General features: G+C 41.9%; 3 protein-coding genes and 2 pseudogenes across 9 annotated transcripts; 1 reads left to right on the forward strand and 4 right to left on the reverse strand.

The window, feature by feature from the left end:
* Positions 1–1,577: 1,577 nt before the first annotated feature.
* Prr3 (proline rich 3) lies at positions 1,578–7,222 on the reverse strand. 3 transcript variants are annotated; one of them, XM_005341023.5, is made up of 4 exons: positions 6,836–7,063; positions 6,088–6,150; positions 3,507–3,797; positions 1,578–2,870 (listed from the first exon to the last, which is right to left on the reverse strand). In XM_005341023.5, exons 1-4 carry the CDS (start codon positions 6,939–6,941, stop codon positions 2,764–2,766), a joined length of 567 nt encoding a protein of 188 aa, XP_005341080.1. In that variant the 5' UTR covers positions 6,942–7,063; the 3' UTR covers positions 1,578–2,763. The 3 variants fall into 3 exon arrangements, with proteins under 3 accessions (XP_005341080.1, XP_077876472.1, XP_077876471.1); XM_078020346.1 differs by lacking the exon at positions 6,836–7,063 and adding an exon at positions 6,605–6,702; XM_078020345.1 differs by lacking the exon at positions 6,088–6,150 and having other exon boundaries at positions 6,836–7,222.
* A 102-nt stretch (positions 7,223–7,324) lies between these two features.
* Positions 7,325–22,515, forward strand: Gnl1 (G protein nucleolar 1 (putative)). Of its 4 annotated transcripts, none has more exons than XM_005341021.5 (13): positions 7,325–7,463; positions 7,877–8,142; positions 8,561–8,726; positions 9,087–9,223; positions 9,376–9,527; positions 9,642–9,713; positions 10,862–11,066; positions 11,234–11,329; positions 11,692–11,886; positions 16,334–16,512; positions 16,586–16,748; positions 16,977–17,117; positions 17,476–17,820. In XM_005341021.5, the coding sequence occupies exons 2-13, from the start codon at positions 8,070–8,072 to the stop codon at positions 17,715–17,717; spliced, it is 1,821 nt and encodes a 606-aa protein (XP_005341078.1). In that variant the 5' UTR covers positions 7,325–7,463; positions 7,877–8,069; the 3' UTR covers positions 17,718–17,820. The 4 variants fall into 4 exon arrangements, with proteins under 4 accessions (XP_005341078.1, XP_077876468.1, XP_021576369.1 ...); XM_078020342.1 differs by lacking the exon at positions 17,476–17,820 and adding an exon at positions 22,107–22,515 and having other exon boundaries at positions 7,337–7,672; XM_021720694.3 differs by having other exon boundaries at positions 7,341–7,672.
* A 1,204-nt stretch (positions 22,516–23,719) lies between these two features.
* LOC101971293 (dual specificity protein phosphatase 1 pseudogene) lies at positions 23,720–24,955 on the reverse strand (annotated as a pseudogene).
* A 13,052-nt stretch (positions 24,956–38,007) lies between these two features.
* Positions 38,008–39,687, reverse strand: LOC110597095 (nuclear inhibitor of protein phosphatase 1 pseudogene; annotated as a pseudogene).
* Positions 39,688–39,827: 140 nt separating this feature from the next.
* On the reverse strand, positions 39,828–48,529 carry LOC101960640 (DLA class I histocompatibility antigen, A9/A9 alpha chain). 2 transcript variants are annotated; one of them, XM_005341020.4, is made up of 6 exons: positions 48,359–48,527; positions 44,236–44,532; positions 42,506–42,781; positions 41,639–41,917; positions 41,392–41,518; positions 39,828–40,237 (listed from the first exon to the last, which is right to left on the reverse strand). In XM_005341020.4, the coding sequence occupies exons 1-6, from the start codon at positions 48,417–48,419 to the stop codon at positions 40,204–40,206; spliced, it is 1,074 nt and encodes a 357-aa protein (XP_005341077.1). In that variant the 5' UTR covers positions 48,420–48,527; the 3' UTR covers positions 39,828–40,203. The 2 variants fall into 2 exon arrangements, with proteins under 2 accessions (XP_005341077.1, XP_077876473.1); XM_078020347.1 differs by lacking the exon at positions 42,506–42,781 and having other exon boundaries at positions 48,359–48,529.
* Between the last annotated feature and the right edge of the window lie 21,619 nt (positions 48,530–70,148).

Consider the following 70,148-nt stretch of genomic DNA (forward strand, 5'->3'; position numbering starts at 1 on the left):
TGAGAGAAATTAACTGTTTACTTAAGACTAACTTAAGGCATTACAACTATAATACTTAAGCCTGGTTATCTGAGACATGGTAGGTGCTTTAGAATACATGCATGATTGTGGCTTCAACCATCACCTATATGCAGATGACACATATCAATGTTTCTAGTAATCTATCAAAACCTGTATATCCATCCAGACAACTTAACCAAGCCAAAATTAGTGGCTGCCTGTTTTCTCCCAGTAGTTTTTTTTTTTTTTTTTAACAGAGATATGTAAGCCAGAATAACCTGGAGAAAATCTAAAAGTAGGTTCATTTTGACCTGTTATTCACAAATGTCTCCTTTTCTCCAACTTGACTACCCAAATCTACGCCACCATCACAGCTCATCTGTACTAACTGAAGCAACCTTCTAGCCAGGACATTTCCATATAAACGGAGTTTTTTTTTTTTTTTTTCTTTTGAAAACTGGGGACTGAACTCAGGGGCACTCAGCCACTGAGCCACACCCCCAGCCATATTTTGTATTTTATTTAGAGGCAGGGTCTGAGTTGCTTAGTGCTTCACCATTGCTGAGGCTGGCTTTGATTCTCAGTCTCCCAAGCTGTTGGAATTATAGGTGCGTGCCCTGCACCCAGCTACAAATGAATCTGTTTTGGAAAAACCCAATGGATCCATGATCCTCACCAGTATGCAAAACTTTAAAATTCCTTTAAGATCTAAATCCTTATGTTCTGCAACCCTGAGTGGTCAATTTCTCATTGTTCTACCTTCTTTACCACATCCTTCATCTCTATCAAACACCTTTACTGGGACTACCCTCCCATTCCACCTCTTTGTTTCTTTCAGAACTTATCTTGGGTATCATTTCCCTTTCTGATATTCTTTATCATATTATACTCTGCCCTTTCACTGTCTAATTTCACAAGGAATTTGTGTGTCCCCCCTTCACCACTAGGGATCAAACCCAGAGACACTTCTAACACTTGAACTATACCCTCAGCTTTTTCTTTTAAACATTTTTAGTTGTAGATGGGACACAGTACCTTTATTTGAATGTAGTACTGAGGATTGAACTCAGCATCTCACATGTGCTAGGCAAATATAATACCGAACTACAATCTCAGCCCCCTTTCTACTTTCTGAGATAGGGTCTCACTCAACTGCCCAGCTGGCCTTGAACTTGTGATCTTCCTGCCTCAAGTCTCCTGAGTAGCAAGGGAATACAAGCATGTGGTACTTGGCTATTTGTGATTTTTGATGAACACGTTTCCTTGGAAGATTTAAAATGCACTGGTTTTAGCTGTTATCTTTAGTGTCTGGTATATGGCCTTGCCCACAGGAACTCAGTCATAGAGCATTTGACTGCTTCATCATTTCTACTTCATATACACAAACTGACAAACATAAAATAAAAATTACTCCTCAGCCACCTGTTTTTCCTTTCTTCTGTGCCCTTGACCACAATGTAGCCTGGTTTGGTTGATGATTATTGGCTAAAGGGACGCCCAAAATTCTCTTGGGCTGGAAGAGACTTGCATTCTCCATCACCACCATCTGAATGACTAGAACACAGGGATTAAGGAAATGCTGGTTTCCACTGCGTTTATTACTAATATAAAAAAATGTTAAAAAGAAAAAAAATCATTCTCAGTTCTCCAACGCTCTCATCCCTCCCTCTTGCCCACACAACTCCTGACCCATTTTCTCAGGGCCAGCTCAAAACTGAACCTGTTCACTGCCGTTTTCACAGAAAACAACCAGTGCCAGGGATGTGAGGGAAGAGTATCAGAAGAGAGCAACAGTACTGTCCAGGTTCCACCCGTAGATTGGCCAGGTGGAGATTCACAGAATTCAAATGAAAGGGCTGGTGGCTTCACAATGACATAGTCTAACTAAGACAGGCTGAAAAGGAGCTGGGTAGGGAGGCCCATCTGAGGCTTTACAAGACATCATTGGCCAGTGTCAGACCAAGAATAATCAACACCAGGAGAAGTACAGGGAGGACCAGGGAGGCAGTCTTGTGGAGTTTCACGATTCTCCCAAGTTGGGATGTGGGGAAAGTCTAGAGGGCACCAAGAGCCTCACTCATTTTGGCAGAAAAACTTATTCTAGTGTTGGGAAATCACAAAAATGCCACAGACAGTGAGAGAGGCTACGAGGGGATGCACAGTTTCACAAAGCACAGTGATCACAGACCATAGCGGTGGGGATCATGCTACTGACAGAGAAACTAGGAAATCCAAAAGCAGGGGCAGTTGCCTTTCAGGAAGCAACTCTGTACCAGTCACCCAAACTTGACCCCAGGTCAGAAAACCTGGTGAGTTTCCCAAGTAGCTGAAAACACTGGGATGTCACATAAAAAGGACTTAAAATAAGCAGCTAAAGTGGGTAGGAAACCGCTCCAGGGCTCTCAGGAATTGAGGGCAGTACTGGGGACAGGTGGACAGATGCACAAGAAACAGCACCAAAGAGGTTTCCTGTTCAGCAGTCATTTGGCGAAAGGGAAGAAGATCCAGGAGGCAGTTGAAGGGAGCAAGGGGTCCCAAAGGCATGTCTCTGGAGGCTGGATCAGAATACAGAGCGCGCTGCGCACCAGTGATGAAACACAACTCTGGACCCCAAACCAGGGAGGTGGTGGATGGGGGCGGACGTGTCATTGACCGAGGGTGTTGGGTGGAAGAGCCTCACAGTAGCCATCACAGGGCCACAGGGAAATACATGGCCGCTGGGTCACAGAGGGCTCCTTCCAGCCTGGATGGGAAGGCACAGTCTCACAGAGGAGGTCCATTGACGCCTGGGTGGTAGAAGGCACAGAGGTCTTCATATCTACAGTGGCCCTTTTTCGAAAAGTGTCGACAGACGGGGCGGTCAGATTTGTCTGTGAACAAGTGAAAAATAGGTAAATTTAAATCTGAGTAAGAAGAAAACAAATGCCATGAAAAGCAGAGATAAAGCCAGATTTGCTACCTTCTACTACTTACAGGTACTTTGGCTTTTTTTTAGCAGGAGCCTTGGGTGTGCTACGTGCAGACTCTACCACTGAACTAAACTCCTAGCCCTCTAGATTTTGAAATGGTAGTCTTTCTCCTGGGAGAAAGAATATTTAGGACTAGTTCTTCTAGGTATAGATATATGCCTGTAATCTCAGCGACTCGAGACGGAGGCAGGAGGCCAAGTTTGAGGCTAGCCTGTGTAACTAAGAGACCCTGTCTCTAAAAAATAAAAAGGCTGGGGGTATAATTCAGTGGTAGAACACTCCAGGTTCAATCCCCAGTACTTAGAGGGGAAAAAAAAAGTTGGTCCAGGGGGTGAGGGTGTAGTTAAGTGGTATTGTGTTTACCTGCCATGCCCGAGGCCCTAGATTCAATACCCAGAATCACAAAAGGGGGAAAAAATAAAATAAGTAAATAAATAAATACAGCCCCCAAAAGAGGAGTCGTGGGAATCCTGGGAATTAGGCCACTGGGATTTAATGGGTATGAAATATGCACAGGCATAACAAAATGGACCTCACCTTCCATAACCTGGGGGCCATCCTTAGGCGGGCAGGTATTCTTGATAAGAGACCAGCTTTTGAGCCTTCGAGGGTTTCTCTGCTCTTTGTGAAAGCTTTCCCTGGAGGGACCCCCATGGCCTGGCCCCAGAAAAGGGGGTTCAGCACTGACCCCCCACCAACCACGACCATATGGGCCAGACCTGGGGCCGAGGCCTCCCCGGATTGGGCCTCTGCCCCGGGGAGGAGGTGGGAGACTCAGCAGTGGTGGAATCATCAGTCCCCTTGATCCTGGAGGACCTCTGTGAAGAGCTGGACAAAGAAAGACACAGAAAGGTGACCAATGGACAGCTTAATCCTGACACAGAAGCCTGATCCCTCCCCTGAAGTACAGCATATAGACAAAGATAAACCAGTTTTAAGTGCACAGCTCAATTATCACAAAACAAACACACCTGTGTTTCCACCACCTAGGTGAAGAGATAGAGCCTTATTAGCACTTCAAAAGACCCACCCATGTATCCCTTCCCCCTCCCCAAATGTAACCACCATTCTGACTTGTAACATCACAGATTAGTTTTTGCCTGTTTTTGAACTTTGCATACATTAAATCATACAGTCTGTATTCTTTTGTGTCTGGCTCCTTTCGCGGAACATGTTTGTGAGATTCATCCAGGTTGCCTGTAGCAGTAGTTCATTCATTTTCATTGCAGTGTAGTATCCCATTGCATGCATACAAACAACTGATTTATCCATGCTACTGATGATGGACATGTGGGTGGTTTCCAGTTTGGGGCTATAACAAGAAATGTTGCTATGAACATTTTTTATATATGTCTTTGTTACACATAGGTATGTATTTCTGTTGAGTATATAGGTAGGTAGCAGAGGAATTGCTGGGTCAAAGAGCGTATGCACATTCAAGTGTAACAGATAGTCAAGTTTAGTAGATATTGTCAAACTTTGTTTCAAAGTAGTGGTACCAATTTACACTCCAAGGAGTAGTTCCATAGCCTCAAAAACACTTGTTATTTTGTCTTTCTGTTGTGAGAATTGGCAGACTGTGGTAAAAACTACATAATATAAAAGTTTACCATCTTAACTATTTTTAAATGCACAGTTTAGTAGTGTTAAGTATATTCATATGTTGTGAAACAATTCCCCAGAACTTTATTTTGCAAAGCTTAAACTTTATACAACTCCCTGCCCCTCCCCTGGGCTACTACTAACCACCATCCCACCAATTCTTTTTCTATTCCTCCTCCTTTTTTGTTTTTTGAGATGGGTATCTCGCCATGCTGCTTAGGCTGGTCTCAAACACCTTCCTCCTGCCTCAGCCTCCTGCCTCAGCCTCCTGAGTAGCTGGGATCACAGGCGCATACCACAGTACTCAGTTCTGTTTCTTTGAATGTGATTTTAGATACTCATGGAAGTAAGATCAGCTTATTTCTTAGCATAATGTTCTCAAGGTTTATCCAAGCTGTAGTGTATGACAGCATTTTGTTTACACCTTTTTTTTTTTAATCCACTTTCTGACAATAGGAGTGTTAGATCATATAGTAGCTTTATTTTTAACTTTGTGAGGAATTTCCATACTGTTTATGAAAGATGGTTGTACCATCTTACAATCCCCTCAATGCAGAAGTTCTAATTTCAAAGTAGTATGTTTTAATCTTGCATATATTTGATAATTAAGGATATTAAGTACATGTTCACACATTCTTGTATTTAGATCTCCATTTTTATAAGGTGCCTTTTTTTGGTCAATTTTTCTAATGGACTATCTCAGAAAGAGTTCCTATATATATCTTATATGTAAACTTTTTATTGATTATATTTGTTGCAAATATCTTCTACTCTAAGGCTTTCTGTTAATTTCTTAATGATGCCATGATTAACACATGCTTATCTGATGTTAAATTTATCAATCTTTTTTTATGATTAGTACACATGTTTAAAAACTCTTAGCTTTTCTCAAATTTACTTTCTAAAAGAATGATTTTCACTTTTCACACTTCAGTTCATTTGGACTGACATTTACATCTGATCACTGAAATCTGAAGAAGTCAGATTTCATTTTTTCCACATGAATGTCCAATCAGTTCAGCTTCATTTATTGAAAATACTACTTCTTCAGTTCTACCTTTACATAAACGAAGTGTTCCTAGATCTGTGGGCCTATTATTGGATGCTAAACTGTTCTATTGACTTATATATCCTTTATTGTGCCCAAATCACATTTTTATAACTACTGGAGCTTTACTGTAAGTCTTGGTTTTCATAGTAAGCCCTCCTACTTTAAGAATGTCCTGGTGGTCTCTCACCCATATCCTCTGCATTTTCATATAATAATGTCAAATATTTATTTCTACAAAAACATGACAGGGATTCTGAGAGGAAATGCAGTGAATCTAGAGATTCCTTTAGGAAGAAATGACAGCTTTTACAACATTGAGTTTTCAAAGACGTGAATACACAATTTTCTCCATTCATCAGATACAGAATCCTCAATTTTTTTACTTTAAGTCTTTGATGAGTTTTACTCCCTCCCCTGCTCCCTTCCTCTGGGCCTCAAACAAGAATCAGGGCCCTTCCTCCTCACCTGACTTGGGGTCACCAGGCTTTCCATTGGCCATGGGAGGAGGGCCCAGAAGGCTGGGTGGTCCTAAGAGTAGACACGAAAATATGGTCATCAAAACAGATTAAAGAACTGATGTTCCTTTATGTGTTTTTGTTCTATTACTCATTTCTCAATTCATTCTGTAAGATCAATTATGTTCTCAACGGTGTTGCAAATTCTCACCTCGTCTATCTGCCCTTTGTAAAGCTGCTTCAGGTTTGGCAAAAAGTGGAGACTCAATCAAAGGGCACTGACAATTTATCTTTGCCTTATACTGCAACTATCCATAACATCCCAGGTGATTTCAGAGATAATCCAAAGGTTCAACCTTTAGTTGCTGGCCAATCAGACCTTTCCTCAGGGGAGCGGTTTACAGAAGGCTGTACTTCCACCTTCCCTGTGAAATGTGGTCATAAATTGTCAACCCTGTCATCGCAATGTGATATCTTTACTGCCCCTCTCCCCTGCCATTCGGCGGCTGCGCAAACGGGCTCTTTACCCTCTCCTCCTCCGCCTGGTCCAGAAAGGTTTGGGCCTGGGATTGAGCTTGAGGGTTCAAGTAGGAGAACTCCTCATTCAAGGTTCTACCATCAACAGGCCTCCTCTGCCCCACCCCCGCGCGTGCGCCCTTCCTCCTTCCGTTAGAGCCCCCTCCCCCGCACTTTAGCAGTCCTAGCCCCTGGTCTGGAATGGCTGACAAGCATGTGCACGCCTTTCCCAGGCCCCTCACCTATGAGACTCTCATCCTCCTCATCTCCAGTCTCTTCCCGCTCGGGCAGTGGTGGCTGCTGTGGCGGCGGTTGCTGTTGCTGATTCTGCTTCTTTCGTTTCGGCATCGTGGCTGCGGCAGTGGCTGCAGCGGGATTTGGAGGGCAGTGAGGAAGGGGCACGCTGAGATTCTGTTTCCGCTTCCGGGGGGCGGTGGGCACTGAGGCCAAGGTTCCCGCCACTCCACTTCCGGAAGGCAGCTGAGAACTTTTTGCTGTGGCTGCATTCTCATGGAAACCGCCTCCTTATATCTCTGCCAGGCAGGGCGAAAACACTAACTCTTCTCTTTGCCGCGTTTCTACAAGTGCTTAAAAAAACTCTCTCCACGGTGAAAAGTAGCTTTCACAGTGCCACAGAGTCGGCAAGCTTTCGGGCCAAAAAAGCCTGAGAGGAAAGGCCTGTCGCGTCTTAAAATCGCCACATCCGGTCCGCGGTTACTATGGTAACGGCTGCAGGCACAACTTCGTGCTCTCGGACCCGTCTCCAAAAGTCCTGTCCCAACTGGATTTCTCTTCTGGCCTGCGCTTGCACTTAGGATCTATAAGCCTGCTTCTTCTCGTCGTTCCCACAGGGAATTTGGGTCCCAGCAGGTCGGCACCCAGAACCTCTACCCGTCCCTCAAGACGTCTGACCGTGCCCCCAGTGTAACACAGCAACCTGGTTTTATTCCTTGGACGCGCAGTCTCGGCTTTCCACTAAGGTCAAGTTCCCGGGTTGGTAGTGTAGCTTCAACGTGTCCACGCCTCCCTTTCCCCAGGGTAGTAGGACCCGCCCTCCTCCTCTCCGCCGCCCCCTCCAGGTGAGTGGTAGCTTCTTCCCGGAGCGCAAGGTAGTGATGACACGCGTCCCCCCTTCACCGGGCGCTCGTTGGTAGAATCCGTGACGGAGTTAGTTCGATCCTCCCACGCGCGCCTCCTTCCTCGCCGCCGCTGCGCCTTCTCGGTGCCACTGGTTCTCATGTGTCCGTAGCCCACCCCGCATCACCCTCTCGCCTCACTTCTAGAGAGAAGTGACTGTTTCCCCCGTGCGCTTTCCATCCCGACCGCCGCGGCAAGTCGGTGGTGCCCTCCCGCTGACGTCACCTGATAGCTCCGCCTCCTCAAGGGTCCCGGGCCCTTGCGGCGGGGACTACCGGGGGGAGTCAGTTGAGGCGGCTGTAGCTCGGCGAAGGGCGGGCCAGGTGACTGGTCCGGGCCATGCCGAGGAAGAAGCCCTTCAGCGTGAAGCAGAAGAAGAAGCAGTTGCAGGACAAACGGGAGCGGAAGCGAGGTCAGTGCGGGAGCGGAGGAGGGGGCGGGACTCGGGCTCCCGCACATCTGGAAGGAGGGGTGTGCCTGCCGCACCTCTGGGGGGCGTGGGAGGGGGAGTGGGCTCGCGCGGATCTGCGTGGGCAACCGCGGAGGGGATTCCCTCATTCCATCGCGCCCCCCCTTGTCTGGAAGGGATGGAAAAGGATGAAGAGTTGGGGGAGGGGAGTCCCTCCAGCTCAAACGGGGCGCCATCCCAGCAATTCCCTGGAAGAGTAACTACCCCCACGCACACCCGGAGGGTCCTGGAGAGGGAGGCCCCGAGGACCGAGCTTCAAAAGTAGTTGGATGGGCTGAAGGAGATCCAGGAGGTCCAGGTAGGGGGGTCTTTTGGCCCCTGAGAGCTAGCCTGCACTGGCGTCACTCTTCCCTCTCTGCAGGGCTTCAAGATGGGCTGCGCTCCAGTTCCAACAGCCGCAGCGGGAGCCGGGAACGGCGGGAGGAGCAGACCGATACCTCTGATGGGGAATCTGTGACCCATCAAATCCGCAGGCTCAATCAGCAGCCTTCCCAGGGCCTGGGTCCACGAGTTTATGATCCAAATCGGTGAGGGAGGGGTGAGGGAGGGAGTGGGGCTCTGGCCCGGGCTTGCCCGCCTTCTTGAAAGTGGGAGTGTTGAGGGAAAGCTAGCTGCTGTTGGTGGACATTTGAAAGTGTAGAGGGTGAGGCCGGAATGCCACTGTTCTCCCGGAATGCCACTGTTCTCCCGGAGCAGGCCATAATTCTCCCTTCCAGAGCAACCCGAGAGTTTGGCTTTTAGAAGGGGTTGGCCCTGTCTTCTATGAAAGGGGGACTTGACTGAAAGGAAATTTGAACAATTGAAGAGAAGAAACTTTGTTTTCTGTGGGGGATGGGGTAGGGGTAGGGGTTGTGGTCTTGCTGGATGTATGATACTTCTTCCCTTAGATACCGGCTTCATTTTGAGCGGGACAGTCGGGAGGAGGTGGAGAGGAGAAAGAGAGCAGCCCGGGAGCAAGTGCTACAGCCCCTCAGTGCTGAGGTGTTGGAACTGGACATACGGGAGGTCTATCAGCCTGGCTCAGGTGAGTGAGGACAAGACAAGACTGGTGTTTCCCACACAAGGGGCTTGGAGAGTTTGGAAGGGTAAGGGTTGACTGTGAGGAAGGAGGGGTCCGGGATGCACACTTTAATACTGAAAACATCCTTATACTTGCACTTCTTACTGTTTTCTCAGTCCTGGACTTTCCACGGCGTCCTCCTTGGAGCTATGAGATGTCCAAGGAGCAGCTAATGAGCCAGGAGGAACGAAGCTTTCAGGAGTATCTTGGGAAGATACACGGGGCTTATACTTCAGAGAAACTCAGCTACTTTGAGCACAATCTAGAGGTGACAATAGAATGGGGACAGGAATGGGGTAGTGTGATCCATGGATAAATTTTTCTGGAATCAGGCTGGAAAGGAATTCTGGGTTCAGATTCTCTTCTGATCTTGTCTTTTCAGACGTGGAGGCAGCTATGGCGAGTGTTAGAGATGTCTGATATTGTCTTGCTCATCACTGATATTCGTCATCCAGTGAGTACTTGGGATGAGGGTGGGCAAGGGGGAAGAGGGTCAGGTTCTTATGGGTATAAGTCAGAGGTAGAATTTGAAAAACAGAGAGCTGTCCTTCCTTTCTTTTTACCTATCTACTGTGTGCTGATATCTGCAGTCAGGAACTAATTTTTCTGTTTGTGTCTTGCCATAGTCTGTTGCTTCTATCCTGACTAGCTGACTCCTTTTTATGTCCTTTAATGAGAAGCTGCTTGTCTTGTCTTACAGCATCACCAGAGCTAGACCAATAGAAAATCCAACTGTGTGGGGCTGGGTTGTGGCTCAATAGCAGAGTGCTTGCCTAGCACATGTGAGGCACTGGGTTTGGTCCTTAGCACTGCATAAAAATAAATAAAATAAAAGTGTTATGGGAAAAAAAATTCCAGTGTGAAGCTCCAGGGATTCTAATGAAGGCAACTGGGGGCTTCCTCCTACCCAGCCCAAAGATGCGTTTTCTTCCTTATTTCATTTCTCTAGCCTGTCTACCTCGGTTGCTGCAGAAACTACCTGGAATGTTAGGGTAGTAGTTAAGGCTGTAGGCTGTGCTGCTGGACTGCCCTGTGATTCCTGATTCTGCCACTTCATTGTGGTCCTCCAGTGGAGAAAGGGAGGTCTGTGGGGACATTTAGGTTGGAAGTCCTTAACGAATGTGTACACACATATTCACAAATACATGTATGCATGTGTATATTCATACACAGAGGCACATTTACACATACTCATGTTTGTAGTCATACATACTCAACACATAAACTTGCATCTATAAGCATATACTTGGATGCATGCTCATATGCATGTGTACACACTTGGACAGTTATGTGCACACAATACATAATAATTTCTACCCTCATTTCTACTCCTGATTCTAGTCTTTACTTCAGTATGTGAGGTGTTGCTATTTCCTTATCTTATTTTTGGTTCACTTCAAATGCTAATCATGACCTGTCAGAAGCCCCCTGAGACTTGCACAGGTATCACTAACCCCTGCTTTGTCCTTCTTGTTCAGTTTGGCTGATTTACTGTTTTCACCCCAGAATTTGCTACTGCCAGGGTTTTGTCTCTGAATGTGCTTCGTGAGTGGGGAGCTGGAGACAGAGAACTCTGGGATGACCTTCATTCTTCTATCCCAGGTTGTGAATTTTCCACCAGCGCTTTATGAGTATGTGACTGGAGAACTTGGTCTGGCCCTCGTGCTGGTCTTGAATAAGGTGGATCTGGCTCCACCAGCTCTTGTGGTTGCCTGGAAGCATTATTTCCACCAACACTATCCTCAACTCCACATCGTCCTTTTTACCTCTTTCCCTCGGGACCCCCGCACTCCACAGGACTCTGGTGGTGAGTGGGCTTTGAGGAGGGCAGCATGGGAGAGATGGTTGACAGGGGGCAAAGGGAAAAACAGGGAGGCTTGTTGGCAAGGTGGTACCTAACTGGGGGCCTGAGGGTGGTGGGAGAGATGAGGTATAAAAGCCTAAGCATAACTGCTCTGTACATTCTGATCCTAGTCTTGAAGAAGAGTCGGAGGCGGGGGAGAGGATGGACTCGGGCCCTGGGGCCAGAACAGTTGCTGAGAGCCTGTGAAGCCATCACTGTGGGTAAAGGTGTGTGATCCTTGGAGGTCATGAGGGAGATCTAAGATCCAGAATCATTTTGTTACCCTCTATTATGGATGGGTACAAGGGGGATAGAATAAAGAACAGACTGGCTTGGTGGGACAAGAGAGGCAGGAGATAGGCAGAATCCTTAGTGGATTGCTGCTTTCAGTTTTTCTGGTACTTTTCAGAAACTCTGAAAAATGCATATGGCTCAAGGGTGGGATAAAGTGAAGTCTGGGGAGATTGTGGTCTGCAGTTGTGCAGGTTGTCACGGTGAGACTCCAGAATATTCTAGTGACACCAGCTATGCAGCTATGCCATCATACACAGAGGCCCCAGGAAACCTTCTTTATCTTTTTTCTGAACAGTGGACTTGAGCAGCTGGCGGGAGAAGATTGCTCGAGATGTGGCTGGGGCCACCTGGGGCAATGGCTCTGGGGAGGAGGAGGAAGAAGAGGATGGGCCTGTAGTCCTGGTGGAACAGCAAACTGACTCAGCAATGGAGCCAGCTGGCCCAACCCGGGAACACTACAAGGATGGGGTGGTGACCATCGGCTGTGTGGGTAAGGAAGCAGCGATCTGCTCACAAAGGCCCCAGAAGTGCTGAGTTTTAGTATTTGGAAAAGAGGGATGATCTGTCCTTATTAGGCCCCAGGATCTTTGAGGGGTGACTTCTGCCAGTGGTCTTAGGCAAAGCAGAGGAGGCCATCTGCTAGTGTGGATGTAAACTTCATCTCTTCTCAGCTGTATGATTTTGAGCAAGTTCTTTGAGTCTCAGTTACTTTGATTTTAAAAATGAGGATGTTTATACCCAGTTCAAAGAATGAATGTGAGGAATATAAAGGAGTAGTGTTGAAAGATTTCAGTGATGTCTGGCAATAGTAACATTAGCAATTGCAGTGATTATTATTAAACGTTAGCATTTGTGTGGCTTTTACTGTGTGCCAGGCATTGTTTGATTGATTTATACAAAGTCATTGTTCAGCTGTTATTAGCCTCTAATACAGGGATCATAAAATCATAGCAGGTCGCAGTGTTAGTTTTCTCCTTCATTTTAACTCTTTAAGTCTGTGATGAGGGGAGTCTCTTCTTGATTAGAGCTTTGTCTCAGATCCTAGTGGGGGAAAACGGATATATGATTAGGTTCCAGGGCCACTTTCATCTTGGGTTCATCTTGGGTGAGAAGAGACCTTGGTAAAGTTGTATTTGAGATACCATTGGAACCATAAAGGACCTAGCCCATAAATCTAGGAACATGGGTGGCTAGTAGATAGATAGAAAGAACCCCTGACTTATCTCTCAGTGTCCATTGTGTTTGTGAAAAACATGCTTGACTGTTGAGTGATTACTCCTCTTTCCCTGCACTGACTTCTTTCCCTTTCAGGGGCCCTTTTTCCTCTCAGTAGCCTCTGCACTAACTTGTTTTTAGGGTGGTATGATAGTGAGAGTTTTTGCTGGGTGTGGGTATATCTATTGGTTTTCATTCATTCATCCATTCAACAAATATTTACTGAGCACCTACCAAATGCCAGGTACTGTTCTAGGGATGGGAATACTGATGTGAAGATAAAAGAAAGCATCTAAAACTCATGGAGCTTGTTTTTTTGTGAGTAAATGTATTAGAGATCTGAAATCATATTATTTCCTCTCTCAGATAGAGAGTTCTGGGAGAGGAAAGGTCCTCTGGAAGTTCTCAGGTGAGAGGACTTAGGTGAAAAAGAGTTGGGTAAGAAAAGGAAGTAAGCCATTTAGAGTTCTGGGGAAAGGGGCTTGGGAGCCAGAAGTGTTAGTTAGTGAGAGGGTCTTGAGGTAAGAATGGGTTTGGTGATACTGGGACCAGCAAGACTGTCAGGGAGATTGCAGTATGTGAGCCAGGGAAGATAAGGAGGAAGGCAGGATTGCCAGGCACCACATCATGTAGGGTGTTATGGCTATGAAGTGCATTTTGAATTTTATTCTCAGTCTTAATGAGAAGCTAGTGGTGGGTTTTGAGCAGGGAATGACAGGATTTGATATCCTTTTTTAGAAGTTCTACCTTTGAGTAGATGAATGGTACAAGGTAGATAAGAAAGGAAGCAAAGAAAGCAATCAGTGGCTACTCCATTAGTCTTAGGAGAAAAATAAGAATTGCTTAGAGAGAGAAGGGAGGAAAGAGGAAGAAAGGGGTTGTGATGAGACAGAGACAGAAACAGGATATATTTTAAAGGCAGAGAAAATGAGACTGCTGATGCCTTGCATTTGGTACATAAGAGAAAGCAAGGAATAAAGAAGGACTTCCATGTTTTTGTCCTAAGCAGCTGGAAATACTGAGCTGGAAAGACTGGAGAGAACAGGTTTGGAGGACTGATGAGGAGGGAGAGAGGAATCATAAAGAATCAGAAATTAAATTTGAGATTGTTTTGAAATATCCCATGCAGAGATGTTGACTAGGCCATGGGTATAGGAATTTGGATCTTAAAGGAAAGAAGAGGACTTGAAATTTGAATTTGAGTGGTCTTTAAATTTAGGGAGCCACTGGTGTATATAGGTGGTATTTAAAGCCATGGGATTAGATGAAATACAGTGGAGAAGTTATGTGAAAGAAGAGGAGGCTAATGACTGAGTTGTAGGGCAAGCTTGCACTTAGAGGTTGGAAAAAGGAGGCGGAACCAGCAAAGGAGAGTGAGAGGAAAGAAAACCAAGGAAATGTCTGGAAGTGAAATAAAGAGTGCTTGAAACAGAAAGGAGGGTTCTGCTGTGTCAAATATGGCTAATAGGAGGAGTGAGAGGAGAATGCAGTCTTGTTCAGTAGGTGTGGTGATGTGTTCAGTGGTTTGGAGGAGAAGGAAGAATATGTGAGATGCCCCAATTGCAACAACACGGGGAAACTCATGTAATATGTGGTTGGCACCAGACACAGCAGTATCCATGCTGCACAATTCCATCTGCATAAGTTCAAAGACTACAAAATTAAATCACATTGTCCAGAAATGCACAGGTCATAAATTAACAAGAAATATAAGAAGTGGAATCCCTTAAAAGTCAGGATAAGAGAGAGGGGGTTATAATGGAGAGGGACACATGGGGCCTTTGAGCAAATATGTCACACTCTGGGCTCATGGCTGGGTGCTATGGAGCTCCTTGGGCTGCACATCCATGTTCTGTGTGGGGTTTTTTGTATGTTAAAGTTTATACTCACAAAGAAGTTATATAAAGTGGTAATAAGAAATAGTAAGTCTTTTAAGGAGTTAAGGTTGAAAGACAGGGAAATGGGCTTGTCAAAGAATTGTTTTTTCTCTCTCTCCTTTCAAAAGAAGATACTTCAGAGGCTGGAGTTATGGCTCAGAGGTAGAGCGCTTGTCTAGAATGCATAAGGCACTGGGTTCGATCCTCAGCACCACATAAAAATAATGAAGTGGAACCAACCTAGATACCCTTCAATAGATGAGTGGATTAAAAATGTGGCATTTATACACAATGGAATATTACTCAGCACTAAAAAATAACAAGATCATGGCATTTGCAGGGAAATGGATGGCATTAGAACAGATTATGCTAAGTGAAGTTAGCCAATCCCTAGAAAAACAAATGCCGAATGTCTTCTCTGATATAAGGGGGGTGACTCAAAATGGGATAAGGAGGAAGAGCATGAGAAGAAGACTACCACTAAATAGGGAAGAGAGGTGGGAGGGAAAAAGAGGGAGAAGGGGAGTTGTACGGAAGATGGAAGGAGACCCTCATCATTATACGGAATACATGTATGATGTTGTGATGAGAGAAGTCTCTTTCTGTTCTATCCTTTAAATAAAACTTGTTCTCTAAAAAAATAAAAAATAAATAAATAAAGATATTGTATCCACCTATAACCAAAAATAAATAAATATTGGGGAAAAAAAGAAGAAGATACTTCATTTTATTTATTTATTTATTTTTTTTAAGAGAGAGGATTTTTTAATATTTATTTTTTAGTTCTCGGCGGACACAACATCTTTGTTTGTATGTGGTGCTGAGGATCGAACCCGGGCCGCACGGATGCCAGACGAGCGCGCTACCACTTGAGCCACATCCCCAGCCCAATACTTCATTTTATTGAGAAGCTCAGTCTGTTTGTCAGTGTGACTTTTCCCACACTGACAGCAGGTGTTACATGGGCAGGTGTAACAACTAACTGCCCAGCAGCAGGTGTTACATGGGCAGGCAATTGCATTTTACAGAGTTGGGGTTTTGCCTGGAGTGTAAAATAGAGGGGAAGAGGTGGGACCTGGGAACTCAAGATGTATAGGTGCAGAATTGGATCATGGACTTTGAGGTAGATATGAAAGAAAGTGAAGTGATGAATCAGTGTTGTATAGTGTTACCCTGATAGAGTTAGGGGCAAAGAACTATTGGGATGGAGGAGCCAGAATAAGTTAGCTTGAAACATGGGATGAGGAGTACTTGGGGAATTGAGACTTTGGAGGTATAAAGTGACAGGGCCTAGTGTGACCTTGGGTGTGGGTAGCTGAGGTAGAGTGAAGGAAACAAACTTTGAGAGTGAGATTCAGGCATTGAGGAATCAGAGTTCTGGATAAGAGATCTGTGTAGAAAGTGGACTTGACCAGAAAGAAGGTGGTGGTGGTTGTGAAGAGAGGGGCAGTGAGCCCAAGGGCTGCCAGTCGTCTTCTTGGACAAGTCACGATAGGTATTATTAAATGCAAATCTCACCTGTGTTGAGTACTTTGTTGTAGGCCTAGACCAGTGCAGTTGTATCTGTTGTCAATGTTACCCAGATCCACTCTGAGGTAGGAGCTATCTGTCCTATAAAATGAAGAAAAAGGCTCAGAAAGTTGAGTAAATTGCCTTGAGGTCACAGAGCCATAAGTGGGGAGGCTGGGATTCACAGCTGGCAGCCCAGGGCCTGATTTATAGTTTGCAGTGTTATACCACTTCCTTAAATTCTGAGCCCTAGTTCCCCTTTCATCTGTAGTCACCGAGTCCTGCCTGCCACTGAGCAAGGGCCTAGTAGACATTCACTTTCCTTGCCTCCCTCAGGTTTTCCCAATGTGGGGAAGTCCTCACTGATCAATGGACTTGTGGGGCGGAAGGTTGTGAGTGTCTCCAGAACCCCAGGTCACACCCGATACTTTCAGACCTACTTTCTAACCCCCTCTGTGAAGCTCTGTGACTGCCCAGGCCTCATCTTCCCTTCCCTGCTGCCCAGGCAGTTGCAGGTATGAGGGCCAAGGGTGGGGCGGGGTATGGAAGGCAGGATGCTGAGGAAGATCCTGAGTGCTGTTCCTGCAGGTTCTGGCTGGCATCTACCCCATCGCCCAGATTCAGGAGCCCTACACTGCTGTGGGCTACCTGGCCTCCCGGATCCCTGTACAGGCCCTGCTTCACCTGCGCCACCCAGAGGCTGAGGATCCCTCAGCAGAGCACCCCTGGTGTGCCTGGGACATCTGTGAAGGTGAATTTCATGCCTGGGTACAGCTGTCCTCCCTTGCCTGCTGTCTCCTCCTCTCTCCCTTTACCTTGCTGTCCTCTCCTTAGATTTTGCCATAGTGAAGTGGCTGTCCACTCATTCTTAGGGTTTTGGACAGGACTACCAAGATCTCTGGCCTGGAATGTTTTGGGTGGTGGGTGACTGGTACCTGATACACAGGCTTCCCTTCTTATTGCTCTTTTATCCCTCCAGCCTGGGCAGAGAAACGTGGTTACAAGACAGCCAAGGCAGCTCGGAATGATGTGTACAGAGCTGCCAACAGCCTCCTGCGGCTGGCAGTGGATGGCCGCCTAAGCCTGTGTTTCCATCCACCAGGCTACAATGAACAGAAAGGTCAGAACCCAGATATTCTTCCCTAGCTCCTGTTTTGGGGTGGGCAAAAGTGGCCAGGGGGTCAGACCTGGTTCTGTACCAGTTGGCCAGCTTTGTACTCTTTAACATCTCTGAGGCAATTTTCTCTTTTGCAAATGAGGATAACAATCACCCTCAAGCAAGATGGTTGTGAAGATTGAAATTGATATGCCCGAGTGTCTGCTCAGGGATCTGTATGTGGGAGATTGAATGAATGAATGGGTTCCAGCAGCTGTAAGAATTATTGTTATTCCTGGTCTTTGTCTCTTCCCCATCTTTCTCTGGCTTTAGTTCCTTGTGCAAATTCTTCTACATTTTTTTTCTTGTTTTGGTTCCCCAGGCACCTGGGAGTCTCATCCAGAAACCATGGAGCTGGTGGTTTTGCAGGGCAGGGTGGGACCATCAGGTGACGAGGAGGAGGAGGAAGAGGAAGAGCTGAGCAGCTCCTGTGAGGAGGAGGGAGAGGAGGACCGGGATGCAGATGAGGAGGGAGAAGGGGATGAGGACACCCCAACCTCAGCTCCAGGGTCCTGTCTGGCTGCCCGAAACCCTTATGCCCTACTGGGTGAGGACGAGTGCTGAGTCCCTGCCTAGTATCAACTTCCCATTATCTTTGCTTTTGGACTGACCTGGAGGCATCTCCCCTTTGCCACCCCAATTGTGAATAAAGATTGTCTGCTTTGTAGCCCCTTCCCCAAGTGAACTGAGGTGAGAGCGGTAGTTATGGGCTGACAGCTGTGGGAGATTTATCTCCTCCCCTCTATTCTCATGCATTCCCTTTGCAAAGGAAAGTTCTCTTAGGAATTAGTTCAGTGGGTTCTTAGGCCCTTTGCCCACTTTCCCTCTTTGCACCTTAAGAATCCATTTTCCTCATGGAGAAAAGAGGTCTAAATTCAAACCTCCTTTGGAGTTTGTGCCATTCAACCTGATTTGAGCTGCAGCCCTGTGCGCCCCCTGCTGCCAGTCCTGGGTTATACCAGGAGCTTCTGGGAGAAGAAGCAGTAAGAGGTGTCATAAGCTGTCATCTCCGAGTGAGGTTTTTATAGGGATTTTTCAGAGTCCACAAATATTTATTGAGGATTTACCATGAATCTGGACATGTACTAAGCACTGATCATATAAAGATGCACAAGCAGTGCCTGGCCTAAATTTGAAGCCTGGGCACAATCAAGACCCCATTGGGCACCCAAGTTTTTGGATTAAGCATGTTATATAATCCTGGGGGCTCACACAGTATAATTCTAGGACTTTCTATTGATATAGATTTTTAGTTAAGACAAAATGCTTGTGAAAACATTGATTAAATGTGTACGAGTAGAGAATTACTGCCAAAAAACTGATGTGCACATTTATGATTTGAGCAGAACAGCCCTTAAAGTACAATGTTAAGTTTCATTATTTAAAAGCTTGGCAGCTAACAGTGTACAAGCCACATAGGGGAGGGCACAGAAACAGCCTTTGTAGTCCATTTACCAAAGATGACCCAGTCAGGGTCTGAGATAGAAGTCAGCAGGTGGCCAGAGCCATCTTAGGGTGTCGTTTCTGCATTTCAGCAGATATTTGCTCTTTTGTGAGTTAGGGGTACTTAGGCCTTGCTGGGATTCACCCTTGCTAAAGCAAGCAGCTAGACTCTTAGTTTGAATTCCTGGAGAAAAGGGAGACTGGGCTGTGTTTTATTGACTGCCACAGTATCCTCTGGGTTGGGTGGTAGCAAAAAAGTGTAGTTTTATGAGTTAACCACTCAGTGCAGGGTGAGGAGAAATGGAAGGATCAGATCCTCTTAACTCAGAAGCATCTCATTGAGGTGCTGGGTCATGGAGCAGTTTCTTTAATGCCAGCAGAGACCATCAATGTAGGAAACTACATTGAGAAGAGGCCAAGGTGTTTGGGCCACACATTCTGACAGGCTCCTTTAGTCCAGTGAGAACAGAAGTCCTGAAATTTGCATTCTAGTACAAAATTTAAATAAAACCAGCATATGAATGTGCTTGAAGGCTACCCAGGATGTGCTAGAAAAGAGGAAAAAGTCCTATTTGAAAGAACAATCCACCTGTCTTATCTAGGGGCTCAGCCTCATAAATAGGTCTTTTAATGAATGAAAGGTGATTCTAGCTTAGAGTTCATGATATACAGAGATAGTCAGGCAACTTCAGTGCTTTAGGAGATGTGGTGAGACATTGAATTAATTTTACTTGTTTTGGTCTTTTGCCATCTCATAAGTTTCACCAGGAGCATCTGGGACAAAGATTGGGCACAGAATGCTGATGGTGATGACAAAGAATTGTGATCAGGAGCTGGCTGGGCTTGGGGAACTGTGGAGGAGGATGTTTATGTTGAGGACCTGGCAGGAGGCAACCCTTATATACCCAAGGGCTCGACTCTGTGATTTCCTGAGCCTCTGTCAGTGACTCACTCCACAGGAAAGTAGCACCAGGAAAAGGTAGTTACATTAGGGACAAACAGGTCAGGGAGAAGGATAGATAGTGCTCCAATGTTAGTGTCTAAGACTGAGGTTAAAACTTATTCAAAGGACAAAGGGAACCAGGGTCCAGTCTCCCTTCTATGCTGACCTTCCTAGAACCCCTGTCCTTATACCCCTCTTGCCTGGGTCATGTCCACTAAGTGGATTACTTGACCATAGAGATCTGAAGCTCTGGCAATACCCACAGCTGGCCAGTCTCTTGGAGAGAAACCAGGGCTTCTCTCATCCATGCTGGAATTTCATTTAGATGTAAACTTTTCCCCAATCTTTCCTTTTTCCAGATTGGATTCTGTCTTGATTCTGAAACAAGTATGTGTGTGGGCCAGGGAGGTTCAATTATCTGAGCCTCTTGTTTCTTCATTTCTTAAACTCATTAATACAGTCAAAAACTGGTTGAGAACAGTCTTGTCAGACATGCTGAGTTCTGAGACAAAAGAAAAAATTGAACAAAGTATTGACTCTACCCTCAAGGTGTTGAACTGCCAGACACTAAATAGTAAAATAACTTTATAGCACTGTATAAGTTATGAAAGTGTTACTTGTCATGTATCCATTGTACTGTCATATAGTTGACATAATGGATAATAATCACCCCAAGGATTCATTGACCCACTGACCATTATTGAGCAATTACTGTTTGCCAGTTACTGGTAAGTGGGTAGAAAGAATCTTTTGTGGCACTCACAATTTACTGGAAAATAAAGACAAATAGACAATTTTAATGTGGGGAAAAATTAGACAATTTTAAAAAAGGGATGTGAGACGGGTGATATAAGATCCCTTGGGATAGTGGTGTCTTCATAAGACTGAAAAAAAAGCTCTATGAGAACCACCATAGGAGCAGATTAGCCAGTCTTGATGAGTCAGAGGAAGCCACCTGCAGGGACAGAGAGCTCCAAATTGAGCCCTGAAGATTGGGCAAGACTTAGGCTGACGTGGAGAGACAAATATTCCAGGCTGAGGAGACAGCAAAGGTTGAGGAACGTAACAACTTGGGGAGGCTAACATGTTCAACATGGCTCGGCCAGAGTGTGCCTGGAGAATTGGGGGAAAGTGAAGATGGAGTGAAAGGTTTGGTTCAACTCTGTGGAGCCTTTCCAGCCATGTCTAAAATGTAGATTACCTAGAGGAACATTCAAAGATTAAAAAGGAAAGAGTTAATTGTGCCTTAGCTCACTGGGTGCAGTGTGATAACTGGTTTGGAAACAAGGAGAGATCAGAAGCTTTTGCAGCCATTTCAGGAGGAGAGAATGGAAGCCAGAAACAAGGTAGTGGCAGATGGAAAGAAGATAGTTTATGAAACGCTTGGGAGGCAGAATTGACGGGTGTTGGGATAGTTTTGTGTGTGGGGAAGGAGGAGGGTAAGTCAAGAGTGCACATTCTGTTTCGGATTTAGCAACTGGATGGGTAGGCTGATTCCTGAGACAGGGTTCATGTAAGTGGAGCTTGGAGAGAGGTCATAGTTGCGGGCAGAGATCTAGGCATCATCAAGGTGTAGGTGGGAGGAGAGTAACAGGTCATGTACAGAGAGAGTGTAGCATGAGGAAGAAAGTGCATAATGTATGAAAGGGCAGGGTGGGGGGTGGGTGTGGGTGGGAGAGGATCCAGTGAGACCAAAGAAACATATTAAGTGGAGAGCCATGAAACCAAGGGAAGAACAAAGATTGGGCACAGAATGCTGATGGTGATGACACAAAGAATGAAGAGCTTTCACTGGCAGCAAAGGATGAGTTAAGTTCCGCTGGAGAAGGAAAGTTGAGGCTTTGGAAGTGGGGATATAAATTTCAAGAAGTTTGTGATGGCGATGAAAAAAAATAGGGAAACAGAACATTGAGTTTGGAGTGTTTAAACTTTTAGGCAGAAAGCACAGTGGAAGAGAAAAGTTGAAAATTCAAGAAGGTGGGGATTGGTAATGGAACAAGCCTCCGAGAGAGGCAGGGTGGTCCTGGAATCCCAGTGCAGGAGTAGCCTCAGGCAGGAGCTGGGTAGCTTCTGTCATAAGAGGAGGAAACAGCGCTGACATTCAGCCGTCTTGCACTGGTACCGCTCAACCAGTTATTAAAACACTTCTGTACCAGTTAGTAAGTAGTGTAAGAGTAACTGCAATAAGCAGTAAAAATAATTCGTAAGTGGGCTTCCCGCTGCACCTGAGAAGCTTTGCAGCGCCATCTGCCAGTGCGGCAGCATCACTGCAGGCTGAGAGATTGCTTTGCACTTTCTTTATGAAACACTAAAACTGCCTGTTTTAAATTACCTTTGAACTGTGGAGCTGCTACTGCTTCTAAACAATTTAGTTTCTTTCTTGATTTTGTTGCTAGTACATTGTCATTCTTGTGCCAGTAGCAAGTTTCAGTGTTTTAATATTTACAAATTCAAGAATTTTTAATAAAATATTAAAGCCGAACTTGAACAAAGAGACAACAAAGTTTGGATATGTTTCTTAATGTGCCTTTTGAAATATTATAAATGAGAATATTTTTGTTTCTCAGAAGAACAAAAAAGAAATCACGTTAATGAGCTGCAGCCTGGAATGTCTTCTGTTATGAAAAAATCCACAAATAGTTTGGAAATTCTTTCTGGCTTTTTATTTTGAACATCTCCTAACACACAGTGAAAAAGGACAATAAATATCTAAACACGGGCTGAGGATGTGGCTCAAGCGGTGGCGTGCTCACCTGGTGTCCGCGGGGTGCTGGGTTCCATCCTCAGGACCACATAAAAATGAAGATGTTGTGTCCACCGAAAACTAAAATAAATAAATGTTGCTGGGGATGTGGCTCAAGCGGTAGCGCATTCGTCTGGCATGCGTGCTGCCCGGGTTCGATCCTCCGCATCACATACAAACAAAGATGTTGTGTCCGCGGAGAACTAAGAAAAAATAAAGAAATATTAAAATTCTCTCTCTCTCTCTCTCTCTCTGTCCCCCTCTCGCTCACTCTCTCTTTAAAAAAATAAAAAATAAATAAATGTTGAAGGATGTCCCCCCCCTAAAAAAAATACCTAAACATGTAACAAAGATTCAGTGAGCCCTGCCATTTTGCCTCACTAACCTCTACCCATCTTACTATTCACCTGCCTATTTACTCTTTTTCTTTTCTGAACATTTGAAAGCAAGTTGCAGACATCATGATCATTCCTATCTAAATAACTTCATATATACCTCTTACACAATCACAGTACAATTATGTCTAATGAATTAATTCCTAAGTCTAACAGTTTATGAACTTAAATGCATTTCTAAAAATTTTTTATTATTTTTTCTGATGTTATTAGGTTTCAATTTTTTGAGCTTTATTAAAGTATAATTGACAAAATTCTTACAGCACTCAATATGTTTTGAGATATAAGATTTTCAAATTCCACACACTGCGTTATTTAAACTGTCCTCTCCTCTCCCCTTTTCTCTTTAATCTAGAGCTTTCCAGTCTTTTTTTCTTCTTGGAATTGACTATTTGAAGAGACTAGGTCAGTGTCTTATAAGAATGCTCTACATTTTGGATTTGTGTCATTGTTTCTATGATGTCATTTAACTTGTTCCTTTCTCCCTTTGTATTTTGTTTTAATTTTCTAAATTAGATTCTAGGCCAATCTTAATCCATAACTTGTGGCAGAATCAGCAAATTGCCTCAGGAAAAATTGACCAGTTTCCATAGCTTATCTGGGAACTCTTTCCTCCTTAGAATTTTAGTTCATTTAGTCTGGTTACCTCTGCAACTCTCTGCTGTCTTTATTTTATTTTTGTGGTGCTGGGGATTGAAACTTGGGGCATCTACCACTGATCAACATCCCTAGCCATTTCATATTTTCTTTAATAGAAATGCCATTGTTTATTCTGCTGTATTAAAAAGTCATCCTTAAGTAACAAAATTTATTCTTAGAAGTAATATATTATTTAGGTCATAAATAATCAGCAAACATACAACTGTTGACATCTAAAAAATAAACGAACATTGGTGTTTTTCATTAATGCTGAAAACATACCTGCTTAGGATTTATTTATAAGATAGTACAGTACTCAAACACAAAAATTGGCTCACATGCCAAGTCCTTTCTCTTCTGTCTTGTCAGAGGGACTTGATGTACCCACTATATATTGGTCCCCAAAGCATGCTGAGTTCAGCAAATGTCTTGATGATATGTTAGCATTATGACTGATTAGAATCCAGTGGAATTCTGGTGAAATTAAATAAGGATCTGACTTCATGAGCCCCTCCCTGGTGTGGATGCATTTCCTTTTCTGAAGGAAGAGTCTGCAGTCCTTGGTGGGATGTGAAGGTCCTCACCTCCATGGCCTTTCTGCACCTGGGGGAGGTAATGATAGGGTTCTGAAAGTAGCTGAGGGCACTGTTCACAGAGTGGGCAGGGATGGAGGAGTGGGAGTTGAAGATGGTGGTGGTGAAGGCGCCTTGACCAAGCACAGGCATGGCAGGACCATGCACCTGGTGGTGTAGGGCCATGAAGCTGAAGTTTGGGGAAATCAGGCTTCTCTATTTCACAAACACAGCCTTTTCTAGTTTTTTTTTTTTTTTCTGGTTAGTCCTCATGAGGTTAGTGAGATAGATGGTGGTTGACTAGAAAATGCCCCCCTGACATGAACCATCACCCTTTTCCCACATTCTTGATGGAATCTATGAAGTCAATTGCCTCATTGTATCAGGAATTGTGAGACCTGCCTTGTGATTGTTTCCCACAAGAATGCTCTTCTGCTAGTGTCCTTCAAAATGGTTAAGGCAATTGGCTGAGACATTGATCAAGGTAGTGATGCCCAAGGCATCTAGCATGTCCTCATGGGAAGCACGGTAGGCACTGTCCAGGTACAAGAAGGGCAAGATCTCCACTGGGACACTCTGATCTTAGAGCAGGGTGCTGCAGGAACTGCATCCGTATTCTGCACTGTCAGGGACACTAGTACTCAGGGGAAGGCTAAGCCCCATGGAGGTGGACTGTTTACAGCACCATTCTGGGCAGGAAGCTGAAAAAACTTCATATCCTCCTTTGAGGCGGATTTGTGCAGCCCGCGCCTTGCGATGGGCTAGGGCCACTGTGCAGTGGCCCTTGGCGTTGTTTAGGGCGACGCTGTGCTAGTCCGGCTGCACCACGGCGTAGTAGGTGTTGGCCAGTAGGCGGCAGCGCAGCTCAGTGTTGGGCACGACGAGCTCCAAGGCGCCCTTGGCCTGACGCCACACTAGATGTCGAGCCACATAAGTTGACGGAGCCGGCAATGTGTCCAGCGTTGAACTTGAAGAAGCTCCAGTCCAGCAGCAGGTACCAGCCGCGCGCTCCCGCAGACCTTTGACAGTGCCCACAGACCTTCAGGACCATGGCCAGCTCTAGCACCCCCGCGTGCCCGGCCCTTGCTATTCTGTCCAGGAGGCCAAGGGAAGGGCAGAGGCTTTCAAGGAACTACATGACCCTGGGTTTATGTGCGGGAACCAAAACCTGCTCTAGGACCTAGCGAGAGATGCTACTCCCTCTCGCTGCCTGGTTTCCTCGTTTCTGCCTTTTTCACCCTGGTCTTTCTTACTCCCTTTTTATTTTATTTTTCCTTTTTATTTCATTTTGAGATAGGGTCTTGTTCACTTGCACAGGCTGGCCTTGAACTTGTGATCCTCCTGCAGAAGGCTCCTGAGTACCTGGACTACAGGCATGCACCACCATGCCCTGCTCCCTCTCTCTGTCATCTTTAAAGATGTGGTTTTTATTTTCTGCAATCAATTCAGCTTTTCTATAACTGTTCTTATAGTCACATATATCCTACCTGTAAGCAGAAGTCGGTACTAGCAGATTTTTTTTGGGGGGGAGGGGGGAATGCTGCTGGGGATTGAATCCAGGGCCTTGTGCATGCATGGCAAACACTCTACCAACTGAGCTATATCCCCAGCCTTAGTAGCAGAATTTAAACACCATCTAAAGTATAGCTCAAGAGTTGGGCATGTGGGCTGGGCTCAAGCGGTAGCGCGCTCGCCTGGCATGCGTGCGGCCCGGGTTCGATCCTCAGCACCACATACAACAAAGATGTTGTGTCCTCCGAGAACTAAAAAATAAATAATAAAAATTCTCTCTCCTCTCTCACTCTCTCTTTAAAAAAAAAAAGAGTTGGGCATGTAAAATGATGAACTACCATGTGTGAGGTCCTGTTCTATACCCAATACTGCAAAAATAAATAAATAAAATAAAAATATATGTATGTATTATGTATATACACACACACACGCACATGTATATACACACACGCCTATATAGTTCAAACTGAGCAAAAAATCAATAAATCAGGGCTGGGGATGTAGCTCAAGCGGTAGCACGCTTGCCTGGCATGCATGCAGCCCGGATTCGATCCTCAGCACCACATATAAACAAAGATGTTGTGTCCGCTGAAAACTAAAAAATAAATATTAAAATTCTCTCTCTAAAAAATAAATATATATATACCAATAAATCAAATAATAACTTGTTGAGAATGTGTGTCTACTGAAATGAGGAAAATTTTTTTTAAAAAGATTTTAAGTTAACCATTATCAATGAAACTTCAGTAATGTACATAAGATGCAGAACCTTGAAAATACTTTAATGATTGCTTTTGTTTGATCTATTGAAAGTAGAAGAAACAGTATCCGAAATAATATAGCCCACTTTATTGTGAATACTTGATTGGTTTTATTTAGTTTTTTTTTTTTTTTTTTTTGTGGTACTGGGGACTGAACTCAGGACTTGGGCATGCTAGGCAAGTGATCTCTGTCACTGGCTACATGCTCAGCCCTATCATGGGTCCTTAGCTTTTTTTTTTTTTTTTTTTGAATCCAGGTGCATTTAAACATTGAGTTAAATCCCAGCCCTTTTTACTTTTTTTTTTTTTTTGGTACCAGGGATTGAACTCAGAGGCACTTGACCATTGAGCCACATCCCTAGCCCTTTTTTGTATTTTATTTAGAGACAGGATCTGAGTTGCTTAGCACCTTTTTTGCTAACTTGAACTCACAATCCTCCTGCTTCAGCTTCCTGAGCCACTGGAATTATAGGCGTGTGCTGCTGTGCCTGACCCCTTTTTACTTTTTGAGATGGGGTCTTGCTAAGTTGCTTAGGGTCTCACTAAGTTGCTGAGGCTTGCCTTGAATTTGTAATTCTTTTGCCTCATTCTCCTGAGTTGCTGGGATTACAGGTATGTGTCACCATGCCCAGCTCTAAATGTTTTAAATTGGAACTATCTAATTCTCCAAATTAAAACATGCGATTGAGGATATAAATTTAAGATTGTGTAAGTTATTTTAAATCATTTGTTCATAAATAAATTACTATATATTTAAGCATAGAAAATTTAATAATATATCTAAAGAGCTTGGAATTGAAGTAATAACATTAGAGTGGATGGATTTCTCAGCAGCTTATATTTCTCCTACCGAAAAAGAGTTTGGAAATCATATCAAGCCGGTCCTCTGTGTTGGCTACATGATTTGCTCTTCCAGATCATTCTTCTCCACGCTATTTAGGCAGGACTTTACAGATTGTACCAAATTTCCTTTGCCCAAGGGATTTGGCCAATGGGAGGCATGGGCAAGAATTTGGAGACTAAGAGAGCATAACATCCCAGCCTGCTAGACTGTGAAATTCCTCAGTCAGAGTTTGCAGTCTCTGGTTCTGCCCTCCTATCAGGTTACCTCTCTGTGTCAAGGTCTGGTAACAGTTCCCTCCTCTTTCCCCTTCAGGTCTGAGGGTGGTAAGGCATTGGCTTCTCCCAGGGTGCCTCAGGATCTTTTGTTTGTGTTCCTTAACACTGCTCACACCATTGTAAATAATAATTTCATTAGATTCTTCTTGGTTTCTGTTAAGGTCTGTAGACAAGTCAAAATAACACCTGGTATTTTGCCAGGGAAATGTTAGAGTTTGTAAACAAGTCTGGATGGTGCCTGGCAAAATGCCAGAGGGAGTGGTTTGAGAAATAACAAAAGCAAGCCATTAAGTGTGGAGATTCCTTATTGGTTGACTGATGTATCTAGTTTATGCTAATTAGATAAGCTGTGCAAAATGTATAAATAGCTCTGTTGTCCTACAATAAACGGCTCCTATTCCTGCTGCATCAAGGTACAGAAGTTATTTGTCACCACCACCCCCCCCCCCCTTATTATGCTGCAGCCGGACTGCGGCAGGTTTCCCTACTTGAATGTATTATTTACCTCCTGCGGATACACTGACTACTAACAGTATTTTGTATCAGGGTGGACCCAGGGGAACAGATGTTTAATGGAAGTCTAGGATTGGGTTGCTAATATATATATATATATACAAACGGACTCCGTTTTACCCTGAGACTCCATGTCATGTAAAACATGCTTTTCCCATGAGAAAATTTTGCCTCTGTCATCCTGATCCTGCTTAGCACACTCTGCTTAGAAATGCAAATGTTTCTGCACTTCTTACACAATGTAAATTTGTTCTCTTTTTGGTTCCCATTTTTCTTGGATAATGTACCCTGTCAGAGAATGACTGTCCGGACTAGTAACCATTCTTTAACTTGTACTCAACTAGGGTTATTTTGACCCACTTCTGCTTATGATTTTAAATCTCATGATATTTGTTCATGGTTTTGAATCATAGCAACAGCCATTTATGACTAATGTACTGACAGTCTTTCCTTGTGGTATAAAAGGTGTACTCTAACCCCTAGGGGAGGTTGAAGGGTATAAACTTGTAGCCTGTCCCTTGGCCAATAGCTGGTGAATAAAAATGGTTCTACCTCTTGCTTTAAGATGGACTCAGTGATTTATTGCAATCTCAGCATAACACATATTGGAAAAGTGCCCAGATAACATTTTTGTTTGGTATTCAACAGTAATGGTTTGGAATGAAGTGCAAGATACTTCAAGATCATGCAGCTGTAGCTTTCGGTACTGTGATTACAAATAGTGTGGTATGGAATAACTCCTTCCAAAGAGGATCGAGTGACAAGAATAAATTGAAAACTTTTCATGCCTTCTGTAGGTACAAAGGTTATACAGCTGAGAACCAAACCCCCTTTCTCAGTCTAACAATGGTGGTGTCACAGTACCAGTTAAATATGAAACCCCATATGTCAATATGCCAAGCTAAAGACACTGAGGAAGAACTCTGAAACTTCCTATCCCTCTTTCCTTTCCTTTCCTTTCTCAAGAAATCACCCTTTCCCTGCATATTAAATGTTCAATAACATCTTGCTTCATAAGAGGATCTGATTCTCTTCAGGAATCCCCCTCATCATCTCTCATTACCTCTAAGCTTGTAATGAAAGGTAGATTACTGTATTTCTCAGACATAGAAGGACAGGCCTGCTCTATCAGGAGACAGTCCTACACCAGAGTAGTAGGATGTCACTAATTTGAATGGACACAGTCTTGGAAACATGTAGAGGAGTGATTTCCAGGGCGTTAATTAAGGACAAAATATAAGACTAGGTCAAGTTGAATTTGTCACTATGGTGCCCTCATCTTAGACATAAAATGTAATGCGTTACCTTGAGCACCTGTCTGCTGAATTGGTTAATTAAAGTCTGCATTTGACAGGTCAGTGAGGTTGAAATACCAGAATTTCTGCAGCATAACAGAGAAGCTTGAGGAGAGGGAGATGTGAGAAATCATCTATTATATGCAATCTGCTTAGTTACGACCTATGTTTATAGCCTCAGGAAAGCCCGGAGTTTACTCTTTTCATCCAGGCATGCAGGAATGCAGCTGGGTTCCCTAATATTAATGGAAACCCTAGGGAATCTCAGAGTGGCAGAAGCCAGGGTATGGCATTTATCATCCAGTGAAAGAGAGATATAGTCACCATAACAAGCCTCAGATTAGAGTGGTGGTAATCATGTGAGGTTCTGTGGAGACAGTCAATCATGGTCCCTAGGAAATAAAGATAAATTAGATGGACAGTTTACTAAGGTGCTGCTTGATATATATAGGTGGAATTGTTCTAGGTTTGTGTTTTTTTTTAGTTGGACACAATATACCTTTATTTTATTTATGTATTTTTACGTGGTGCTGAGGATGGAACCCAAGGCCTTGCAGGTGCTGGGCGAGTGCTCTATCACTGAGCCACAACCCCCACCCAGGAAGTGTTCTAGGTTTGATGGGCATAAATTTGATGAGTCACCATGTTGAGAATTTACAAACTCTCATCTAGTTCCCTAATTAAGCTGATTCATAACCAGAACCAGCTGATTCATAACTTCTAGATTGATGGGCAGTCTTTTTGAACTAGAAAACTGTAATGGGGGCATGTTTCACTATGACTCTCACTTCAAGCTTTTCCCTGAGAGCAACTGTACAATAAAAAATGAAAATACTCAGACTTTGTGGGATTTTTTAGAACCTATCTCAGAAATGATGTATCATTTAGAAACCCAATATGGCTATCTTGGACCATTTATTTTCTGAGTGGGGGCTTATTTTTTTTTTAATATTTACTTTTTAGTTGTAGTTGGACACAATACCTTTATTTTGTTTACTTATTTTTATGTGGTGCTGAGAATCGAACCCAGGGCCTCGCATGTGCTGAGTGAGTGCTCTACAACTGAGCCACAACCCCAGCCCTGAGTGAGGACTTATTAAGGTTTGGTTATAAATGTAATCTCTTTGAATTCACGGTAGTTTCTATGGGTTTTTCCTGTATGATACTCTGACATCAACTGAAAGTGGACAACTGTTGCTTTATAGCTATTCTCAGCTGTGGTGCCAGGAGACGCTGGTGAAGGAAAATCTTCCAAACAGGCAGAACTTTAAGCAGGATATCTGCTTGTCGACTTCAAATAGAAGAAGAGATAATTGAGTACAGATTTGTACTGATTCATTAAGACACAAATGTGTTGACTGAGTAGTCATGGGACTTGGAAAGATAAAGATTGTAAGATTGATGATAAAGAAGTTTGGACTGCCAAGGGTACAAAGATATTGATTCTCCTGAATGCCCACTAGAAGGCATTCTGTGAGTAGAAGACTCAACAGTCAGCGGAAAGGAATCTATCCAGGAGATATCAGCCTCTTTACCCAGCTCCTCTAGGGATTATTCAAAGAAAGCATGGCTCCAAGAACAGAGACTAACATGAGCTCCTGAACATAGACTTCCCCTCACTAAAGTAGGTCATGCTCCATCACTGTTTAGCACCTAACCAGTCAATCGTGAAGGATGAGGTTGAGTCTCCAATTTGTCCAGAATTCCTGGAAAAATCAACAAGTCACTTAGTGGCAGGTTGATTAGACTCCTTGCGTCATTGAATTTGTCTTCACAAGGGTAGACACATATTCTGAATACAGATTTGCCTTGCCTGTCCCTAATGTTCATTACTGTAGCTTTATAATGAGTTTTGAAATCACTCAACTTTATTCTTCTTTTTCAAGATTATTTTGACTATTTGTGATACCTTGAGATTACATGTGAATTTTAGAAGGCATTTTCTATTTTTGCCAAAAAAAAAAAAAATGTCACTGAGATTTTTACAAGGACTGCATTGAAACTGCAGATCACTTTAGGTAGTATTATGGTTTGGATCTGGGATGTCTCCCAAAGACTCATATACTTGAAGACTTGATCCTCAATGCAGCAATGTTCACAGGTGGAGCTTTTAGGAAATGACTGGATCATGAGATCTGTAACCTCATTAATGGACTCATTTGATGGATTAACAAATTGAATGAATTATCATAAGGAGCTGGTAGAAGCTGTAGGAGGTGGGGCCTAGTTAGAGGAAGTAGCTTGGGGAGAGGCGCTGTGACCCGGGAATATTTTGTTCTGAGCAGTTTCCTCTTTCCCTCTGCCTCCTGACTGCTATGAACTAAGTAGTTTTGCATGATATTCTGCTTCTCTCAGGCTTAAAAACAACAGAGTCAGCTGATCATGAACTGAAACCTCCGAAACCCAAAGCCAAGATAAATAAATTTTCCTTTTAAGTTGTTTGTGTCAGGTATTTTACAACAATGAAAAGCTAACACAGGAAGTGTTGGCATCTTAACAACATTTATGTCTTCAAATTCAGGAACACAAGATATCTGTTTATTTGTGTCTTTTAAAATTTCTTTCAGTAATGCTCTATGGTTTTCATTGTACAATTCATTTATTTTCTTGATTAATCTAATGCTGAAGTATTTTACCATTTTTATGGTATTATAACTGGGACTGTTTTCTTCATTTTCTTTTTTGTATTATTGTTAGTGCATTGAAAGTCAACTGGTTTTTGTGTGTTGATTTTGTGTTCTCCAATTTTACTGAACTCATTATCTCTAACAATTAATTCTTTGGGAAGCTTTAGGGGATTCTACATGTCATCTGCAAAAGGAGATAATTTTGCTTTTTTTTTTTTTTCATAGTTCATGGTTGTATATTTTAACATCCCTTGCCAGAACTGATAGAATGAATAACACAAATGATCAGGAAGAATACAGAAGACTTGAGCAGCAGTATCAGCCAGCGTAACCTAAGTGACATTCTCAGAGTGCTCACCAGCACCTGGGGGTCGCTTCTTCCTTTCTAGTTTAGATGATGTTTATTCCTTTTCTTGCATGACTATACTGGCCAGAACTTCCAATCCTATATTGAATAGAAGTGGTAAAAGCAGGCCTCCTTGTCTTTTTCCAGATCTTTTTTTTTTTAATTTAGTAGTTGGACACAATACCTTTATTTCATTCATTTATTTTTATGTGATGCTGAGGATTGAACCCAGGGTCTCGCATGTGCGAGGCAATTGCTCTACCACTGAGCCACAACCCCAGCCCTTTTTCCAGATCTTAAAGGAAAATCTCTTAGTTTTTTACCATTTATTATGATCTTAGCTGTGGATTTTGAATATATGACCTTTATTATATTGAGGAAGTGTCCTTTTTCCTAGTGTTTTGAGTGTGTGTATTGTGTATCATGTAAGGGTATTGAATTTTGTCACATGCTTTCTCTGTATTAATTCAGATAATCATGTACTAAAAATAAAATGTGTTATTTTATTTTTGTAGTGCTGGGGATTGAACCCAGGGCAAGTGCCCTGCCACTGAGCTACACCCCTAGCCCATACTGATCGATTTTTGTATGTTGAAACATCGTAGCATTCCATGAGTAAATACCCTTTGGTTGTGTTGCACAAATCTTTTATTATGCTACTGAGTTCAGTGTGATTTTTTTTAAAAAATATTTTTAGATGTAGATGATCACAATACCTTTATTTATTTATTTTTATATGGTGTTGAGGATTGAACCTAGGGCCTCACCCGTGGTAGGGGAGCACTCTACCAATGAGTCACAACACTAGCCCCTAAGTTTGATTTTTTAAGGTAATAGGAATTTAACCAAGGGGTGCTCTACTTCTGAGCTACATCCCAAACCCTGTTTTTTGTTTTATTTTGCTGAACCTAGCTTCAAACTTGTGATCCTCCTGCTTCAGACTCCCAAGTTGCTGGAATTACAAGTGTGTGCCACTGTGTCCATTACTCACAGTAATGTATTTGTTGTATATATTTCTTTTTTCTTTATAATTTTTAAATGTTTTACCTTTATTTATTTGTTTATTTTTTATGTGGTGCTGAGAATCAATCCCAGTGCCTCAAACATGCTTAGGCAAGCACTCTACCACTGAGCTACAACCATAGCCCCTTTGTGTATAGTTCAGTGCTCATAAGGGATACTAATCTGTAGTTTTCTTGGAGTATATTTGTCAGGCTTTAGAATCATGGAATTGCTGGACTAATAGAATAATTAGGAAGTATTCCTTCCTTTTCAATTTTTGGGAAAAAATTGAAAGAATAGATATTAATTATTTTTTAAATGTTCCAATGAGGCCATATAGTTCTGGGATTTTCTTTTTTGGGATGCTTTTGATTATTGATTTGATATTCCTACTAGTTTAAGTCTATTCAAGTTTTCTATTTCTTCATGGTTCTCAGTAGGTTGTACTTCTAGAAATTTGTCAGTTTCATCTAGGTTATCTAATTTGTTGGTATACCATTTTTTCATAATACTTGTTATCTGATAATCCTTTTTACATTTAGAATTGGTAATAATTCTCTCACTTTAATTTCTGATTTTAGTTATTTTGTCTTCCCTTTTTTAAATCTTAGTCAATCTAACTGAAGTTCTGTCAATTTCATTGATTTTTAATTTTATTTTTTGGTACTGGGGATTTAACATGGGGCGATTTACCACTGAGCCACATCCCCAGCCCTTTCTATGTTTTACTTTGAAATAAGGTCTCAACTCTAGTTGCATAGGGTCTCCCTAAGTTGCTGAGGCTGGCCTTGAACTTGCAATTGTCCTGCCTCAGCCAGCTAAACTTCTGGGATTATGGGTGTGCGCCACCTTGCCTGGCTCTCAAAACTGTCTTCTAACTTCTCTGTGTACTCAGAGAAACTCACTCAAGGCCTTGCTCTCTGTTTCAGCCATCCAGGCCTCCTTGCTCTTCTGGAAACACACAAGCATGCTTCTTCCTTAGTGCACTGACACCAGGGATGATTCTTCATGCTCTTTGAATCTTTCCTCAGTGGTCACTATATCATAAAATTTTAAGAGTTCTTATTTTCTTAATGATTTAACCTCACCACAAACAGACTATGAACGCCCCCACCCAGGGAACCACGTGCACCAGTGTGATAAGGCTGGTCCCTGCCACAAGTTCCTCAGCTAGTCTCCTTTAATCATGAACTGAAAACATTCAAATAAACCAGCAAAATCCCCTCATTCATTTTGCTGTGTACTTCACCCTGAATCCCAGGAGGGGCACTTACTCTGGGTTCTCGTTCTCACTTCCCACCTGCTTGGATGAGCCTGCTCTCTGGGAACTCCTCCCATGGTCTTCTGTTGGTGCGCCATGCCTGCCTTTCCTAGAATCTATGAATTACTCGATGACTCCTTCAATTTCATATGGCTCTCTGAGAAATTTACATAGTTGTGTTGGAATGATCCTTAAGGATTCCATTTACAAACCAGTCACCTTCTAAATGAGTTCCATACTGGTCATTCTAATAAAAGAGCCATCTTCTCTCTCACCATAAACCCACACCCTGGATCATGTTCTCTGCTATATTTTTTCCTCTAGTTCTTATCAGCTTCTAATATAAAACTTGAATTTTTATTTTTTTATTATTATTATTTTTTAATATATTTATTTTTTAGTTTTCGGCAGACACAACATCTTTGTTTGTATGTGGTGCTGAGAATCGAACCCGGGCCGCACGCATGCCAGGCAAGCACGCTACCGCTTGAGCCACATCTCCAGCCCAAACTTGAATTTTTAAAGTATGTTTGGTAGGCAAAATAATAGCTCCCAAAGACGTCCACATCCTAATCCCTGGTACTTATGAATATATTACCTCATACGACAAAAGGGAATTTGCAGATGTAGTAGTTATGGATATGGAGATGGAGAAGGTTTCCTGGATTAGCTAGGTAATCATAAACGAATACACTAAGTTTGTATTATAAAATGTAATCATAAAGTCTGTATAAAAGGAGGCAGTGGAGCTGGGGATGTGGCTCAGTGGTAGAATGCTCGCCTAGTATGCATGAGGCACTGGGTTCGATCGTCAGCACCACATAAATATAAAATAAAGATATTATGTCCACCTAAAACTTAAAAAATAAATTAAAAAGGAGGAGGCAGGCAAGTCAAAGTTTCAAAAAAAAAAAAAAAAGAGGAAAAGTTGGAAGTAGAGGTTCAGAGGGGAGAAAAGATTCTGTGCTGCTGGTTTTGAAGATGGAGGAAGGGATCTCCAGCCAAGGAATGTGGGCAGGCTCCAGAAGCCGGAAATGACAAGGAAAAGGGATTCTCTTCCAGAATCTCTGGTATCAATGCACTAAGGAAGCCTATGGACGCTTTTAAACTTCTGACCTCTAGGGCTAGCTGTAAGAGAATAAATTTGCATGTGTGTGTGTGTGTGTGTGTGTGTGTGTGTGTGTGTGTGTGTGTGTGTGCTTAAGCTACTAAACTTGTGGTGATGTTTCTATATTAGCAAAAGGAACGAATACACTAAGTTTGTAGTATAAAGTCTTGTTTCTACCCAATAAAATATATATTCCACAAGGTTGGAAATTTTTGTCTATTTGTATTCCACCTGTGTTTCTCAGATACAAAAATAAAATGAGCCAAATATCTTACACTGCTCTCAGACCACACCCAGCAGAGGCTGCCACTGAGTTACAGGGCCATTGTGTATGATTTTGATACTGGGGTTTGAACCCAGGGATGCTTTACAACTGAGCCACATCCCCCGCCCTTTTTATTTTAAGATAAGGTCTCCAAGTTGCTGAGGGTCTCGCTAATAAGTTGTTAAGTTTGGTCTTGAACTTGTGATCCTCCTCCTCAACCTCCTGAATCACTGGGATTACATTTCAGAATCTATTGTGGGACTAAAGTGAGCAAACCTGTCCCGAGACTCACTACCTCCTGTTCCTGTTGTCTCTCACCAAGAACCTCCTGATGCAAACAAACTGTAAGATGCTGCCCAGTGAACTTCCTCCTGGTTTTCATGCCCTTGTGAAATCTCCTCATGTTGGGAGTGTGTGGGACCAATGACTTGCTTTTAAGCAATAGAATTATGGCAAAAGTGTCATGATCATGTGAAGTTGTGACTTCTGTCTTGCCAGGTGATGCTTCCCCCCCTCCCCACCCAGATCCTTGCATATGCTAGTTAAGCACTCTATCACTAAGCATCATCCCCAGCTCTTTTTTCTTTCTGTTTTTGTTTGTTTGTTTGTTTTGTTTTGTTTTGAGACAGGATCTGGCTAAATTGCCCAGGCTGGCCTCAAACTTGCAATCCTCCTGCCTCAGCCTCCTAGGTAGCTGGGACTACTGACATGCATCACCACTCCTGGTACTGATGTTGTTTTCTGCCTTCTCTGCTTGCAAGCTCTGCTGAAATGGAAAGGTCCACATGGCACTGAGTTCTGTGTCCAAATGGCAATGAACTGAGTTCCATGTCTGGTCACCAGCCAACAACTAAGTGAGGCTGTGAGCCTAACAATGCATAAGAACTGAATTCTACCAACAATCACCTGAGCTTAGAAATGGATCCTCTTACATTTCATCCATTGGGTAAGACCCCAGCTGTCGCTGACACTCTGATTTAAGCCATGCAGGTGGGCAAGGGTGTGGTTAGGCTGCTCCTTCCGGTCCATCCTAGAGTGCAGCAGGGATTGGAAGGGGCAATGTTGAAGGAGAAAGACCAGTAGTGGCCAAGTAGATGAGTCATCACTTCTTTATTTCACAGCCCCAAAGCCCAGCTTCACATGGATCCGACAGTCCGCCTCACACATCCTGACGTAAATGCCATTGATTCCGATGTCAGTGCCAATGTCACCTCTTCCAGCAAGCACATTCCATCAGCTTATGTGTCATTTCACACTAGACAACCAACTGTAAGAATGGTGAGAAATGCAATAGATTCCATCTGGTATTGGTATCTGGTAGGGAAAGGGAAATTGGGCAGAGCCACAGCAAGAGGTGACTTGGAATAGGGCAGGTGGACAGGTACAGGAATCAACATAACAGGGTGGTATTTGGGCTAGAGTTTCCCTAGAGTCCTGGTTCCCTGAGAGTCAACTTCAGTGGATTGTTTCCTTATTTGTAAAATGGGATTGATAGCTCTCAGTCCCAAAGGGCTCTTATGAAGTTCAATTGATTAATTCATGCAAATCTTTTAGAGCATATGAAAATTTAAAGCATATAACATTTAATTTTTTTATTTGTTCTTTTTTAGTTATACGTGATAGAGAATGTATTTTGATATATTATACATACATGGGGTATGTATAATATATAAAGCTGAATATAATTTTTGTGATTGTTCAAGATGTGGTGTTACACTGGGTGTGTATTCATATGTGAGCATAGAAAAATTATGTCCAATTCACTCCACTGCCTTTCCTATTCCCATCCCTTCTCTTTCCTTCATTCCTCTTTGTCTAACCCAATGAACTTCTGCACTTCCTCTTCCTACCCTCCCTTGTTGTGTGTTAGCATCCACATGTCAGAGAGAACATTCAACCTTTGGTTTGGGGAGACTGGCTTATTTCACTTAGCATGATAGGCTCCAGTTCCATCTATTTACTGGCAAATGCCAAAATCTCATTCTTCTTTAGAGCTGAGTAATATTCCATTGTGTATACATACCCCATTTTCTTTTCTTTTTTTGACAAATTGGATCTCAAAACTTAAGACCTGATGAAACACTTCTAAGTTTAAATCTTAGCTTAATGAAAGAATGCTAAACATTTTTGATAACACTGGGATTCATGGCAACCCTTTTGCTACCTGGGACTTGCAAAGACAGTGAATATAAATGAAACTGTGGGGACCCTGAGACTGGTGAGGCTACTGCTACCTCCACAACTCTGGATTCAACCTGGGGTATGTGACCTCACATGAAAAATGATCTTAGAAAGGAGAAGGAGGAAGGAGGCAATAAAAGGCCAGGCAAAGAGCCAAGGCAGTTTATTTAAAATGACTATGAAAACTTTCTCTGCATAAGAAAGAAAGGTGTGGGCTTCTTGCTCAGCCAAGTCCCTCTGCATATTTTTTCTTCTTTGGCTCATGAACAGCTTCAGGGTTATAGACTGCAGGAGTTGGTGCGTGGTTCATTTTCACTGCTGATGGCACGATGGGAGTCAAGTCCACATCAGGAGCAAGGTTTGGGTATGGCATGGGCAAGCCACCCACAAGTGCTGTCCCGTGAATGCCATGCGGCTGGGAGCCTGCTTCACTGTGTTGGGGGAAATCCCCCATAGAATCCCCCACTAAAGGCAAAATTCTGCATGTGCCTGCTCCCTCATTCCTCCAGGCCAGGGATCCAGGGCCCTCCACTCACTTTTTCTTCACTGGGACTACTGCAATTTGCACCATGTTCCGGAATTGCTCAACTGAGGGATCCACATCATCTGAGTTGATGATCTTATCATCTCACTGAAAGTCACCCATGAGTTCTTCCTTTTCTGCTCTGGTCTCTGAATGTCCATATTTCCTTCCTTAATGTGAGGATAGAAATCCACTTCTTGTGGACAGTGTTGAGCTCTGTCAGGTTATCAAGCTCAGTCTCTTTCTCTGGAAGTCCCAATGGGTCCTTGAGTTCATAATCTTCATTCATCTTTTCCTCTCCTTTCACAGCTGATGGCAACGTCTGAGGTTTCTTGTGCAGTGTGTGCCTTTGTGAAAGTGCCAAATGAGACCGTGGAATTTGTTGTGGCTTGTGAGTTACAACTGAGTGTGACCTAAGAAAATGCCATGTGTACTGTTTTTTATTTTTATTTTTTAATATTTTTTTTTTTTTAGTGGTAGTTGGACACAAAACCTTTATTTTACTTACTTATAAATAAATAAATGAACCCAGGACCTTGCACTTGGGAGGAGAGAACTCTACTGCAGAGCCACAACCCCAGAGCCCCCCTACCCCTACCCCTCGGCATGTGTACTGTTAACTGCTACATCCTGTGTGGTCAAACTTGCAAAGCTGATAAGACTCTCTTTTTTTTTTTTTTTTAAGGAGAGAGAGAGTGAGAGAGAGAGAGAGTGAGAGAGAGAGAGAGAGAGAGAGAGAGAGAGAGAGAGAGAGAGAATTTTTTAAAATATTTTTTTAAATATTTTTTAAATTTTTTTTTAAATTTTTAAAAATTTTTTAGTTCTCCGTGGACACAACATCTTTTTTTTTTTTATTATTGGTTGTTCAAAACATTACAAAGCTCTTGACATTTTTTTTTTAGAGAGAGTGATAGAGGGAGAGATTAGTAATCGGTGGACATAACATCGTTGTTTGTATGTGGTGCTGAGGATCGAACCCCGGCCACACTCATGCAAGGTGAGTGAGCTACTGCTTGAGCCACATCCTCAGCCCCTTGACATATCATATTTCATACATTAGATTCAAGTGGGTCAACATCTTTGTTTGTATGTGGTGCTGAGGGTCAAACCCCGGGCCACACGCATACCAGGCCAGTGCACTACCGCTTGAGCCACATCCCCAGCCCAGAGCTGATAAGACTCTTGCACAGAGCCTCCTCAAGCAAGGTGTTACCATAGCAGCTAAGCATCCTATGCCTTGCATAGAAACTTTCCCAGGCATCAGATATGCCACAGTCATGAAGTCATTAGAGACCCTCAATCTCAGTCATTGTTGTCCCATTCTGCATTGATCTACCACGCGGCCTGCGCAATGGTTTCATTAATGAGGTTCTAGGCATAAAGTTAGTTAGAAGAGATCGAAATAAAACACACAGACTCAGTTACCTTATTTCTATTGCTAGGTCCGAGACGGCTCCCCTCTCTGGTTCACTCCTCTAACCGCCCAGCAGGGCAGCAAGGATTACTCAGGGCTAGCAGGAGAGAGAGTGAACACGCCTGGAGTAGCCTTTTATTGGGGAACAAGAGATTCAGGGGAGAATTCCATCCAAAGAAGGCTGAGGGGGGACTGCACTCCAAGGTCAGGGTCAGTGATTGGGTCCCCGGGGTCAGTGGTCAGGCACACCCCCACACGGATGGGCTCTCTCATCAGGAAAGGGCCGGGAAAACTTCGACACAGCCAAAGCGCCTCAGGCCCTTAACGGGAGCCACCCAATCACGTGTCAGAATGGCTTCCCACACATTGATATCCATGAAAACTCTCTTCAGATTCTTATGGTAGACTGATGCAGCATGAACCTGAGAGCAAGACTGGTGGTCAATGGTAAAGTCACACAAATCAAGTTTTCTCCCAAATAAGTAATATTTTTTCTCACCAATAATGAGTTTCTCAATTAATTTGTCTCCTTTGACTACATCCAGATGTAAACCAGGTGGGGGTTTACCTGCCCAGGTTGGGCAACTGAACAGTGGGCGCTGGAGCTGGAGTTTGGGGCTGCCGTATCTGTGTCTCCCCCTCCCATTTGGCAGGCTTGAAGCACACCAGGAAACTCCCACATTTTCTTTATCCATTCCTTTGTTGAGGGCACCTGGCTTGGTTCCATAGCTTGGCTATTGTGAATTGAGCTGCATATACGATTTATTCTGTCTTTTCTATTCCCATCTCCCTTCCCTTCCCTTCATCCCTTTTGTCTAATCCAATTCTATTCCCTCTGCCCCTTATTATGTGTTTTATTAAAGCAGAGCCATAATTATTCTAAGTACAGCAAAGAATCTCTTCTCTCCAACATTTATCCTGGTGCCTTGAAAATGGAGAACAGTTTTTTTTTGTTTTTAAACCTGGTGGAACAACCAGTATGAGGAAGTCCTAAAGTAACACACACACATACACACAAACACACGTATGTCCATAAATGTGCACAAAAAACCATACATGCTTATACACGCATTCACACAAATCCACATACATACAGTTGCTTATTAATATTCATGCATATGCATGTACACAGACAAGCCCATTACATACACCCTTCGGATCTGCCAACTCAGCCTTGGGGTCTGATCTACTCTCACTCAATCTTCTTTAGGAAACTTAGGCACCTGAGGGAGAAGGACCAGAGAAATTTTGTCCCATGTGAAGTAGACTCACTTCCCATGCACTGTGGGACTTTCTGGGCCTTCTGCTCCTAGAACCCTCCTAGAGAAGCAGGAGGTCCATCAGATCAAGACTGTGGAGTTCAGAGGCAGCCATGGGACTTGGACAGCCTCTGAACTGGGGCACAGTCTCAGGGCCTGCAAGAGTCTCTAGCATCTCTCTTCACCAGCAGCTTCTCAGCCTGTGCTCCCTCCAGCGAGGTCCCTCCCAGGCTCTGCTACACCACAGGATGTTACCACATTAACCTCAACCCTTTGGGTGAGGCACTGTTAGGACACCAGTATGTGGAAAGCCTGACCTTGTCATCACTTGACGTCTTCTCCAGTACACAATTCCCACGATGAGCAGAGGTATAGCAATCAAAGTTACCGTGACTACAGCTTTAGATTTCTCACTGGTGTGTTCGTTGGCCTGAGAAAGTGGATCTGAGAAGAGAAGGTGAGCAACTCTTACCACCAGTTTTCAGCCCTGACTTGGCTGAAGGTTTCTGGAATGCCCCCTGCTTTCCCCAATAAACAAGTCCTGTTCCTTCAACTCCTCCTTACCAAATCTCAGGGTGAGGGGCTCAGGCAGCCCCTCATGATGCACATGGCAGGTGTATCTCTGCTCCTCTCCAGCAGGCACCACCACGGCTGCCCATTTCTGGAAGTTTCCATCCCCTGCAGGCCTGGTCTCCACTACCTCCATGTCCTGACTCTGATCTTCCTCATCCCGCTGCCAGGTCAGGGAGATCTCAGCAGGGTAGAAGCCCATGGCCCAGCACCTCAAGGTGACTTCATTTTGGTCAGGGAAGGGATGGTAGGTCACACGTGTAGAGGGAGGCTCTGTGGATAAAGCAGGGAGGACCCATGCAAAGACTTATTGTAGTAGCTACTCTAATAATAAAGAAAATGCAACTCATGATGGTTTGGCTACCAACCAGGGCAAGGCAGGAGGTGTCAGCTAGGCAGGTGTGGGCTAAGTACTATGCTAAACTGGGATCCAAGGAACTGTCCTAAGAGCTCAGTCCCAACATTCTTTTTTAGAGCAAGAGCCATGTCAAGACTCTCCATCTTCTCATCAAGCCACTGGTCAGTGTTTCCAGATAAATGTTGATAGGTGCTCAGAGATGCCATATCTCTAGTGGAAAAGGGGCAAAAGTGTAACCCCTGCCCCCCTACCCCCAGCCTAGGAACATGCTCAGAGGTCATGAGAGCAGTTTTGCCCCAGGGAGGACTTAGAAAAGGGGCAGACAGCATTTTCCAGGAGACTTGCTCAAATCCATAGCTCCTGCTGTGTGGAAGCTCCCTTCAGTACAGTGGCCCTCCTCACCTACACAAGAGAGCCTATATCCCTATGCCCAGGTAGTCCTGGGGAGCTTTCCATCAACTCTGAAGAAAAAAACGAATGGGTGGGCTGAGGGAGGTCATTACCAGTTCGGTTCAAGCTCTTCCCTCCAAGCTTCAAATATCTGCGCAGCCACAAGATGCATTCCTTTTCCAAATAGCTCTTGTCTTTTTCTACCAAATATCTATTGTCCTCCCACTTCTGCTTGGTGTGTCGAGCAATTGAAGAGACTGCAATGTATTGAAGAGTGTCCAAATCCAAGATCAGGTAGTCACTGCCATCATAGCCATACTGCCAATGCCCCCAGACGCTGTTGTTTTCCTGCAGCTCGCAGCCATAGGTGAACTGAAGGGTGTGCAGGCCTACCCATCCCCCAGACAGGCATGTAAGTAAGGGCAGATGTATCCCATCATGGTCCCTGCTCCCTCCACAACGGATCCCTTGGCTTCTCCTTATGTGAAGTTCACACTTTGGACAACTTAGTTTGGTCCCTGATACTGGTCTCTTTTATTTGCCATTAGCTCTGCAGCAGTGAGCGGTCTATGCTGGGTTCCAGGATATCTTGAAAAAGATATGTCATTGCCATGAATTTGTCAATTGGACAAATTATTCAACCTCCATAGCTCTCTATCTTTTGTACATGGAAAGGTTAGAGCATGACCACATAGATTTCCTTCTGTGTTAATTGTACCAGATTCCAATCATATCAGATTCCAATCATATCATTTCCAGCTTTCTGAAAACAGGATCACTGTACACAGCGTTAATGTCAGAGGATACACCTCTGTGCTCAGTATTAATTCCTTGAGGTTCCAGAGAAGGCAAACTTAGCATTAACAAGCACCAACTTCTGCTGAAAACATAATAAATTTCAAAGTCAAATATAAATAACTCTGAGACTGCCCCAGCTTGGATTAATTGTGCCCTCCCTTGGGGTTCACAGTCCACAGGATCAAGCTTCTAAACCAACACTCACAAAGTATACCAAACTTTGTGCTTTGTCTCTCCCCTTCCATGTCATGAGCCCTTTGGAGGTTGTGACTACACTGGTATCTGTCCCAGTGATCTGGCAAACCCTGTGGAACACATTCTCCTACCAGTATCAACTGGTAAAAAGCTTCAGTCTTCAGCTTTCATTATACCTCTCACTGATTTAAAGGCCCTTTACAAACTTATTTCAATAATCTCAAGCAGTCAGGAGACACTAGAGACCAGTAAGCTACATTCTGTTCCCTGAATGCACTCTGCCCAATCCCAGCCCACCCTTGGGATTCCCCAATCCCAGCCCACCCTTGGCTGTGCCCTAACTTCTGGCTGCATGAAATGTATTTATCTTCCTAGCCCAAACCATACACATTCCATAGGTTCTATCCAAAGTTCCATCTCATTCATGAAACTCTCCCTGACCACTGGATGTCTTGTCTGTCTACTTCATTAAACTATTTTTCTGCTTCTCATTTGGCATTTAAGGAGCTACTGGCTTTTGACATCTTTTGGGATGCCTTATAGTGTCAGTAACATGTTTCCAGCCCTATGAGTGCCTCCCCATGGTAATTGTAAGTGCTTTGAGGACAAACACTTGGTCATGTTTTCTGGTTGTCCCCCTCCAGCACTGAAAGATAAATGCTAGGTATATATCTGCAAGCCAGTGAGTCTGCTGAATATTGAACTAAGAATGTCCATAGACCTTGTCCCCGGGGACCAAACTGGGCTAGCTTTTATTCTCAAGTGAGAACTTGTCAAAATACTTGCTGTGGGCCTCCGGCCTGTGGGGGTGGGGTGAGGCTGCTTGCCCTGCTTTCTCCTGGGCACATACCTGACAGCTCTCTTGGGAGCTCTTTGCTCTGACTCCCATTCATGCTACTGTTGTAGTACTGTTGCACATTTCTCAGACTTAACTGAAAAATCTTCATCCGAGTCTTGAAGATCTTAGTCTCATCATCAAAGTATTCTGGCTTTTCCTTCAACCAGTCAACACAAGGATCTGCCTTCATCCCCTCGTTGTCAAAGTGAATAAAGAGTTGGTTGTCCACGAAGCCAGAGGCAGTAAACGTGGGGACGCCTGGGCGTGATTCAGACACAGCTGAGTAGAAATACTCCAGAGAGTGCGTTCCTGAGGCAGAGATCACGGATTCAGGTAAGCTTTGGTATTGGTTGAGGATCTAGCTCACAGTATGTGAGGGATGAGTGTGTGTGTGTGTGTGTGTGTGTGTGTGTGTGTGTGTGTGTGTGTGTAATAGAAGAAACAGGACATATAGCATAAAACAATGGAAATAATGGTGCAGAAGAACCCACCAGCACAAGTGCATTCAAATTCTACATTCTATACTCAGAGAGAATTCAAAGAATTAACAAAGAAATGTTAAGTGCAAGATCTCAATAAAAAGTTTTTATGAAGAAATTCTTGATCAGGGCTTGGAAAGAAGGATCTGGAGTACCAGGAGGTTTAAAAATAACCCTGAGGGCGGGGAATGACAATGCCTGAAATAGACTTCTCCTCCAGGTCCCTGCTATAGTGCCACAACAGTTCAACCGCAGAGCCACAGGCCCCTCCCCCCACTTCTGGTTTAGGCACCAGTGCTGGTCTTGCAAGTGTTTCCCTAGACCATTTTTCCCTCACTGTAGGCCACTTTCTTTCTTATAGTTCAGCTTATTTATAGAAAAAGTGGGCAACAGACAGTCTTTAGCCTTACTTCTCCCAGCTCCTGGGTCTGGCTTCTGTTCCCCAAACTTTGGATCCTTTATTGTCCCTCATCTGGAATCTCTACTGGCTACCTTTGGTCTTGCCCTCTTCAGGTCTTTGCGGAAATGTCACTTCCTCTGGGAGAATCCACCTCACTCCCCACCTCTCACTTGCTAGCAAGGTGAGCTTTTTCTGCTACTTTGCCTCCAGGATCAAGGGACATCACATGATTATGGACTCACTTTCAGCTTACCAACAAATCCCACAGAAATGGCAACTTTTCTTTCTTGTTACTCATTGTATTCTTAGTTCCTATAACTGCTGTATTAGTTAGCACCAGAGAAAAAAAAACTAGAGGGGAAAAAAAAAGTTAGGATGAAGGAACTGCCTCATGCAGTTCTAGGAACAAGTGAGAATTGTTTCATGCAGTGGAGGTGGGGGAAAATTCAAAATCTGCAGGGGAGACAGGCTGGTGACAAAAATCTGATGTTGCAGCTCAAGTCTGAAGTCACTGTGGAGGCAAAATTTCCTCTTCCTCAGTGGCCTTTTTCTCTTAAAGTCTTCAACTGACTGGGTAAGGCCCAGCCACAATTATGGAAAGCAATCTGTTTTACTCAAAATCCACTGACTTAAATATAAAACTCATCCAAAATACCCTTACAGAAACATCTGGAATAATGGTTGACTAAAAATCTGCATTGTACCAGGCTTGGGACAATAGCTTCTCATTAGTTTGTTTAAGGGAGAATGGCAAAGTGGTACTTAAGGGGAAAAAAACTTTTATATAAATTTAGTGATAGAATTTTCCTGGATAAGACACAATCTGGAGGCTGGGGATGTGGCTCAAGTGGTAGCGCGCTCGCCTGGCATGCGTGCGGCCCGGGTTCGATCTTCAGCACCACATACCAACAAAGATGTTGTGTCCACCGATAACTAAAAAATTAATATTAAAAAAAATTCTCTCTCTCTCTCTCCCCTCCTCTCACTCTCTTAAAAAAAAAAGACACAATCAAGTGAGTACATTAATGATGCATTTCCACGTGAATATATATTGTGTGTGTGTGTGTGAGTGTGTGTGAGTGAATCTCTTTCAGTTCTAACTACCCTTAAAACCAAGGATCAAAATGAACTCAGAACCATTGTCAAATACCTGTATCACAAATTGTTTGTTTGTTTTGTTTTTTGGTGCTGAGGATCCAACCCAGGGCCTTGAGCATGCAAGGCAAGCATTCTACCAACTGAGTTATATCCTCAGCCCCAGTATCACAAATTGTTAAAGCATAACTTTCTCTCTCTCCTTTTTCCTTCTAGTGCTGGGAATTGAACCCTGGACCTGGCCTATGCTAGGCAAGTACACTACTATTGTACTACTATACATCCCCAGCCTTTCTTATTTTATTTTGGGACAAGATCTCACTAAGTTGCCTGGTCTGGCCCTGGGACTTGCCATATTCCTGCCTCTGCTTCCCAAGTAGCATGAATTACAGGCCTGTGCCACCACACTCAACTAAAGCATACTCTTCTTAAAAAAAAAAAAAAAAAAATATATATATATATATATAAATAAAGTTGTAGTTGGATTCAATACCTTTTATTTTATTTACTTATTTTTATATGGTGCTGAGGATCAAACCCAGGGCCTCACATGCTTTACCACTGAGCCACAACCTCAGCCCCTAAAGTATACTTCTCAAAAATAATTAAGCATAGTTACATTGCTGTCACTTGAAAATATTATAATTAATAATTTTATGAGTTTTTTTAAAGCTGTTATTTAAATTATTTTATTTTTATCCCATCCTTTTGAATATCTATTTTTGGTACTGGAATTGAACCATGGGTGCTTTACCACTAAATGGCATTGCCAGCCTTTTTAGTTTTGAGACAGGTTCTAAATTTAGGATTCTCCTGCCTTAGTCTCCTGAATTGCTGGGATTACAGGCTGTGCTCCACAGTGCCCAGCTTGAATTTCTATTTTTAAATATTTCATAATGTGCCAATGTATTGATGTACACTTATTTCATAAATACATAAATATTTTTAAAGTAAGGAAGAAAAAAAATAGAGTAAGGAAGATACTTTGAAAACATTGGCAGGAGATGGTGGGTTCAGACACCCAGTTTCTGGGTTCTTTTTTAAATTTTTTTATTCTAATTTGTTACATATGATAGAATAATGCATTACAATTTATATTACATATATAGAGCTCCCTCCACCTCCCCTCCCCCTTTCCCCCTCCCCCTCCCCTCCCCTTCCCCCTCCTTCTGCTTTTCCTCTCCCCTCCCTCCCCTCCCCTTCCCCCTCCTTCTGCTTTTCCTCTCCCCTCCCTCCCCTCCCCTTCCCCCTCCTTCTGCTTTTCCCCTCCCCTCCCCTTCTCCTTTCCCCTCCCCCTCCCCTCCCCCTTCTCCTTTCCCCCTCCCTCCCCTCCCTTCCCTCCCCCTCCCTTCTTCTCTCCCTCCCTCTTCCTTCCTCCCCCTCCTTCCCCCTCCGTCCCCTTTTCCCTAGCTAGAGTTGATCTAATCTTCCCACTATGAATCAGCCTCCTTAAGCCCCTCTTTTTTGTTCTTGTGTGTATGTGTGGGTTTGTGGTGCTTGGGATTGAACCCAGGGCCTTATTCATCCGCGGCAAGCAGTCTACCAAGTGACTCTCTTTTCTAAGTAGCTTTTTTTTTTTTTAAGTTGTTGACAGACCTTTATTTTATTTGTTTATATGCGGTGCTGAGACTTGAACCCAGTGCCTCACACGTGCCAGGCCCGTGCACTACCACTGAGCCCCAGTTCTAGCCCTTCTACGTAGCTTTAAAGCTCCCAAACCGTCAATGTTGAGCACACAGGGTGCAGCATTCAGAGTTGCGCCAGCTTCCTACTAGTCTGCACCGCCCGCCCTGCTTTGCCAGAGCCCTTGTTTCCCAGACGCTGTAGGCTGGCGAGTAAGGACCTGCAACCATCGGTAAGATTTTGGAAAGTTACCCCGGAAGTGGGCTGGGGATGTGGCTCAAGCGGTAGCGCGCTCGCCTGGCATGCGTGCGGCCCGGGTTCGATCCTCAGCACCACATACCAACAAAGATGTTGTGTCCGCGAGAATTAAAAGATAAATATTAAAAATTATCTCTCTCTCTCCCCTCTCTCTTTAAAAAAGAAAAAGTTACCCCGGGATTGCAAAATACCCTGAAGTTTTCTTTCTCTCTCCCCTTCGAGTTTCTCCCACAATTCTTGACAGCCCGCTGCCCCTGTCGCCCCTGCTGTTCACACTCACGGGCGCGGGTGCCCTTCACGAAGCCCAGGAACACATGCAAGAGGACAAAAGTCGATAGCATTTTCTCAGCTGGGCCGTTGATTGACCACGTCACCCGGGAGTCCAGACCCACACTGCGAAACTCAGTTCCGCCATAAGCTCGAAGTGGAGGGAGGCGCTCTGAGAGAAACGAGAGTTAAGAGGATCAGTCAAATAGAAGCTGTGGGTGGGGTGTGTAGAGAAGAGGTTTACATAGGATGGTTTCAGAAACGATGAAGCCTTGAGCTATGGCTTCTTCCTCACCAAATGCAAATGTCATTACACCTACCTAGGAAAAAACCAGGGACTTTTGGAAAATTGTAGATATGAATGTTTAATGAGGGGAAAATATTAAACATGAAGATCAAATGATGCCTATGTTAACAACAAACGTTACGGGGGGGGGGGGAGCCTGAAAATACACAGAAATAAGATTCTGCTTTGGTGTTCTGAATTTGGATGATATCCTGCTTTAATTGGAACATATCAACTTTCGTTTTACAGTCTTCAGTTACGGTCTGGGGCTTAGCTGGTTAGTTGCTTAGTCTCAGCAACCCACAAAATTATTTTCTTTTCATTAAAATAACTCAATTATGGGCTGGGGGTGTTCCTCAGTGGAAGAGCGCTTGCTAAGCAGTGGGTGGGGTGGGGCTGGTATTTACTCCAGTACGAGAAGTAAAAGGGACACCCACAAAAAACCCACAACCAACAACTGCAGAAACTCAGAACCAAGAACGCTCAGGATCATTATTTCTCCCAACTCTAGGGAGGCCAGGAAGATTTCAGCGCGGTTTAGTATGTGGACTCAAGTGAGCGGGGTCATTAAATGTTCTCAACTAATTATTTACATTTCTTCTCTGACCAAGTAATTTTATTTTATTTTTTAAAAATATTTATTTCTTAAGTGTAGATGGACACAACACAATGCCTTTATTTTTATGTAGTGCTGAGGATCGAACCAGGGTCCTGCCCGTGCTAGGGGAGCGCTCTATCGCTGAGCCACAATCCCACCGGGGTCAGAGTAATTTTAAATTTGCAATTTGCACTCCTCTGATTACTGTGGAATATGAGCCTTAGCATATGAGCACAAACATATTCTGGTCTAGCTCTTCTGTTTTCAGGCGGCCGCACTTTTCTTGCCAAGAGGAACGAGAAGATGTAGTTGCAAGAAGTGAAAAAAAAAAAAAAAGTCCTCCCTGGTCACCCAACTGCAGCCAACTCCGTAGTAAACAACTTGCCCAGGAGTTCATCCCTTAAGATAGGAATCTAGAGAGCAGCCTGCCTTGCTTCTCCCCTTTCTCCCCCCTCTTAGAATTCACTGAGTCCCTGATAACTACTTTAATCTCTTTGGAAGGCAGGGTCCCCAGGCTCCAACAGCCTGCCACTAGGCCCCACCTATTAAAGGTCCCACAACATCTTAATGTCTACACACTCAGAACCAAGCTTCCAAACTTGAATCTTTGGGGGACACGTTGAAAAGTTCTCAAACCATAGCAAAGACTATTCAGATTTTGTTTCTTCTTTAGTTGATTTCAGCAGTTTGTGACTTTCCAGATATTTGATCTTTTCAACTAAGTTACCTAATTTGTTGGCATACAGTTGTTCATACATTCTCTCCTCTTAAAATTTTTTTTTTAGTTGTAGGCGGACACAATACCTTTATTTTATTTATTTATATGTGATACTGAGGATTGAACCCAGGGCCTAGGCAAGTACTCTACCACTGAGTCACAACCCCAGCCCCAAAATATTCTCTTAAACTTCATTTCTGCAAGGTCAGTGATAATGTCCTCTATTTTGGTTTTTATTTTGTTCATAGTTGTTCATAGTGTTCCCTTTCTTATCTTTTAAATTTCAGTGAGGACATTATTGATCTTTCCATCCTGACTTTGGGACTTTGGCTGTGTGTGTGTGTGTGTGTGTGTGTGTGTGTGTTTTCTCTTTTGGTCAGTCTAGCTAAAGCTTTATCAATCAATATTGCTAATCTTTTCCCAGAACTTACTGTTACTTTCATTGATCTTCCTCGTTGTCTTTCTGATTTTTATTTCATTAATTCCCAATCTTATTTTTACTCCTTCCTTCTTTCTATTACTTTGGTTTTAACTTGATCATCCTTTTCTAGTTTTGGAATGTGGAAGTTTAGTTTTTTCATTTTATTTTACTTTGCAGTGCTAGGGATGGAACCGAGGAACTCCCACACGATAGTCAAAAGTCTCTACTGCTGAGCTACAGCCCCAGCCCAGGTTATTAATTTTAAATAGTACTTTTCCAATGTAGACATTTACTGTTATGAATATTCCTCGAAGCATGATACTAGCTATATTCCATATACTTTCCTATGTTATCATTTTTGCTTACTCAGCTCAAAATATATTCATTTTCCCCTTTCTCTTTTGACTTGTTGATAATTTAGAACTGTGGCATTCAATTTCCAAATAATTCTGGGTTTTCAAAATTTTCTTCTATTGTTGATTTTTATTAATTCATTGAAGTTGGAGAATGCACTTTGTATGATTTCAGACATTTTACATCTTTCAAAACTTCATTTCTGAGGTTATGACCTATCCTAGAGAATGTGTTGGTGTGCTGGGCAAGAATATATATTCTTTATTGGTGGATAAGATATTCTATAGATGTCAGGTTAAGTCAGTTTTCACTATTTAGCCTTCTACATATTTGATGACCCTTAAGAATTCTCTAGGGCTGGGGATGTGGCTCAAGCAGTTGCGCGCTCACCTGGCATGCGTGTGGCCTGGGTTCGATCCTCAGCACCACATACAAACAAAGATGTTGTGACCGCTGAAAACTAAAAAATAATAAATATTAAAAATTCTCTCTCTCTCTCTCTCTCTCTCTCTCTCTTTAAAAAAAAAAAGAAAGAATTCTCTAGCTAGGTGTTCTATATTGAGATTAGGGTATTTAGTCCAACTATTAATATTGAACTATTTCTTCCTTCAATTCTATCAGTTTTGTTTCAGATAGTTATATGTTTATAATCATTTTACCTTCCTGATGAATTGACCCTTTTATTATATTACTGTGTCCCTAATTTTCTCTAGTAACATTTTTCATCTTAAATCTATTTTGTCCAATATTAGTATAGCTACTTGAGATTTTTTTTTTTTTTTTGGTACCAGGATTGAACCCAGAGGTCTTTAACCACATCCCCTGCCTTTTTAACATTTTATTTAGAGACAGGGCCTTGCTGAATTGCTTAGGGCCTTGCTAAATTGCTGAGGCTGGCTTTGAACTCTTAATCCTCCTGCCTTCCAAGCCCCTGGGATTACAGGCGGTCACCATCATGCCCAGCTACTTGAGCTTTCTTATGATTACAATTTACATGGTATATCTTTTTCCTTTTTTTAAAAAAAACTTTCATCTATTGTATATGAATCTGAAGTATCTCTTATGGAGAGCCTATAGTTGGATCTAGTTTTTTAAATTTGTTCTTTTTAGTTATACATGACAGTATATTTTGACATATTAATACAAACATGGAGTATATCCTATTCTCATTAGGATCCCATTCTTGTGGTTGTACATGATGTGGAGTTTCACTGGTTATGTATTCATATATGAACATAGGAAAGTTATGTCAGATTCATTCTACTGTCTTTCCTATTTCTGACCCCTCCTTCTTTTCATTCCCCTTCGTCTAATCCACTGAACTTCTATTCTTCCCCTTCTTCACCTTATCATGTGTTAGCAACCACATATCAGAGGATCTAGTTTGGTTTTCTTTTTAATATTTATTTTTTAGTTGTAGATGGACACGATACGTTTATTTTATTTTTATGTGGTGCTGAGGATTGAACCCAGTGCCTCACACATGCTAGGTGAGCGCTCTACGTCTGAGCCAAATCCCAGCCCAGAGGATCTAGTTTTTTAAAAAATTAATTGAGTCATAAAATCTCTGCCTGTTGATCAGTATGTGCAGTCCATTCACGTTTAATGTTATTTTCCAAATTGTTGTTTTGTGAAATAGTACTCCGTCCATGGAATGCAATCCAATAACATAGTTGATTCACAGGTTTCTTTAAATTGCCTTTAAGACTAATGAATAATCAAGTAACTTGTAGGAGAACAATAGGTATACTAACCCTGAGAATAAACATGTGGAAACAAAGGAAGCCAGCTAAGAAATAACTGATAGTCATTGAAAATAATAAATAATTAAGAAATAAGAAGGCAAGATCAATGGGACTAACTTCTGATAGGGTCAACTGAAGATCATTGTAAAGCTAGAATTAATGGTCAGAATGATGTAGGACAGAAGAGGCTGGACACCCGAGGAATTTTCAGGAAGCAGCTTTATTAGCTACAGCAGTCCAGAGTTGGGCTATTGCCTAAAATTCTCTGGACCATGAGTCTGAAAATTCTTTGACCTTTATACTCATTAGGAGGAGAGGTTTGAAGGTTTACCTGAAAAGTACTTTTTTGTTTCATTTTTTAGGCTAGACAGAGGTTTCACAAGGTGTTTTTTTTTTTTCTTTTTTCCTGCAAAGCTGGTATTTACAAAAAAGGTGAAGCCATAAACCAAATGCCCTCTGCAGAAATTTTTGCTGCTATCCAGTGTGAAAATTTTTCTGACAAGAAGAGAAGCTCAATTGTGATGAGGGGGTCCTGGAGAAGCTTATATGTTACAAATATAGGTAGGGGCTCAATTTAGTGGGGGTTCCTGGTCTGCTCCAAGGGGTTACTCAATATATTTCAGAAGAAATATTACTTAGCCAGATACACTAAGATGAAGTTAGCCTGGTCCTGGACCTCGGCACCTGCATTAACATAGGACTGACCTGGGGAATGAAACCCCCCTGAATGGGAGGGTTGCCAAGACAGTTTTAGAAAGGACCAACTAGGGTCAGAAACTCCCCTGCCCAATGAGAAGGAGGAGTTAAACACTGGATTGGTGAAGGCTGCAGAAGGTGGACCCCACTTCTAGAAAACATCAAACAGTAATAAATTTGGAAGTAGCATTCATTATGTTTCCTTTCTCTGCTTGTACTCAACCCACTCTCTCAAGTGTGTTCTTTGCCTGAGCCTTACTTTCACTTGTAATAAGATTCTCTTTTTTGATTTTTTATATCTGTCTCTGAAGTTTCTCTTGTCGGGACACAAGAACTGAGGCTTGGACCTTTGGCTTTCCATTTGACTGTAACTGTTGGGTTTATGTTTGCTGTTTGTCATATATATATGAGATATATATATCTCATATATATATGTTATATATGTATCTTTGTCTTCTGTTGCTTCTTTTTTTATTAAATAGTTTTTTGAATTTTTTTCCATAGAGATTTAATCTTCTAATTGCTTAAAAGAGGTCACAAATTTGTGTCCCTCAAGTTATCTAGAGTTTGCATGCATATATGTTTTCACACTCTTAGCAAACAACTAAGGTAATAGTTAAAATTCACAAACCAGTTCTTTTTATATAAAGCTTTAGATTTGTGACATCTCTTGGGAAAAAGTATAATATCTAACAACACTGTTTCCAAATGTGCAGATTTCCACTGTGACTCTGCTGCTGAAGCAGACCAGGTACCCCCCCCAACATCATAATTGTAATAATTAACCTTCTCCAGGGACCCCCCCATCCTCACCCCCACAATTAAGCTTCTCTCCTTGTCTGAAAGATTTTTACAAAGAATTTTAGCAGGATTTCTGCAGAGAGCTCAATGTGGTTGGAAGCTTCCTCTGTCTTATGAAGACTAGGTTTTTCTTTCCTGTAGAAGCTAAGTCTGCAATCAACCTTGTTACTGTACAAAAGATACTGTCTCTGTTTTTTTGGTAAAAATGTGTAAAACCTCTGTCTAGCCTAAAATATGAAAAAAAAAGAGTAACTTTTAGGTACCACCCACTATTATGAAAATTCCCAAGGGTATAAAAGTTCAAAGAATTTCCAGATTCAGGGTCCAGAGACTTTTAGGCATTAGTCCCTCTGGACCACTGCAACTTAAATAAACCTGCTTCCTGAAAATTCCTTGGGTATCCAGCCTCATCCTATATCACTGCCTCTAAAGACAGCATGTGCTTGATGGGTGTGGTGGCCCTCAGCTTAATTTTAGCAACTTGGGAGGCTGAGGCCAGAGGATTGCAAGTTTGAGGCCAGTCTCAGCAATTTAGGGAGGCCCTAAGCAACTCAGCAAGACCCTGTCTCAAAATAAAAAATAAAAGGGGCTGAGGATGTGGCTCAGAGGGTAAGTGCCCCTCGGTTCAATACCTGGTATCAAAAAAAAAAAAAAAAAAAAAAGAGAGAGAGAGAGAGAGAGAGGGCATGTACTTTCAAGGTTCAACCCACTCCTGTTACTCTCTTTCATTCCTCTGCTCAGATACTGTTTATGACAGTGTTCAGGCTATCGATCATTTTGCCTGTTTTAAAATTTTATTTAAAGAAATATTAAGTATATTTTTTGCATATGTGTTCTTTCATTCATTTTTTATGCTTTCTAGCAAATCTTTAAATTTTTTTAAAATTAGTTCCTTTGAGTTAAACATAATATTAGGATTTTTAAATAGATACTTTATAGTAAGCTCCATGTCATTTTCTTCATTTTTGTCTATATTTTGGCTACCTTTTATGGTGATTTTGCTAAAAGTTATAGCCTGCCCCTTAAGTTGTCACATTTTTCTTTGATAAATTCTAATTTAATTCCAGTAAGCACAGTCATCTTGCTTCTTTATGGTTTTGTTACTGCTCCTCCCCTTTGTGCTACTGTTATACATATCACACCCATATGTTATACACCCCAAAATATAGCAACTTATATATTGCTTTATATAATTTTATGCCTTCAAAAAGGAATTGAGGTTGGGTGCAGTAGCGCACGACTGTAATCTCAGTGGCTCAGGAGGCTGAGGAAGGAGAATTGTGAGGTCAAAGCCAGACTCAGCAAAAGTGAGGCACTAAGCAATTCAGTGAGACCCTGTTTCTAAATAAACTACAAAATAGGGCGGGGGTGTGGCTCAGTGGAAGAGTGCCCCCGAGTTCAATATTTATCCCTAAGGAAGCACTGCCCTTTGCTCCTGATAGGAAGAGATTGGGGGTACAATTGGATACTTGTTAGGGAAATTTTTAAATGGCTCCATCCTGACCACATGGTTTTCTAACTTAGGATGGTTCCATTATACACATGAAACTTAAGTTACAGTAAACGTACCTGTGTTGCATTACAGGCTTAACTCCGACAGAAAACAAGACAAATCTTACACTTCTCTTTGGAATATTTACCCAGTGCTTGCCCCGTGATTGTATCTCAGAAATATGTAAATCAATTTTCTTTTGTTTGTTTGCTTTTGTTTTTATTTTTATAGGGACCCACAGCTGAAAGTTTTCCTGGACTCTTAGACTTTGATCTTGAACTTCACACTGATATTGAAACAGTTAAGATTTTGGAACTCTTAAGGATGAAATGAATACATTTTGCATTGTGAGATGGACATGAACCCTTAGGGAACAGGGACAGAATTTTATGGCTAAGATGTGGTTTGAGTGTCCCCAATGGTTCATTGACACTGAACCACATCCCCAGCCCTTTTTATTTCATTTTATTTATTTATTTTTTAAATTTTGAGACAGGGTCTTGCCAAGGGCCTTGCTAATTTGCTGAGGTTGGCTTTGAACTTGCAATCCTCCTGCCTCAGCCTCCTGAGTTACTGGAATTACAGGTGTGTGCCACTGGGCATGGTGACTTTGTGTATTACATTATCTGATTAGGTTTACAATGAATATTGGTGTAGTATACATGGTGATAATACCAGAAGGGTAGTTAACTGAAAATATGATGTTGTAAGTTTTTTGTATTTTACTGGATGTAGTTCAAGGTTATCTTAAGTAGATTGTGAAATTTTTTTTTTTTTTTGAGAGAGAAATTTTAATATTTATTTTTTAGTTTTCGGCGGACACAACATCTTTGTTTGTATGTGGTGCTGAGGATCGAACCCGGGCCGCACGCATGCCAGGCGAGCGCGAGCGTGCTGCTGCTTGAGCCACATCCCCACCCCTAGATTGTGAAATGTTAAAGATGCAGATTTCAATTTCTCAACCACAGTGAGAAATGAATGCAAATATATACAACTAATAGCTAGTAGAAGCATTAAAAATTTTAAAGAATTATATGTGTAAAGTTAAAAAAGTATATGTAATGTTTCTGTTGTTAGTTATTCCTTTCTGTATAAGTTAGTTATCATCTAACATCATTACACTTTAGGTTTTTCTGCATTTCAAATTACTTGTGCTGAAGGACTTCCAGCAAGGAATCTGGTTCATTTTTGTTTACCAGATACTTGGTTTTGCCTTGTTTCCCCCCTTTTTGTCTATTAAGAGATTTATGTAAAATAAAATTCACTAATTTGAGGTGTAAAGCTACAGGAGTACTGGTAATTGTTCAGAATCATTAACCACTGCTATGACCAGGATATGCTCTTAGCTACCTTTGCCCTAAACCGTCCTCATCTGCCTTCCTGCTTGATCCTCTCCTCCACCCCAGCTCTAGATGACCACCAATCTCCTTTTTGATTATAATTTTAAATATTCTAGAATTTCATGTACATACAACCATAGAGTATATAATTTTGTTATAATATAGGTTTTTTTTTTAAGAGAGAGTGGGGGAGAGAGAGAGAGAGAGAGAGAGAGAGAGAGAGAGAGAGAGAGAGAGAATTTTTTAATACTTATTTTTTAGTTCTCGGCGGACACAACATCTTTGTTTGTATGTGATGCTGAGGATCGAACCCGGGCCGCATGCATGCCAAGCGAGCGCGCTACCGCTTGAGCCACATCCCCAGCCCTAATATAGTTATTTTTAAGCTTTGTTGTGCTATGTTGCTTTGTTGTGTGTGTTTTAATATTTCATTTTTTTTTTTATTGGTACTAGGGATTGAACTCGGGGGCACTCAACCACTGAGCCACATCACCAGCGCTATTTTGTATTATATTTAGAGACAGAGTCTCACTGAGTTGCTTAGTGCCTCATCATTGCTGAGGCTGACTTTGAACTTGTGATTCTCCTGTCTTAGCCTCCTGAGCTGCTAGGATTATAGGAATGCACTGCTGCACCTGGCAATATTTCATTCATTTTTAATACTGGGTATTATTGAAATACTAATTTATCCATTGGATTTCCTACTGAAAATATGTTAAACAGGTGGGTTATTGCCAGTGTGGATCTGTTAAAGTAAAGCCACTATGAACATTTGAGTATAGTCTGTCTGTGTAGGTAGGTTTTCCAGCCTTTTAGATAAATGCCTAAGACTGGAGTTGTTCGGTCACAAGGTCAGTGTGTTTAATGATATCAGAATTTGTGATACTGTTTTACAAATGGGTTGTAATTTTTTCACATTTCTAACAGTAATGTGTTCTATATGCTGTTGATATGCAGTATTGTCACAAGTGTTTTTAATGTTATATATTCTAGTTGAGGTGAGGTAGCATCTCATTGTGGTTTTGTATATCTTTGGTGACTACTGATGGTGAGCATCTTTTCAATACTTATTAGGGCTGGGTACATGGTGCATAACTGTAATCCCAGTGGCTTGGGAACCTGAGGCAGAAGGATCATGAGTTCAAAGCCAGCCTTGGTAACTTAGCGAGGCCCTAATCAACTCGACAAGAGCATGAGGGCTGGGGATGTGGCTCAGTGGCTAAGCGCCCCTAGATTTAATCCCTGGTACCAAAAAAGGGGGGAAAAAAAAGCTTATTAGGGACTTGCATGTCTTAGCCTGTGAACTGTTTTCCACGTCTTTTGTCCATGAAGGTAAGGGTTATTGTCTCATTGAATTGTAAATATTTTTCATATATTCTGGATATTGGCTATATGACAAATATATTTCCTGCAAAATTTCTCTCCCTTTCTGTGGCTCATGTTTTAATTTCCTTTGCCATGATTATTAAAAGGTATGTTTTAAAGCAGGGTTATATCCATTATATTTTTGTTTTATGCTTTTTGCTTTACACTTCATGTAGTCAAAATTTTTTTATTAATCTAATTTCAAAACAATGCTAAGCAGGAAGAGTGAATCAGGCGGTATAACGATACCAGACTTCAAATTATACTACAGAGCAATAGTAACAAAAACAGCGTGGTACTGGTACCAGAACAGGCGGGTGGACCAATGGTACAGAATAGAGGACACAGTAACCAATCCACAAAACTACAACTATCTTATATTTGATAAAGGGGCTAAAAGCATGCAATGGAGGAAGGATAGCATCTTCAACAAATGGTGCTGGGAAAACTGGAAATCCATTTGCATCAAAATGAAACTGAATCCCTTTCTCTCACCATGCACAAAAGTTAACTCAAAATGGATTAAGGAGCTTGATATTAAATCAGAGACATGGCGTCTGATAGAAGAAAAAGTTGGCTATGATCTACATACTGTGGGGTCGGGCTCCAAATTCCTCAATAGGACACCCATAGCGCAAGAGTTAACAACTAGAATCAACAAATGGGACTTACTCAAACTAAAAAGTTTTTTCTCAGCAAAAGAAACAATAAGAGAGATAAACAGGGAGCCTACATCCTGGGAACAAATCTTTACTCCATACACTTCAGATAGAGCCCTAATATCCAGAGTATACAAAGAACTCAAAAAATTAGACAATAAGATAACAAATAACCCAATCAACAAATGGGCCAAGGACCTGAACAGACACTTCTCAGAGGAGGACATACAATCAATCAATAAGTACATGAAAAAAAAAAATGCTCACCATCTCTAGCAGTCAGAGAAATGCAAATCAAAACTACCCTAAGATACCATCTCACTCCAGTAAGATTGGCAGCCATCATGAAGTCCAACAACAACAAGTACTGGAGAGGATGTGGGGAAAAGGGTACACTTGTTCATTGTTGGTGGGACTGCAAATTGGTGCAACCAATTTGGAAAGCAGTATGGAGATTTCTTGGAAAGCTGAGAATGGAACCACCATTTGACCCAGCTATTCCCCTTCTCGGTCTATTCCCTAAAGACCTAATAAGAGCATGCTACAGGGACACTGCTACATCGATGTTCATAGCAGCACAATTCACTATAGCAAGATTGTGGAACCAACCTAGATGCCCTTCAATAGATGAATGGATAAAAAAAATGTGGCATTTATACACAATGGAGTGTTACTCTGCATTAAGAAACGACAAAAATCATAGAATTTGGAGGGAAATGGATGGCATTAGAGCAGATTATGCTAAGTGAAGCTAGCCAATCCTTAAAAAAACAAATGCCAAATGACTTCTTTGATATAAGGGGAGTAACTAAGGACAGAGTTGGAACGAAGAGCAGGAGAAGAAGATTAACATTAAATAGGGATGAGAGGTGGGAGGGAAAGGGAGAGAGAAGGGAAATTGCAGGGAAAGGGAAGGTGATCCTCAGGGTTATACAAAATTACATACAAGAGGAAGTGAGGGGTAAGGGAAGAATAATACAAGTGGAAGAAATGTTTTACAGTAGAGGTGGTCGAGAGAGAAGAGGGGAGGGGAGGGGAGGGGGGATAGTAGAGGATAGGATAGAGAGCAGAATTCATCAGACACTAGAATGGCAATGTGTAAATCAATGGAAATGTAACTGATGTAACTGATGTGATTCAGCAATCTGTATACGGGGTAAAAATGGAAGTTCATAACCCTTTTGAATCAAATTGTGAAATATGATATATCAAGAAAGATGTAATGTTTTGAAGGACCAACAATAAAAAAAATCTAATTTCAATGAATTTTCTCCTGGGTTTGTAAAAAGATGTGTTTAATAACTTTTTTGCATTAGCTATATTGTGATTTAACTCTTGATTTTGATGGGAGGTAAGGATTGAGCTCCATTTCCTTTTCCCATATGGATTTCATTCAAGGTGTTCCAGTAATATGTGTTGAAACTCTGTGTTTTCTCCAACAAATTATCTTGGCACTTTTTTTTTAAAAGAGAGAGAGAATTTTTAATATTTATTTTTTAGTTTTCAGCGGATACAACATCTTTGTTTGTATGTGGTGCTAAGGATCGAACCCGGGCTGCACGCATGCCAGGCGAGTGCGTTACTGCTTGAGCCACATCCCCAGCCCCTATCTTGGCACTTTTGTCAAAAAATAAATGAAATGTGGAAAGAGAGAGAGAGGGAGAAAAATTGATAATAAAAGTGTGGTCCCATAGCTGGACTCTTATGTTAGGAGTGATCTATGTGTCTATTCTTATACCTATGCCATGTTTTGTTGATTACTGTATGTTTTAATCAGCTTTTCTTTGCTATGACTAGAAGGCTGGACAGAAACAATTTTAAAGGACAAAAAGTTTATTTGGTGCTTAAGATTTCAGAGGCCTCAGTCCAGAGAAGGCTCACTCCATTATTTAGGGCTTGAGGTAAAGCAGGACATCATGGTAGAAAGATGTGGTAGAGGAAAGCAACTCAGGACATGGCAACATGGAATCAGAGAGAGAGCGAGCGAGAGAGGGCACTTCCCTCATCACAGGAAAATATAAACCCCCAAAGCCAGTCCTCAGTGACCCATCTCTTCCAGCCACACCCTGCCTACCTAAAATTATCACTCAGTTAATCCCTATCAGGGGATTAATGCACTGATTAGGTGAAGACTCTCATAACACAATCATTACATCTCTAAACTTTCTTGCATTGTCTTGTACCTAAGCTTATGGGTGACACCTAATATCTAAATCATAACACTGTAATTTCCTAAGTTTTGAAATAAAATATTTTAAGCTTCCCAACTTTGTTCATGTTTTTCAAATGATTTAGCTATTCTAGGTTGCTATAGTTTGGATGGTGAATTTCCCCGGCATGTTGGCTTGATCCTCAACCCATGGTTCTATTGGGAGGAGCTGGAACATTTAGGAGATGGACCTAATAGAAGGAAGTTAGATCACTAGGGGGTGGGCCCTTGGAGGAGATATTGGGAACCTAACCCTTATTTGTTTCTATATTGGATTCCTGGCTGGCATGATTTGAATGATTTCCTTCTTCATGTGTTCCCACCATGATGTATTGCTGTGCTACAGGTCCAAAGGCAATGGAGCCAACTGACCATGGGTTAAAACTTCTGAGGCCAAATAAAGCTTTCTCCCCTCATATGTTGTTTGTTTTATCTCTGACATTTAGTCACAATTATGGAACATTGACAAACATGAGTATTATACCTTTACCTACACATTTTAAAAGCAACATGTCTGTATGGAGACATGAATTGGTGTGAACATACTTTATATATGAACAGAGATATGAAAAATTGTGCTCTGTATGTGTAATAAGAATTGTAATGCATTCTGCTTCATGTAATAAAAATAAAAACAATTTTAAAAAAGCAACATGTCAATTAAACCTGTTTTGATTTCTTTGGATTGTATTAACTCCAATCAATTGATTTTGGGGAGGATTTTCACCTTAAGGATATTGAGATTTCTAGCTCAGGAGGCTGAGACAGGAGGATCGCAAGTTCAAAGCCAGCCTCAACAAAAGCAAGGCACTAATCAACTCAGTGAGACCCTGTCTCTAAATAAAATACAACTAGGATGTGACTCAGTGGTCCAGAGTCCCTGAGTCCAATTTCCCTTCATTCATAATTAATAGTTTTGAGAGTAAAACACTCACGTCCTTTAAATGAAATTTATATTCAGGAATTCTTTTACACTCCTAAATTTTTTTTTTGTTTTATACTCATTTTAGATTTACAGAAAGTTGCAAAGAAGTACAGGAAGTTGCTATTTATCCTTCATCTAGGTTGATTATTGCATGTTTATTATAATTAAGAAATTATGGACTGGGGATATGGCTCAGTTGGTAGAGTGTTTTCCTTGTTTGCACAAGGCCCTGGGTTCAGTCCCCAGCACCACACACAAAAGTTGTTTTATTAAAACTGACTAAACTATTTTAGTTTATCTTACTATTTGTATTTTGTCAGTTTTCAAGCTAATGTGTTATTTTTTCTGTTCCAGGATCCAATTCAGAATATTGAATTTCCTTTAGCTAAGTATGTTTGATGTTATTGAAAGTGGAGTTTATAAAATTATCCTTTCCTAATTGCTTATTCCTAAGATACTGGAATAAAATTGATTTGGGTTTATTGAGACTACACAGTATGCTATGGCCTAGCTAAATTAATTGATTAGCTGAGGAAATTTTAGAGAGTTCTTTAGACTTTTCTATACAATGCTTGTGTTTCCTGCAAATAAGGACAGGTTTACTTCTTTCCTTTCTATTTATAAGAAATTATTTCATTTTTTTCTGTTGTACTGGCTATGTCATCCTCAATAATGTAAATAAAAATGGTGAGATCTGACACCTTATTTTGTTGTGAATTCCAAAAAAATAAAAAAAGTGTTGAGCCTTTGATCACTGAGACAGATGCTAACTAAAGAATTTTATTACTCTCCCTAATCTTGTTGAGAAAGTTCCTTTCAATCCCTAGTTTGCTAAAAATTTTACAATGAAATGATGTTCAATTTGGACAAATGCCTTTCCTGCATTCCATTAAAGGGCTAAGGAAAATATTAAAGATCTTTCCTGTCTATATGCCTGCCATGACCTTTGCATATCCTTGATTGAACATCTGAAGAATGTTGACTTATTGGGTTTGGTTTACTCATGAAATCTTAGAGTTGTTCACTTATCTCAAGGTAAACACTCCCTTCTTTCTGAAATTTGAACCATCCTTGGGAAGATAAAATCCTTGAAGGATCACTAGATCATGCATATTGTTAGAAGGGAGACTTCTTTGTCCTAACTTGTATTCAGGGAGCATCACCGGGAATAAGGCTTTGGAGTCTCACCCATGGAGAGGATGCTCTACCCAGAACTTCTCAGTTGGGACCCTGAAAAGCTGCCCTGGGATTCCCTGGCTACATGACTTCAGGTGTTGGTGTCTCTCCCATCTGGTGATATATTTTCTTCTCCTTTGCCTTTTCAGTTTTGTTTTTACTCTTAAATTATTACTAAAATAAACACTATTTTATATAAAGAGAGTGTCTTTATTGTTAATTGGATCCAACCTGCCAGATTCAGCAGCTGTGCACACACGTAATACTTTAATATTATACCCTATGACTTTTCAACTTCATTCTCTCTCCTGGGTGCTGGGGATTGAGCCCAGGGCCTTGGGTATGCCAGGCAAGCACTATACCAATGGAGCTATATATATCCCCAGCCTTTCAGTTCATTCTCTTAATGTGATGACAAGGGTTTTTATTTTAGAATATTACACCAATCTTGATTCCCTATGAGATGATAAAACAAGTGTGGACAGATGTATGCCGATTTTTTAAAACATTTTTTTGTATTTGTTTTTCTACCTTTTTTTGCAGATTTTTGAGTCTAGGTTCATGAAGGATTTTAGGTATTGTTCTCTTGTGATGTCTTTGCCTGGTTTTGGAATCAGGATAATATTTTTCTTATAAAGTGATTAGGAAAGTGTTTTATGTTCTTATTTATAAGAAAATATGTATAATTAATACTATTTTTAACCATATGTTTAACTTAAATCACCAATGAAAATTTCTGGATATTAAATTATGGAGAGGTTTCCAATCACAAAATAAAATGTATGATTGGAATATTACCTATTATTATTTTCCATTTTTTCTTAATGTCTCACAAGAAATTGTTAATTTATTCTAGGTTGTCAAATGTGTTATCATTAATTTACTAATATTCCTAGATCATCGTTCTTACATCTGGAGTATCCACACTGATATACTTTCTTTCATTCTCAGCATTGGTAATTTCTTTTTTCCTATAAAATCAATCTAGGCTCATAAGATAATATCTTTGATAGAGAATAAATTCCAGCTTTTTAGTTTATCAATTTTTAAAATTATTTTTTAAAATTTCATATTTGTCTTCATTTCCTTTTTTCTGCTTGCCTTGGGTATGTAGTGTTTTAATAAGGTTGAAGTTATTAACTGGAGATATTCCACATGTTTTAATGTGCTACATTTCCTTAATCAGTTTAAAATGTTACCCAATTTCTTCTTTGATCCAGTGATTATTTAGAATCTTATTATTTAACTTCCAAATACTTAAGGTGTGCTGGTTATCTCATTGAGACTTGCTTCTAATTCAACTTTATTATGGTCACAAAATATACTCTGTTATCGGTACAGTATTTTCAGATTTGTTGAGAATTGTTTTATGGTTCACAAAAGGTCTAGCCTGGCAGATGTACATTTGCACTTGAAATAATATGTATGCTATTGTTGATATTTGTATACAGTTTATTAATGTTAATGAAGTCTAGGTTGCTTTTCATATTTCCCACATCTCTCTTCTTTGCTTTCTCTTTCTCTCATTGTTGTATAAATTGCCGGGAAGAGTATAAAAGTCTCTGGTGTTGTACATTTCTCTGTATAATTTCTGGAGTTGTGTATTTCTCTGTGTAATTCTGTTTCTTTTTCCTCATGAATTTTAAAGCAGTGTTGTAGGGACCATGTACATTTCTGAGTGCTCTGTTTTCCTGTTGATCCTTTTATCCTCAGGAAGCATGCTTCTTTATCTCTAGTAACACATTTTATTTTGAAATGTGTTTTTCTAATAGTATCATGGTCACTTTCCTGTTAGCATGGGATATCTTTTCTTATAAATTTACTTTCACTTTCATCTTTATGCTACGAGTGCATATCTTGTAAACAGCACACCACTGCCAGTCAACCTATCAGCATTTTAATTGGAGGAATGACTCCTAAGGTTAGTTTTCGTTGTTAACATCAAAGGTTTGGGGCCTACTCAGTTACTTTTCTTGTTTCTTGTTCTCCATAACCTCATTGTCTGCCTAATGACTTTATAACAAGAAGAAAGTAAGGCAAAACCTTTAAGGTTCTGAGCAAAATAAAGTCAATCCACAATATCTAGCAAAAGTGTCCTTCAAGAATGAAGAGAAGGGCTGGGGATGTGGCTCAAGCGGTAGCGCGCTTGCCTGGCATGCGTGCGGCCCGGGTTCGATCCTCAGTACCACATACTAACAAAAAGGTGTTGTGTCTGCTGATAACTAAAAAATAAAATATTAAAATTCTCTTTCTAAAAAAAAAAAAAAAAAAGAATGAAGAGAAAATAAACAGATTTTCTGATGAAAGTTAAAAATTTTATTTCATCACCAATAGATCCACACTATATGATATGGTAAAGGATTTCTTCAGTTTGGGGGGCAAATGATACTATGGAAAATTCAGACTCCTAGAAAAGGTGAGAGTATCAGAAATGGTTTGGCTCAATACTATCTTTGATCTCTCTCCCTCTCTCTCTTGCTTTCTGTTTGACCTTTTTCACTTACTTAATAAATACAAATATAGCTTTTTCTTAAGCGCTCTGTTTCCTGAATTATTATATATTAAACATGATAACTATAACATAACAATGGTTACAGTTTAGAAGTCTGAATGGTTGCAAGATTTCTATATTTATATGAACTAAGACACTGTTAACTGGATGTAGTGTAAAGAGTTAAGGTGAGCACTGTAATCCTAAGGAAAACCCCTATGAAAGTGGTGCAAAAAATAAAGCTAGAAAGAAAATAAAAATGGTATTCTAAAAACAAATGAAGTAATTCAAGCATTTTCTTGACTTAAGGGGGATTGAATCCAGAGGCCCTCAACCACTGAGCCATATTCCCAGGCCTTTCTTGTGTTTTATTTAGAGACAGGGTCTCACTGAGTTGCTTAGGGCCTTGTTAAGATGCTGGGGCTGGCTTTGAACTTACTATCCTCCTGCCTCAGCCTCCCCAGCTGCTGGAATTACAGGCATGCGCCACTGTGCCTGACTAAGAGGTCAGTTTTGAAGGACAGTTTCAGTGGATATAAAGTCATTTGGGCCGAGCGCACTGGTGCATGCCTGTAATCCCAGCAGCTCCGGAGGCTGAGGCAAGAGGATTGCGAGTTCAAAGCAACCCTCAGCAAAAGTAAGGCGCTAAGTAAAAACAGTCATTTGGCAGTCTTTTTCTACCAATTATTTCCATGCATCACTCCAATCTCTTCTGGACTCCTTTGTTTCTAAAGAGGAAAAAAGCCCTTGATTGCATAGTTGTTCTCTGTGCATTTCTTACTTACTGGTTCAGAACAATCACTCCAAACACAGCAACTTAAAATTACCAATGTTTATTAATTTGCCCCTTTCCTCTAGGCAATGTTCAAGGTCAGAACTGGAAGGCTGATGAACAGGGAAGGACCTTATTCACAGCTCATTCCTGTAGCTCTTGGCTACAGCCCTCAGTTCTGGGCCAAGGGGGACTGCCTTTAGGTGACTGTCTGGTGGAGATGGCTGAGCCAGGAATGAATGTTCCAAGAGAGAGCAGGGCAAGCAGGAAATCCTACTGTCATCATAATTGTCATATCCCACCCCCCCATCACCAGAGATTGAAACTAGGGGCTATATCCCCAGATCATTTATTTATTTATTTAAATTATTTTTATACCTTTGTTTTATTTATTTTTATGTGGTGCTGAGGATCAAAACCAGCGCCTTGCACATGCGAAGCGAGCACTCTATCGCTGAGCTACAATTTTTTTATTTTTTTTAAAGAGAGAGAGAGAGAGAGAGAGAGAGAGAGAGAGAAAGAGAATTTTTTAATGTTTATTTTTTAGTTTTTGGCGGACACAACATCTTTGTTTGTATGTGGTGCTGAGTATCGAACCCGGGCTGCATGCATCCAGGCGAGCACGCTACCGCTTGAGCCACATCCCCAGCCCTACACAATTTTTATTTTTAATGTTTATTTTTGAGAGAGGGTCTCACTAAGTTGCTTAGGGCCTTACTAAATTGATGAGGCTAGCTTTGAACTTGTGATCCTTTTCCTCAGTCTCCTGACCCACTGGGATTACAGGCATGTGTTCCACACCCCATACCAGTCTTTTTATCTGTGGCTGCACACCATAAATTTTGTTTTATCTCTTCACTAAGTCCAGCCACATTCACGGGGAGGGGAACTAGTTTCTATTCTTAAATATCAAGGAATTTGTAGTCATTAGAAAACTACCATGGTCATCTTTCTGACACAAATTATTAATATTTCTTCCACATGTACAATAAACTGCTTTCTATCCAAGGCCTCCAAAAGACTCATTTTATAACCTAACCAGTGTCAACTCCAGAGTCTCATCATCTGAATCAGGTCCAGCTACAGTGAAGCTCCTTGAATGAACTGATGTCAATGTAGCTCTCCACATGCAGTCCATGAAAGCTCACCCTGTGAACTAAAGAGAAGAGCTAGCTGCACCCTGACAATCCTAATTTACAATGGTGAGGCACAGATGCTGGTCCCAGGAAGTTCTGACTCTTTTTGGTATGAGGAGAAGGCTTCAGGGACTTGAAATAGGCAAAACCTCAAAACACAAATAAACTTTTTCTCCTTTATGTTGTTCTTTTTTTGTTTACAGTGACTCAAAGCTGACTAAAACACCTTCCGATTTTGAATTAGATGAAGTTTGGGGGGCAACACTTCAGCATTTTCTGGAGCAGAGAGCATTATGGTCTGGTTTCTTTCCTACCAGGTGGTATCAGAGCTGCCTGATAATCTCTTCTTCCTAGGGCAGGATATTGTGCTGGCCTGGTAACAATCTGGCCTTTTTTTTTTTTTTTTTATTGGTTGTTCAAAACATTACAAAGCTCATGACATATCATCTTTCATACATTTTTTTTAAAGAGAGAGTGAGAGAGAGAGAATTTTTAATATTTATTATTTGGTTCTCGGCATACACAACATCTTTGTTGGTATGTGGTGCTGAGGATCGAACCTGGGCCGCACGCATGCCAGGCAAGCACGCTACCGCTTGAGCCACATCCCCAGCCCTCTTTCATACATTTGATTCAAGTGGGTTTTGAACTCCCATTTTTACCCCAAATACAAATTGCAGGATCACATCGGTTACACATTCACATTTTTACATAGTGCCATATTAGTGACTGTTGTATTCTGCTACCTTTCCTATCCCCTACTATCCCCCCTCCCCTCCCCTCCCCTCCCCTCCCATCTTCCCTCTCTACCTCATCTGCTGTTGTTCAATTCTCAATCTGGCCTTTTTTGTATAGGGTTAATGCAGAGAGAGAGGAGAAGGAGAAGCAGAAGGAAAAGAAGGAGGAGGAAGATCTTTTTTACTAATCTTATAGGGCACCAGTTTTACTGGTTTTTGACTCCATCATTTTTGTTGTTGTTGTTGTTGTTTTCTCCCTTTCTATCTTCCCTCCTTTCCTCTCTTATTTAGCCTCAATCATCTCTTAAAGATCCAATCTCCAAACACAGTTATATTGGGGGTAAGAACATCAACAAATAAATTTTCATTGGTGGGAGGCAGGGGTTGTGCAAGCATTCTGTCCTCCCCCAGGCCCTTGTTGCATGCAGAATACATTCTTCTATCCAATACCCCCCAAATCTTAATCCATTCCAGCATCATTTCTATGTTTTATGTTCATAGTCTCTTCTAAACGTAATTTAAATTAGATATGGGTCAGACATGGTACAATTCATCCTGAAGCAAATTTCTCTCCAGCTGTGATCCTGTGAAACCAGACAAGTTATATATGTTTCCCACATACAGTGGTGAAATGGTACAGGATGGACATTCCTACTCAAAGGGAAGAAGCTGCAAAGAAGAGAGGGGTGATGGGTCCAAGCACGTTCAAAACCTGGCTGGGCAAATTCTACTAGTTTTAATTCTCAAGAATAATTCTCGGGCTGGGGTTGTGGCTCAGTGGTAGAGCGCTTGCCTAGCATGCGTGAGGCACTGGGTTTGATTCTCAGCACCACATACAAATAAATAAAATAAATAAAGTAAAGATCCATCAAGGGTTGGGGATGTGGCTCAAGCGGTAGCACGCTCACCTGGCATGCGTGCGGCCCAGGTTCGATCCTCAGCACCACATACCAACAAAGATGTTGTGTCCGCCGAGAACTAAAAAATAAAAATATTAAAATTAAAAAAAATCCATCGACAACTAAAAAAAAAATTTAAAAAAAAATAAAAGAATAATTCTCTTCAGTTTGATGCTCTGTCCTCCAGGGGCACTGGGGAGGTGGCCCCACCTTCTGAAACCATTGGGGAAGCAGCTTGTCCCCAGGACTCAGCTGGGTAGCCCTACACCCAGGCTCCAGATAGCAACAAGTCTGGCCTGTTGAAATGACAGTGGGGTCTCCCCCTTTGAGTTTTAGCTGGAGGTAGTCTTGCCCTTTTACTCTGAGGAAGTTGTGGCCTGTGGTGAGTATGGCATTCCAAATTTTCTATTGTAATGGAAATTCCCTTAGTTAATTCCCTTTAAAATTTTTCACTGTAGTTTTTTAGTGGTTGCTCTAGGACTTATTGTCCCAGAAACTACTTCGGATTTGTACTAACATAATTTCAGTGAGATATGAAAATTCTATTCTGTATAACTGTATTTCCTTTTCTTTTTGTGCTGTTAAAACACATATCTGAATATGTTAAAAACCCAAAAATATATTGTAAGAATTGATTTGTGTCGTTTTGAAAAGTTTCTATTTCTTTTTTGTCTTTAAGCTCATGTATCTTTTATTCTCCAGTGCAGCTTCTAGGCTATGTAGGGCTCCTCCTCTCTACCTTAATTCCCACCTCACATCTGTGATACTTTCATCTTTGGAAGTTTGATTGTGAACTTTTATGAACCCTCTCTTATTTATTTATTTGTTTATTTTTTTTGATACTAGGGATCAAAGCCAGGGCCTCATGCATGGTAAGAAAGCACTGTAACCGGGCTGGGGATGTGCCTCAAGCGGTAGCGCTCTCACCTGGCATGCATTCGACCCAGGTTCGATCCTCAGCACCACGTACAAAGATGTTGTGT

Source organism: Ictidomys tridecemlineatus, chromosome 8, assembly GCF_052094955.1.
Source record: "Ictidomys tridecemlineatus isolate mIctTri1 chromosome 8, mIctTri1.hap1, whole genome shotgun sequence".
Lineage (NCBI taxonomy): Eukaryota > Metazoa > Chordata > Mammalia > Rodentia > Sciuridae > Ictidomys > Ictidomys tridecemlineatus.

Bases quoted from the DNA above. Each gene is read 5' to 3' on its own strand.
- Prr3 (XM_005341023.5), bottom strand. From the start codon at position 6,941: ATGCCGAAACGAAAGAAGCAGAATCAGCAACAGCAACCGCCGCCACAG. The intron at 6,151-6,835 runs GTGAGGGGCCTG...GTCTACTCTTAG, and splicing joins GGAGGATGAGAGTCTCATAG to GACCACCCAGCCTTCTGGGC. The intron at 3,798-6,087 runs GTGAGGAGGAAG...TTCTTTGTCCAG, and splicing joins GCCTGGTGACCCCAAGTCAG to CTCTTCACAGAGGTCCTCCA.
- Gnl1 (XM_005341021.5), top strand. From the start codon at position 8,070: ATGCCGAGGAAGAAGCCCTTCAGCGTGAAGCAGAAGAAGAAGCAGTTG. The intron at 11,887-16,333 runs GTAAGGAAGCAG...TGCCTCCCTCAG, and splicing joins GGTGACCATCGGCTGTGTGG to GTTTTCCCAATGTGGGGAAG. The intron at 16,513-16,585 runs GTATGAGGGCCA...CTGTTCCTGCAG, and splicing joins TGCTGCCCAGGCAGTTGCAG to GTTCTGGCTGGCATCTACCC.
- LOC101960640 (XM_005341020.4), bottom strand. From the start codon at position 48,419: ATGCTATCGACTTTTGTCCTCTTGCATGTGTTCCTGGGCTTCGTGAAG. The intron at 44,533-48,358 runs GTGAGTGTGAAC...TCTCTGCCTCAG, and splicing joins CGTGAAGGGCACCCGCGCCC to GAACGCACTCTCTGGAGTAT. The intron at 42,782-44,235 runs GTATGTGCCCAG...GGGGATGGGTAG, and splicing joins GCTCCCAAGAGAGCTGTCAG to GCCTGCACACCCTTCAGTTC.